We start from the raw sequence: 72,089 nt of genomic DNA on the forward strand, positions 1-72,089 counted from the left end.
TTTACCCATCAGGAAAAATGCTTTCATCTCAGTAACGGCATTTCTGCGAATCACTGCCCTCAAAATAATGGCACCTGTATACAAGTTATATCCTGTATAATAATTGTAAATGTGTTATTGTTAAATACCGGTACATGATGTAAAACTAAAAGGCGTTCTAAAACTAAAGATAGCTAGCAACACTGCTGTGTGTTGCTGCCCTCTACGTTCGAAAATATGCTTATTGCCTCGGCTCCACATATGCGCGCGCGCTATGCTATGCTACAGTACATGCATGCAGTATATATATACAGACCAGCCAAGTGGGCGGTAATCTGGCATGCACAGCAAATACAATTCTTAATTTAACGCTAGACTTCAGTTGTACTGTAAGTTGTAGAACAACTAAGGTTTTGGTAAGTAAAAAGAATTAAGTCCCTTTTTTAAACTGTCTTAACGTTGACTAAATCGCCTGAAGGAATGAATGTAACGCGTGATTTTTATTTTTTTTCATTTACGTAATACAATTTTGTCCCACATATTAATATTTGTGTAAGTTATTGGCTGTCTCTATTCTTCCTTCTGCCTCGGCGCCTCACTCAGGAGTCAGGCTCGCTCTGCCTGGCTCTGCTGCTAAGCCTAAGTCTAAACAGTAGGTCTATGTATAAGAGTAAGATGATAGGAGAGAATGGACGCCGTGGTGCGCTGGTGTTGGGTTGAACAAGTAAATGAGGGGGTCTGGAAAGTGATGGAGACAGATTATTTTTTTGTGTGTGGATTTTAATTAGTGGCACTCGTCCTCAAGTTTTCTCATCTAACCTTTTTCTTGGCAGCATATGGTCCAATTGTGAAAATATACATTGCCCTTTTTTCCCCCCATCCCTTGCCCAAAGCATTGCAAATATGCAAACTATTTTTTGATGGAAAGGCCATCTAAACTCATCGATATCATTTTAAATAATGAATAAAAACTCAACAATATCTCTAGGTGAAGCTCAGGGTGACCAGATTTACAAAATGAAATACGGGACAATCAACAAAGTATGCTGCATGAGCGGATCGACCAAGCCAGGTCTTAATAAAAAAAAGATCAACAAAGAAATTAAGGCTACGCAGTGTTAGACTTGTGAAAAGATATAAAGAATTGGGAGGGTGAACAAAAGAATGAAGGAGAGAACGAAAAGACAAAAGAAAAGAGATGAATTGAGAAGAAAGAAAAGAATGAAGGGGGAAAAAATAAAGAATGTTAGAATAAAAGAAGGATGAAAGAAAGAATGAATAAAGGAGAAAAAAGTTTCCATCCTTCTTTGAAATGAATAAAGAAAGAAAAAGAAATGTGTGAAAGAAAAAAATAGGAAGAGAAAGGAGAAAGGAAAGTAAGAAAAAGGAGGAAAGAATGAGAATGAAGGAAATGTTTCCTTCATTCTTTGAAAGAAAGAAACTAAGACTGGGATAAACTGGAAGGAAGGGAGGGAGGGAAAGAAAAAATAAGGGGAATGAAAAAAACTAATATAAAGAATGAAAGAAAGGATGAAAGAGAGTGAGGAAAGAATTAAGGGAAGAGAGAATGAAAAAAAATGATTGAATGAGAGAAAGAAGGAAAAGAAAAGGGAGAGGAAGGGAGAATGAAGCCAAAAAAAGATCAAGCAAAGAAAAAATGAAGGAAATTAAAAAAAAGGAAATTTAAGAAAAGAAGGAAAGAATATAAGACAAAGGAAATAAAGAAAAATCAACAGAGAGAGAAAGGATCAGGAATGAAAAATAGGAAATAAAGATAGATGGAACAGAAAAGGGCAAACAGGAAGGATGGAAGGACGAAGAAAGGATTTGGAAAAGAAAAAAGTTCAAACTTCAAGGGAAAAAAAATCCAATCTAACAAAGATCATAGTGATGTATTTTTTAAATATATATTAGAAATAAAAAAACAAATGTTTTAGAAACGAATAAAATTTGTTTTAGAAACGAATAAAATTTAGTATTGAAACATGGTCAAACTTAAAATTAGATGAAACATTGCGGCATCATACACAGGCATCTCTTCCTTCCCAGTTTTAGTTCGCATCAGTCACAAGACTCAACAACTAGATCTAGTTATGAAAAGTCAATAACGTGTTACTCCGATTTACATCACCAAATCAGTACTCGGAGAATTCATAATATAATTATAAAGATATCCCGCCAATTTTGTGATTATTTTGGTGGAAAAACTGTTTATCTCATGTGACATAGACAGTTTGCACCAATGAGAATCTGCTCCGATCCTACATGCCTAGCTAGTGGCCTGCCACAAACAGGAAGGAAGCCAGTTAGTTTGCAATGTATTGGGTTAGTAAGGAAATCACTGCAGAAATTGTGAAAGTTTACATCTATTGATTTTTATTTGCTGTTTCTGATTTGTCATCTGTTTGTTATTTGATGAAAATTTGTCACTTTCAAATGTTTTAACTATATTTTGTTCAAAATTCTAAAATACTGGAAGAATAGGTGTCCTGGGAAGGGTTTGTCGGGACGCCGGGACAAAGGAGCAAAATATGGACGATCTCAGGAAAAACGGGATGTCTGATCACCCTGGTGAAGCTCATCCATTTGTCTCGATTACGTTTATAGTGTTCAGTTCAAAAAGAAAAAAGATCTTATGAAAATATGGAGGGTTATCAACCCCGTTTGGACCACTGACTGACCTTTCAGGTTTGGACGAAACTTTGCTGGTAATGTATTCTGGTTAGGGAGTCTTGGCAAATTCGCAATTTTGTTGTGTATCAATAATGTATGAAATAGAAAAAATAAAGAACAAAGTCGGTTATTTCGGGAAAAAAAATCAATTTCTGTTATGGGACTCTTGATGAAGAACATGAAGAAGCCGTTTATTCTTTTCTGATTAATGAACCTGACGATAGAAATACTTTTTTTTTAAACAAAGTTAGGCATTAATTTCCGATTTATGAATATGACAGCAGTTCAGAATAAGAATATGCTAATTCATGTGCATTTTTCAAAATTCACAAAAAATGCTTCTTTATTTGTTGACCGATTTTGAATTTTTTTGCTTCCATCTGGTAGAGCTTCATGAGGTTCACCAAACTTCTACACAGAATTTTGAAATTTTGACTAGAACAATTTTTTTGCTAATTTATGCAAAATTAATTTATAAATATTTTTAGAAATTCACATAAAATGCTTTTTCTTCTTTAATTGTTGACTGATTTTTACTTTTTTTTCTTCTTCCATCTTGTAGAACTTTGAGGTTCACCAAACTTCTACACAGAATTTTGAAATTTTCAGTAGAAAATTACTTATGCTAATTCATGCAAAATTTATTCAGAAATCACAGAAAATGCCTCTTCTTTATTTGTTAACTGATTTTGATATTTTTTTCTTCCATCTGGTAGAACTTCATGAGGCCCACCAAACTTCTACACAGAATTTTTGAAATTTTCAGTAGAAAATGGAGTATGCTAATTTATGTGAAATGTATTCATAAATCACAGAAAATGCCTTTTATTCTTTATTTGTTGACAGATTTTGATTTTTTTTCTTCCATCTGGTAGAGCTGCATGAGGTTCACCAAACATGTACACAAAATTTTGAAATTTTGTCGGGAAAATTATTCTAATTTACGCAAAATTTATTCATAAATCACAAAAAATGTTTTTTCTTCTTTCGTTTGTTGATCAATTTCAATTTTGTTTACCTTATATGTTAGCTCGAGGTGGTGATACAAAATTTCAACATGGAATTTTGAAATATGCTAGTTTATTCATATATTTTCAAAACTCACAAAAATTACTTAATTATTTGTTGATTGATTTTGGTTATTTTTGTTCCATCTGAGAGCTACATTAGGTTCACCAAGGTTCTACACAGCGTTAAGAAACTTTGACTAGATAATTATTAATACTTAATTTATATGAAATTTATTCATAGATGACCAAAAAAAATGCTTCTATGTCATTTCTTCATCAATTTCAATTCTATATCCTCAATTTATGTCACCTATGTAATTCACTACAGTGTCAACTGGGCTGAAATTAAAATTGTGTTAAATTTTGTTGCGAGATGCCGGATGAGCTCCACATCATTGATGTGCTAGTTTCATTCTTCTAGTGTTTTTGACACCTTTAACCTTTATTACTTTAGTTTTCCTTTCAAAATACATACTTTTTTTCATTCTTTTAGTGTTTTTGACACCTTTATTACTTTAAAGTACGTAACATGCCCTATCTTGTAAAAGAGATCCATTTTACTTGTTTTTTTTTTTAGAAGTGGCCCCTGGGTATATTTATTTAATTAAGACATGATTTAGCAAGGTGAGGAAAAGTAGCTACTGACCTCTGCCTAACCAGAATTAATTCTGACAAATTTTCATCGTCAATGTGTTCAATGCTTTAATTTTGTTTATGTTTAGTCAGAAAAATAAATCCACTATGAGGCTCGATATGTTAGTTGCAATATTGGGTTAAAAATAAGGGGGAAATAAAAGAGACAAACATGAGAAAAGAAAAAAAGGAAAACATAAAATAAAAGATGAGCGAAAGGCATAAAATCAAAAGAAACCAAAGAAGAAAATAAGAGAAAAACAACTGTTGATTTCATTCTGTGTTGCTATTCATAATGATTGTCTTTTACATCATCTCACTCAGGCAATCTTATGGAGTTGACGATTGATCCGAGAGACACCAGATAAACAATGGCGGCGGCAGCATCAGAGAACATCCAGAAGCAGGCATCCTCACTCTTCTCTCAGTTGAAGTATGAGCATCTTGTGGCGGGCATTAGCGGTGGCGTTCTCTCTACCATGGTCCTTCATCCGCTAGATCTCATTAAAGTCAGGTTTCAAGGTACAATAACTGCATGCTTTCAAGATTAAACAGGGCTTGTGTGGCACTAGTTCAATTGGGTAAAAATGATACAAAAATCTGAATATTATCTGCATATAAATGATAGTGAACAGAGTGACATTTAAAAATATCTTGAAACCCTGTCAAATAAATGGAAACAAAGTGGGCCCTCCAACAGAGCCCTGGGGGATGCCACAGACCAATAGTCTAGATGAAGAGGTAACACCATTTAGGAGGACTGGCTGTGAATGGTATGAGAGATAAGATTTCAGCTACTTATTGTAGGGCCTTGCCCTGAACACCTAAACATGTCAGAGTGTTAGTAAGTAAGGTGTGGATGTTCATTTCAGAATGTATAATTATCTGTAGTGATTGTTAAAACTGTGATTTTCTTTAGCAGTCAAGTAAAGGAAATATGGTCTGAAATATGCCAATGATTAATGTTTTTATGTCATTTATTACAGTGAGTGATGGAAATCAAGCACGGCCCACGTACAATGGACTGGTCCATGCCTTCCGGAGCATTGTCAAGCAGAGGGGCTACCTAGGCCTCTACCAGGGGGTCACACCTAACGTGTGGGGTGCAGGAGCATCATGGGGATTCTACTTCTTTTTGTGAGTTCCGTGTAATTGATTCAAGTTCAAATGATACACTGTTAATATGCGTTGAAACATTTTCTGTTAAAATTAGCAGTTGAGTGTACAGGAGCTGTAAAGTAGAGCTGCCAACCACTACGTTTTTGGTGTATTTAGTACGTTTTTTGCAACCAAAAATACGGCAGTACGTTTTTTTTTTTTAAAGTAATAATTTAGAAAAATCATCCCTATATGTCTCTATGTCATAAAACTTTCACAAATATGTTTATTGGATTAATGTAATTACAGGTACCTTTTTTTTTCAAAATCATTTTGTTAAAACTGGGGTGAGATATGCACATGTTTCAATGTTTTGTTTTTTTTCCTCTGCAAGAGCAGTGTGCATTTTAACTGGCATGTAGCTTGAATGCCGCGATAATCGCACGCCACGCATTTTATTATGAAATCCATTTTGGGGGGGGGGAAGGGGAATACAGTTTTTTTTAATCACAGAATACATTTTTTCATTCCCAGAGGTTGGCAGGTCTGGTAAAGGGGAAATTTACCATGATGATAATAGTAGGAAAGTAGAGAAAAATAGGGGTGAGGTTTGATGAAAATGTATGGAAAATAAGACTGTTTGAATATTTTTTTTTGGGGGTAGCTTATTGGTGTCATTTGTGAGCAGCTCCCCATATTTCATGTACAATAAATTCCATCATTCCAATCTTTAATTAGAACATGAAATTAGAATTGGATATGAAATGATGTATCTGATGATGTATACACCTCACAAACATTACAAAGTTGCATATTGGGGACCTCCTCTCACACTTCATTTGGAGTGCAGCTGTGTGTCTGTGACATCCCAAATTAATAATTCTAATGTTATTAATAATTCATAACTCCCTTATTCTGTCACAGATTTTCATCAAAGTTTCACCAATATTTTTCTCCAATAATTTTTTTTTTAATGTATCATCAGGGTGAACTTCCTCTTAATATTATATCCATGACTAGTCTTAATGGTGTTTCGTTATCGGTGCTTGTACATGTAGATCTAAGTTGGAATTATTTCTGTGTTTTGTTTACAGTTACAATGCAATAAAGACATACATGCAGGGAGATACCTCGACACCGCTTGGTCCTGGACATCACATGTTGGCCGCTGCACAATCGGGTAAGTTTTCCTTTTAAATACCTATCTCCTCATTTTCACTCCAAAAAAATATTTGTTATATTCTTTGGCTAATTTTTTTTTGTTATTGTGGATTACTGGAAAAAAGGTACAATTATTCTATGAAATAGGAGAATAATAATATAATATAATATCCACATGTAAATTAAGTAAGCTACATCTCCTAGATGTCTTATAGAATTTATTCATAATCTTCCCAGGCAAGAATGATAATTGAAATCCTATATTACCAGTATGTTTGGGTAGGATATTTTAATTCAATTTTTTTTTTAAAGGTATGTCATTCCTATAAGGATGCATGCTTGATAATAATTTCAATTAATCCTTTTTAATTGATATTCATTTTCTTGTTTTCTGCTTCTACTGTAATATCAAGATGATAAAAGATTCAAAATTAATTTAAACACACTCAATTCGTGTACTCACAAGTCACTTTCATTATTGCGTAAGCCTCAATTATTACTGGATGTAATGTTGTTTGCTTGATCATACTTTTATCCAGTATTCAATTTTCTTAGAAATGAGAAGCAGAGAAGATGAAACTAACTATGAAGTCTTCCTTTTTTAATTTTTTTTTTTGAGTGAGGCACATAATGGCCCTGTCACACGTAGTGCAGTGTAGGTACCAATTTGGTAGGATGGTTCATAAAAAGCGGGTGTATTACCTCTCGTCATAAACAATCCTATTTGGGTGGTGAGAACAAGAGTCTTTCTTCAGTCAGACAGTATAATAGTATAATTCACTGTGTTTTCACTAGCCCGTTTCATGATATCCATATTTCCCGCAGGTGTGTTAACTCTCTTCATAACCAATCCTATATGGGTGGTGAAAACACGACTCTGTCTTCAGTACGATGGCATTGACAAGAAGACCGATGCTGGACATTCAGGGAGGAGATATCGAGGGATGTGGGATGCCTTGATCAAAATCCATAGATACGAAGGACTTCGGGGACTCTATAAGGTGATTCAAGTCCAGGGTCCTGAAAACAAGTGCATGAATTCTATAACCAATTTAATAATTTTAGTAGCTTAAAATTGTTCTTGACAATTCATTATTCTATCTGTTACTATGAAAGAGGTCGATGCTCCGTTGTAGTATACAAATATACAACAAGGGTGTGTAGCTATTTCAAACTAGTGTGGGTTTTAATACTTTAACAAGGGATGTGTATCATCTGTTTTAAAAGGTGCGAATCCTTGTTATTTGATAAGCTGTCGTCATACAAAAACCATAACTAGTCATAATACTTAATCTACATGCACATGTATGACTACTCAATATGGCCAAAGACACTACAGGGTTGAGATTGGACACTTCAGCATTTTTTAAAAATTAATTTTGAACAGATTCCAATTAAATTACCAACCGAGTGTTTCTGTGTATGAATGCAAAATATGTGCCAAAGGATTTTGGTAGAAAAGGTGTAATTGCTGAAAAATTGACTCAACATTCATGACCATCCAGCCAAATGTCCTGTCTTTTTCAGGTTATATTTTATCATTTCACAGAGTTAAATCTATGTAAATTAAGAAAAATTTAGATCTCCCTTGATAAGGGGACAATTAACCTTGATTTGAAAGATTTGCTCATGAAATCATTTTTTTCACTGCAATTACAGGTGCCTATAATAATAATATAATCAGCTATAATGCTGATAACATGTTCCTTTGGTTATTATTATTTTATTTGGCATTTTAAAAACAGAGAGAATACAAACAAATCGGATATGATGATACATAATAGAGAAAATAAGACCTGGATGAGAGTTGGAGAGGCTGCCTGGGTATGGAAAAGGCTAACTTAATAGCCATAACCCACAGGTCTTCCTCCCCAAACCTCCCCAACTCCATCCAGGTCAGAATACTAACGGTAAAAATAAACTGAAGATATGTAGAATCGGCAAAATACAATGGTCATACATGTGATTTGGTCACCTCTAGCCAACCCCCACAATACCTCCCCCGATCTCATCATTATGTATTTACAGGTTTTAGAATGATGATCAACAAACATTAAAGCAATCATAAATTCAAAAATATAAATCTCAATTTATTCTGTAGGGTCTTGTGCCAGGACTGTTTGGTGTATCCCATGGTGCATTGCAGTTCATGGCTTATGAAGAGCTAAAGAAGTCGTACAATAGCTACATGGGTCTACCATCAACGGGACAACTGGTAAGCTTTCTATTTTACATGGTGCTTCTTTATATTTTAACAATTTTAATCCAAGACTTCATCAGACCAGTATAAATTGTATATTTACTATTATTATATTATATCACTATTATTATTATAATAATAATAGTGATATTAATAGATATGTAAATGAACATTATTTTACTAGTTTTCTAAGATCTATCAACCCCACACATTTTTATTATGTTTTTTTTCCAACGATCAATTATTACAAATCAATGAAGGGAAATTTTGAAATTATTTTGGAATAAAAATCAAACCTCCATATTTCTGTCTATCCCAGGGTGCCTTAGAATACATCACCTTTGCAGCGTTATCAAAGATGTTTGCTGTAGTAACCACATACCCTTACCAAGTAGTACGGTCCAGGTTACAAGATCAACACGCGCAGTACCAAGGAGTCAAGAATACAATAAGTGTAACCTACAGGTAAGTATTGTGTAATAAGCCATTACGTAGTTCCTTTCTGCGCATGGTCAAAAGATTCTACGCAAGATCAGAGGTTGGTCATTTGTACTAAAGTGACATGGTGGTTTAAAATCTAATGAGATAAGCACCAACTTTGATGTCTTGATTATTCATATATTCTTTTGAATTGTGGTTTTCATTTACATCCACAAAAAACAACAATGCGTCCACGAACGACTGGTATTTCACAGATTGCCAAGTACATTGTGCAACATGCTATGATGTGCATTCAAAGTCGGAATGTAACAAATGCCTTCATAAAGTGTTCATTGGTGTGCTATTCTAGTCACCTGGTCTATTCAATTTCTTCATCCTGCTATGTAAGGCATACTTACAAGTAATATCTTGCTTTGAAATCTGCCTATCATAATGAAAGAAATGAAAGGTCATTTGACCAAAATTTTCCATGAAGTTACTACGAACTGGTCTATTCTTCTTGATCTGTGTTAACTCTTTGAATTAATAATGCAATATAACAATGCATTATATAGTCAAATTCAACGTTGTTATTGGTGGTTGAAGCATAATTCAGATTGCCTTCCTTTGCTCCAGCACCTAATGTGAGTTTACAAATTTTTTTTTTATCTAAATCACACTAGCCCAACCATTTGGTGTTATAGTCCTGTGCTTTGATTTGGTCAGTCTAAGCAGAATACTTTTTTGGGGAAGGGGGGTGAGGGCTGAGTGATGTAAACAAAAATCTGTTTATATTCTGACAGCATAGGTAGATAGATAGATAGATGGATGTTGGAAATTTGAACATATACATAAAACACAGTGAAATATAATGGATTTCCAACAACTATATTATAAGCATTTATAAATGATTTCAATTAGGAAAGTAGGATTAGCATTTAATTTCTGAAGGTTTCCATGGCAAAGGAGAATAGTGTAGTAGGTTTCACGGTACACCATGTATCTTTCGTGGGCAATTGTTGGTCCTGAAAAGGACCACCCAGACTCAAGTTTGTCTTGTTGTCTTCAATGAAATATAATGGATTTTCATATTTCCAACAACAAAAACATTCAAAAACGATTTTTTTTTTAATGCTCTAAGCAACATGTAAAAATACTCCGTACGATGACAAGAACACACTTGTTGAAACATCAAGTTTGGGTGGTCCTGTTCAGGACCGACAATTGTCCAAGAAAGATACATGGTATACCGCGAAACCTTCTACAATAAGATAAGCATGTTCTCACCATCTCACTTACAGTTGAGGCCAGAAGTTTACATACACCCAGGAAATTCAAAGAAAAGAGGACACTTGCCAAACATCATAAAATTTACTGTATCTTATAAAATATTTGTGCTATTATGATGAATTTGATATCAAACAAATGAGTATGTCATGGCTCTTCATCTCATTGCTTTGTCATCAGGAGCTGAAAAATATTTAGGTGTCATTTTTTCCCCAAAAAATCTTCATATTTTAGACAAATTAAAAATAAAAACTTGACAGAAACATTTCATATTTGTGCTAGTTACTTCTCAACACAAACATTTCAGATTACACTTTTTTGTTCAGTTGTGACATATTATGATAGAAAATGTTATATAAATCATAGATTTGACATTTGTATATTTCTATGAAACGATGTTAAAAAATATAATAACAATAGAATACATTTATCACCAATATTACTTTTTTTGCTTCAATGAAATTCCATCTGAAATATACATTAATTCCAACGACATCTCAATTATGTGAACGAGCTGAATACGCTCTTTTGCTTGATTACAAATTAGTCATGTATTATTTATATTTCTGAAGATATAGTAAATTTTACAATGTTTGGTAAGCGAACAAATTTTTAATGAATTCCATGGGTGTATGTAAACTTTTGGCCTCAACTGTATATGTATACAGTGTCTCACACAAAGGAGACTACTGTAGCATGCACTACTGGGTGCCGCAGAGGGTACTATTGACTTTGCAATCTTGAAAGTGCAATTTTGTCATCCACTTACAAAATTTTGCATTTTTTTTTCTTCATTTGGGAGATTTTCTGTGTACTCTACATGATGCTAATGGAATTGGAGTCACACAGCCCCAATATCTGGAGTATTGATGCTTCAAGATCAAGTAAATTATATATTATCACATAAAACAATGACACATTTTCTTCATTAACTAAGAAACACATTCCACAGAGTTGCTCCTTTAGTCAGATGGTTGAATTCCTGTCAGCTTAACTATTGTTTTGTGCTTATATTTCTTCCTTTCATTCTTTTTTTTTTAATTCCCCCCTCTCTCTCTTTCTTTATCACAGGGGTGAAGGATGGAAGGGCTTTTATAAGGGATTGGTACCAAACCTCTTGAGAGTCACACCGGCATGCTGTATAACATTCGTTGTCTATGAGAAGATATCCCATGCGTTACTGCCACCCAAAGGATGAACTTTCAGGGATAGGTGTACAGATGACAAGACATGGACGATGCAGTAACCTTCAGTACTTCTCACAACCAACATCAGAGGGCGCCAAGCGTAGATCAAAGATGATTTTTTTTTTTAAATTAGTAGTGCAATTGTCTTTGCGAGTTTGAACTCGTGCAAATATATTTTCCACTTACAAGGATTCTCATTATAAGAGATGAGATAGTTTGTGGTAAAGATATGAAATGATTGATAAATGCCATCTTTTTATTCTCAATGGTGATAAAAGATTATCATAATCATCTAGTGAAGCTTATGTACTTTTTTTGTCATTCTTATTTTACTCTTGGTTGTAATTCGAGAATATGTGACCTGCTTCCCCGAAACCACACGTTACTCAAAATAAATTTTGAGAAATTTTCAAGTACAGAAAGAAATTGGTGTCAGAAACACCTGTGTGTTTTTTTCCTTTATTAAACATTACAACTTCAAATCTTGACAGAATGAAGATTTTTTTTCTCTGTTTTTTATAATATTTACTATTTTAAGTCAAATTGATATTTCAGCTAATGTTGGTTTTGGGGTGGCTGGACACATACCGGTATGTTATAGAGTACTGAAGTGATGGTGTCACAAACAACTTTTTTGGCATTCCAGCGTTTTTGATACCATATTTTATAGCGCATGATGAAAAAAACCCACGTCCAAAATTTGGTGAGAACCGGTCAATGGGCCCCCCACCCGAGTTATGACCTCATGAATACATTATTAGCCCCATTGAAGTCAATGTATTATTGGCCTGGTTCCTAACTTTTGGAACCAGGCCAATAATACATGGGCTAATTATGTATTCATGAGGTCATATCTTGTTGCCCCATGGGCCGATTCTCACCAAATTTTGGTTGTGGGGGTTTTTCATCATCCGCTCTAAAAATTTGGGATAAAATGATGAAATGCCAAAGTGAGATTGATGACATCACACTGCGGTACTGTTTTATGCATTAAGTCAATCATGCAATACAAATTCAGTTTTATTTCAATACAAAGTCTAGTACTGTTAGTGTCTTCTAGTTATCTCCATCTTGTGTGCCTTGTTTTTATGCAATCTTTTGTTTTCGTAAGAACATCTTTCAATAGTGTGGGTGTTGGGATTTGAGGATAGGGTATTCATGGGAAGTTTCTTTCAATTATTGGAGGTCCATGTTGAGAAAGATCTTTTAGAGGGGGGGGGGGTGACTTGTTGAGTTGGATTGGGTTAACAGGGATAATGTCTGTTTCAGGCTGTTTTTTGACTGAAACCCATTTAAACCACTATTTTTTGACAGTATTGTGAGATGAAGTTAATTATGGACCCACTATTGACTATTCATTGAAGTTTTGAAGGCAAAGTATTTTGATATCTTCTTATTGTGCAGCAGTTCCTGAATTATTGCACAACTTGGTTCCTCGACAATTTTTTGTCCCTTGTTTTAGAATACATCAAGATATTGCTGAAACGTGTTGTGTGCCAAACCCTGATGAGCTCTGTGGTGTAAACACTCAGAGAACACATTTTAAATGTATTTAATTATATTTGATGAATATATGTATATTCATTCTCTTTTGTAACTGTACTCCAAGCTACACACACATGTATTTGTGGAAGGATACCAGGTTTATATCTAAAGTCTTTATCATGTCAATGCAGTTGATTATACTTTGGTGCTTATATCATGTTGTATATTTGTTATAAACCAAGAACAACTTAAAATCATTGTCTGCCAAGATAATTAATGAAAGGCATGATATATATTTTTTTCATGAATATTGTGTTACAGTTTCCATTAGGAGCTTTCACAAGCAGAAAGGTCACAAGTGTATTGAATTACTGAATGTGTGATGTGCTAGTATATACTCAAAGAGTGCTTTTATAACAAAAAATATGAACATTACCAAGAGAGGGCGTAAAAATTAACATTTTCATAAAGAATCAACATATTAAAAATTGACTTAGCACCATGGTCATTAGACTTGTAAGATCAGAAAAATATGAATTCATTTTTAACACCGAGGCTTTAGTTTGATATATTTGTTGCTGAAGTGAGTTAGCCTATGTAAAGTCTAAAGCCCAGTGCACACCATGCGATTGCAGCAAGATAACAGAGTGTGCGTGACCCTACAACACCTGCTACTGGGACCTGCTTTGTTGGAGTAGGACAGCAGACCAAATCGCAGACATTTGACCAGTCAAATCTTTCTGCAATTTGAGCCGATCAGATTTGTCTAGAGGATGTCATGTTCTAAAGAAGAGGTGCCATGAGATGTAGTACGCTGCAGAGCTGTTGCAAAGTGTGCGCAGGTCTCCGATGCGATTGTACCGAGATGGGACTGGCAAATTGTTGCCACGGGATCTTAGTGCAATTGCATCGCAGTGTGCACGTGGCTTAATGCAAGATAAGATATTGTATCATATCTTTTATGTGGGGAATGTTTTTTATTTTATTTCAGGAATAGAGTTTGATAAAGTATTTCATAATGGCTCATGATTAACAAGGGGGAAAGTGCAAACAGTGTATTAGAAGTTTCATCTATCACAATACTATCTAGAATAGGTCTGTTGTAAGAAAATACCCTTTCTCCTTTGATATTCTTTTTTAATTTTTACTTGAATAATTGCCCCTCAAAGTTATTTTGAACTTGTTGCAACTAACTTTGCAAAAAGTAAACTCTTATCCCTGATTAGAAAACAAAATACTTGACCTAAGTTTAAGAAATTGTAGCTGATGAAGACAAAAAGTGTGAAATGCTGAAAATGTGTTTGCAATGGCAATAATTTAACAACTCTGCCATGCAGGAAACAATGAAGTCATGTCCTCACTAAACTGACATTCATATGTATTCATGCTTCTTAGAATAGTGATTTTTTTTTATGAGTCACATATTCAATGATCAAGAAATGAGAATCTATGTGAATTCCACATAAATTACATACACTGATTTGTTTATATATTGTCATATACTGCTTTTGAAAATCACCAGATTCGTTAGATTATTCCAAATTGAATACTAGTATTATAATAGTTGTTCATAGTCATAAACAAACATTCATGAAATGTTGCAAAAGATCTTAGAATAGGTATAGTGTTAGAAGAAAACAACTAAATTCCACGTGTTGCCAGCAGTGATTTCTCATTGGCTATTTCATTTTTTTGATTGAGCATTATCATGTTTATTTTTCAGAATACCTTCCCAACAATGAACAGTGCAATGGATCGTGATGCATTATTAATAAATGTATTCCATATATAATTTTTTGAAAGCTTCTTGTATTTAGTATGCACCAGTCTTGTTTAAATCACCTTATGGAAAACATTTGTCTGCAGTGATTTAAAGGGAGGGGGTGGAGGTATTAGGGAGGGAAGATAAAGAGGGAAGAAAAGAACCAAATAGAGGGGCAGGAGAGAGCAAGAGTGGAGCGGGAGAGAGAGAAAATAGGAGAGTAAGGACTGGAAGTATGTTGCAAGTATTTATGAAGAGTATATTTTGATAAAAACAGGAAGCAAAAGAAGACTTCATGGTTTGCCCTAGGGCCTTTTCATACGTGAATCTTCAGGCACGGATCCGGGTGCTTTAATTCCATGCCCTGACGTATACATTTGCATACAACTTATTTGCATACGCATACAACTTTAACTGGCAAGAAACACATATAGCCGAGGTGGAAAAACAGGGTTAGAGAAAGGGTGGGGGGAAACAATGGAGAACTTCAATAATTTAACCACGCACAGCGTGGAAGCAAAATTCCATATATAAATTTAGAGCAAGAGTGAAGGAGCTTCTCTTTTGAGAAAAAAAAAGAAAAGAAAAAACATGAAGCTACCTTTCTTCCCTTCCCTTTTCTCCTCTCTTTTCCCCCTTCTTTTTGGGGACGTTTTTTTTGGGGGCGACTACTCCCCCTGGCTACGTGCCCGTATCAATTTCAAATAGATTACAACTAGCAAAAGCTGATACATTTGATTCTATCAGAATCAAAGCAAGAAAATTATTGATACAGTAAAAACAATGTGTCAAATATCACAGGTCAATTCTTTTAATGAAAAATGATGAGAAGTGACATGGCAAGTTCAGTTCTTGAAAGTAGGTCATAGGTGATACACGTAAAATGTATTGTTTTCTACATGTAAGCAAAGGTTATTTGTGTTGAAAATTCTAAACAAATGCAAGAAAATGTTGAAGTCATTTGATATGGTTTTCCATGAATTTCAGAGGGTCAAGTTTTAGACAACAATCAAGACATTTAAGAGGATACATAACAGTATAAAATGGACACAAAATATTAGATAATTTTATTGCGAAAATTACTTGTACATATTTGCATTGTACGTCTCTCCTCTCTGTGTCCTCAGATCTTCCTCCTGTTCTCTTTCTCAACACACTTTATTAGAAAATTCGCCTAGTTTGTTTTCTTCTAGACACAAAACGTCTCTTGCTTTCTCTTGCGCTTCGCGTGCATTAATCAGCCCCCCGTAAAAGTCGCAACTCGGGATTCGCGCCCGAATCTTTAGTCATCGTAATAATTTTGCAATTTCATCTTTAGAATAATCAGACCTTTCACACACTCTAAAACTTGTGATTTGAATTCTAATCCGAGTGGAGGCGGTATGTGTCTTTGCCTCCTTGTCAATCAAATCACTGCATCGCAAATACAAACTGCGATTAGTGTATGTCGATTGTAGGCCTATAATCTACAGAATTGCCTCAAAGGTCACATAAGCTCACCCCCCCAGATGTTTGGGGGTCAAGCTTTTCATATGTGAAATTCGTACTGTAATTTGAGTGAAAACTGGAATTCAGTAGAATTTGAATTCATGATTCTAGTCATGTTTCAGTTTGTATTAACACATGCTAAATATTCGTCACTAGCCTTATTTTCACGGGAACCATTTTTCAAAAAACAATTTTCTTACTGTATGGAAAGGCGGCTAGGCTCTTTACCCAAGTATTTTGAGACATTCCCCACAACATGAAAGATTATAATTAAAATGCCAGGTACTCCGATAATTAAAAACAAATTAACCCATACATTTAAAATATCTTACCTGCTTTCCGTGGTGGATCCATCCCCCCCCTTACCTTTTTGAGAGTCAGCAAACATTTTTAATGGAATGTCATTCATCTATATTGAAATGACCTTTGTCTTTTTTTTCTGGCCAAATTTTATGCAGATAAAAAATGACCTTCATTTTGAAGTGAAAACCTTTTTTTTTCTTGCTTCTCAAATTTTCTAAGGGAAAGTATGCCCTGCCCCCTCTTGGAAAATCCTGGCTCCGCAACTGCATGGTTCTATCACTTCTATGAGAAGTTTTACGTAAACTATCAAGAGGCATTTATGCTAATAAACCACATTTCATGGCTCATCATGGCAAGGCTTCTAGCATGTGATGCTTCAAAATAAAAGCTTTACAACTTCACATCTCTCTCTGTTACGTATTTTGATTGAACTATGAATTTTTTCCTACTATCTACTGCTTTTATAAAAAACAAATTTATCATGATCAGTGTGAAGGTACACTGCTTTACTAGAAAAACGATTTCTTTACTCCAACCAACCTCTACAAGCATCATAATTTTCTATTCTTCCTCTCTCCTTGCTTGCAAACACCACACCATTTATTCCAGATGCAACTTAGATTATTCAACCTTTACTGCTTCTTTCAACCTACTCCCACTCTTGACTTCCATCACACCCTTTTCAAAATCTCTTTCATGTGATCTCTAGCATTTCATAAAACCTTTTGTAATGTTACGCACAACATTACGCACGACTGGAACGTGTTCTCAGGTGCTAGGTCAGTTACGTAGGTTTTGAAAGGGATATATCAAGAAAGGGTCACCGGTCATGCGCAAAGTCATTTGTAAGTTAAGAACAGCTTTACAAAATACCCACCTGCCTTTCTAACAGTGGGTGATCTTCCACACAGATTTCTTTTTTTTAAATCAGACAAAAATAACACAACAAATGAGCCGGAGACTTGGCATTACATTTGCACAAGACAATATGATTTATTTGACCCCAAGAACTGACCCCCTTGCTGCTACGACCTTACGAGGTCTGCTCAGATGGCATACTGCGGATGATGTCACTGTCACCTGAGGGCAAGAAAACAGAAAGAATCCTCAATATATTAATTCTTCATAGTTGACTACATGTAGACTTTTAGTTTCTTCCCAGACCTGCTTCAAGATATTCTGTTGAAAACAACCTAATTTCAACTTATAAGCCTAATAGGGCATTGCAAGTTTTATATGCAGAAATTGTTTAAATTTTTTAAATTCCATTATTCCCTATCAATGCTTTGAAAATGCTAGGTGAAATGACTAAACAGCAATTATGCATGTTATGCATTTATTTTTTTTTATTATAACATCCAAGTAACCTGCTATCATAATTCTATAAAACATTATAACATCCAATTTTTTTGTTTTATTTTAATTTTTATGAAAACGTCTATGATAATGAATAAACATATTTTCAGATCAGAACGTGCAACAGCAGGCATGCATTATTTACATCTTTCAATTTGAATTTCACAAGAGCAAACAAGATTTGTATGGCCCCTGGACATTTGATTAAGGCAGATTCACTTGTACTTCTTTACATAAAAGATATACATACCAGGATCTGTGATGCATAGTGTGCATACCCTGAAGTACTTTCCGCAAGCTGTTCCCAGTTCAATGTTGTTTCCACTGTAGTGATGGACACCAGTCTTGGCCAACATGGCGTAGTATTCAACCTCGCTTTTCCTATGGTATAAATGGTATTAAGTATTAGGCAATCATTTGAATAATGCATAAATCTTTTCTTTTTTTAATATGTATACAGAAATACATTACATACTTCTAAAACTTCAAAACCAACAATATTTCTGGACCAATTACTTACTGAAATTTTTCATTTTGTATATGGATCAACACTGCTTTTCTAAAAAGCAATATTCCGAAACATTTCTGCAAAAGACACACACAAAGAACTATCAAAGTGGTGGCTGACCCAGGATAAACATTTATGGTTATTTTTTTCTTTAGGGATTGCCGATTGTTTTTTTTTTAAACCAATATTAGTTAATAGAAGCGAGACTGCTAGAGGCATAAAAGCACAATAAAATTTTTCAACAAAGCTCTTTGAGAAATTTTAATAGGAGACAAATGCCTGAGTGTTTTTCCTTTTTCAATTGGAAGCGCAACTGTTAATATATCAATGGCATTATTCAAGAAGGGAAATGATTAAGAGTGATTCCATTCAATAAGATGAAAACTTGATATCTTTACCTGAGTGGAGTTGTGTTGTTGGCAAGGATGACAAGCTTTGCCTTGCCGTTGCGGAGTGACTTCAATGTCTGCTTGTATCCAAGATTGTATTTGCCGCTCTTCATCACCAGCTGCAATCGGGTGTTGATGGATTCCATCTGTTTTTTCTGTAAAACAAACCAAATAAAAATGAGTCAAAACGTGAGCACCATGCTTTACCAAGGTAATAAAGGAGCGCCTTGAGTACTTAGCAAGGTAGCTATGTGTGCAGTACAAAAAATATTCAGTTATTCATTATCATTATCATTATTATTATTTCATCAGGACAGGGTAACAAATTACAACAAGTGGAATGCCTTTGGCAGTCTCGCCTGCATTAGGCAATTCGATATAACACTAATATGATAAAATATCATTTGACCCAAAATGACCTTTGACCATGAGCAAAAATCATTCATACTTGAATACCCTTATGTCAATGTTTCAAGAGCTAGATCCATTTAAGGTATGATGCCAATTCAACACATACTCCCAACATGCCAGAGTTTATGGACCTTTAAATGACCTTTGATCTTGGCTATGTTCTTGAAACGTGCACAGGGTATTCAGGGATACATTGCTGCTCTTACATGTATGTCCAAGTTTAATGAACTAGATCCATAAACTTTTTAAGTTATAATGACAATTCCACAACTACTCCTAACATTACCAAAGTTTATTGACCCTAAGTGACCTTTGACCTTAGTCATGTGACCTGAAACTCGCACAGGATGTTCACGGATACTTGATTGCTTTGATGTCCAAGTTTCATCAACTACATGTAGATCCATAAAATTTCAAAGTTATGACAATTCCTCAAAATACTCCAACATGGCCAAAGTTCTTTCACCCTAATGGGGTGTTGCAAGAAACTTGCAATCAATTGCGAGTCTATTTTTTGTCCCTAAATCAATCATGTCTTGCAGTTAATTGAAAATTAGTGATTGATTGCTTATCTGCTCCTTGAAACAAGAAGTTTAATCCGATTTGCTACAGCTAACGTTGATCCATCAGTTGTAAAATTGCTACAGAATATTTGCAAAATATTTCTTGCAACACCCCCTATTATTTCATGTGGTCTCATGCCACATCCCCCCCCCTAGAACATCAATCAACAGAAAAACTGTATACACATGTGAAAAACAATACAAGAATGTAGTCTGTTTTAGATGAAAGAATGAAAAATAAACTTTGACAACAAGCAATTAGCCGTCACACAAATAACATTAATTTTACATCTCGCTCCCATCCCGGGATCTCACTTTTCTCCTTTCACAAAATCATGCAAGCGCATATGGTAAGCCATTTTAACATTTATTCATTGTCAAGAATTTGTTTATTAACCTCATAAAATCATTTTTATACCAAGAATTTAATTCTTGATATCAAGGATTCATTTCTTGATATCAAGGATTCAATTCTTTATATCAAGAATTTATTTCTGATTTTGAGCATCAATGTATTACAAAAAATCATTCTGAATTTTAATCAGAAATTAATTCTTAATATCAAGAAATGAGTTTTTCATATGAAAATAAATGTTTTGTGGGATCAAGAATTCAACTTTTGATATCAAGAATTCATTTCTTGATATCAAGAATTCATTTTTTTATATTTCTTGATACTTTCATTTCTTGATATCCCGAAATCCTTTTTTTATATCAATATATCAAGAATTTATTTATTGATATCAAGAATTCTAATTTGTGAACCACATGAAACCATTTCTTGATATCAAGAATTCATTTCTTGGCTAGGTTGTATGAAAGTAGGGCTAGGTGACACGTGCTAATTCATTTCTTGATATAAAGAAATCGATTTTTGATATCACGAAATGAATTCTTGATGTCAATGAATTCTTGATATCAAGAATTCATTTCTTGATATCAATGATTCATTTCTTGATATAAAGGATTAAATTCTTTATATCAGGAATTCATTTCTTGATAGCAAGAATTCATTTCTGATTTCGAGCATCAATGTATTGCAAAAAATCATCCTAATTTTTAATCCAAAAAGAATTCTTGATATCAAGAAATGAGTTTTTAATATAAAACAATGTTTTCTGGTATCAAGAATTTAATTTTTTATATCAAGAAATCGTTTTTTGATATCATAAAATGAATTCCTCATATCAAGAAATTAATTCTTAATATCAAAAATTCATTTTTGGAATGATTTCTTGATAATTTCATTTCTTGATATCAAGAAAATTGAGAATGAATGCTAAGAATATTTCTTAGCAAGTAACTAGCAGGAAAATTATGTGGAACAATTCATTTTAAAATCAAAATTTCTTGAAAACTATCAGAATATGTTATCATGTAAAAATGAAAGGCTACATTGCACCGCGGACAATTCAGTTCCAAACATAGCATGCATGTCTGGCTCAGCTAGCGCTAGACCAAAAGCTTCGGTCTCACTCACCAAATACAGAGACCGAAGTTCTAGCGCGATCTGTACAGGGCCAGGGGACTCAATGGCCATATGTTTTTATCGGACAAAACGGGGAAGTGAATTTGCGTGACAGCCGAGGTCAAGTCACTGTTTTTGTTCCTTTCAACTTGATTTTTCTCCGTTTTTTGGCAATTAATACCAAGAGGGAATATTAATTTGCATTTTAGTTGCAATAATTGTCAATTTTTTTATTCATTAAAGACAAAAATTGAAGAGCTCTGACGGGGGGATTTTGCATTGCAAGTCCCCTAATGGTGGCTGCACGATAGCGAGCAGTCTGTGCACGAGGAGAAATAAAAAAAAAATGTTAAAAAACTCCTCGAAACAGACGGCTGCCAGCTGTCTAAGCTAGCGCTAGCTAGCCGCACCAGCAAAGCTGGCCTGGCATGGCCGGCAGGAACTGTTAATGTGCCAGGGCAGTGTCTATCCGGTCATCAAACGATCGTAGTTTCTTGCCGAAATGATTCTGAAACATCCTATACTTTTGAGGATTGATGATGAATGAAGCAACAATTATTTCCCCACTTTTTTATGTTTTTTTTTTTGCCTGTAACCTGTGTAATGCTGTATCGCTCGCTTTTGGCGCATCGAGAGCTGGTGTAATTGACATGTCGCATGCAACGCGTGTTTTCTACAGTCACTGGCGAGAATGGTGCATGCCTCTCGATCGGACACGGCCGGCCGCGCATACGGTACACACTTAGATAGGTAGTATTTCAAGCATCGCGATTGGCCAATACGCGTCACATGATATCCAACTTTTTTGTGCATGCACGGCAGTGCAATTAAAGGTGCGCAACAAAAATTGACATGGGCATTGCACGCTCAAACAGAAGTCCAACAAAACAGTTCTGTAAGTGTAACTTTTTAAGAATTTGTTTCTGTGTTCCTATTTAAATTATAAAAATATAACAAAACAAATAGGCCCTAATCATGCTAATGCAAAGTAAATGCAGAGCAGAGCAAGCTCGGTTTCTTCAGTTCAGATGGCACACTGGGCACTCGCCGCCAGCGGCTCGTGCACAGTGCGGCACCTATCTAAAGCTAAAGTCAAACTTGACTCAAAGAAACCTCGCGTGCTCTGCATTTCCACTAACGCACTCAGCTGCACTGGTTCTGCACTGCATGCATACAGTACCGTACATCATGCACACAGAGAACAATCCTCCACTTACCTGCTTCTTTGAGGCCACCATTTTGTCAGATTTTGCAGCTTTCTCGATCTAAAACAAAAATAATACGATAGAAAATCAGAACAAGACTTAAAATTAGTTATTGCTTTGTGACTCATAACTTTAAAACTAACATAATTGCAATTTTTATTCGGAGTATCTACTCACATCGTGAGAAAAATTACGCCGCAACGTGAAAAGGCTGTTATCCCATCATGCATTCTGCGAGTTACTTCCGTATAATGTCAAAGTGCATGAACTTCGCATATTTTTATTTCGAAGTCGTCCCTTCTTTTCGCCGGGCTTATTTTCCGAATCGATGGATTCTTAATTAGTACAGAAAACCTTCAGTATGTTCGTGTATCTTAGCAAAAAGGTAAGACTATACGTTAGACATCAAAATATAGACCAGTCACTGGACCAGTATTTCCACGATCGAGCTCTAGCGCTCTCCATCATCTGGAAAGTCAAAACGGTACAGAATTAGGGTCAGGAGCTGTCGAGTGTCGTCATGACTCCCCGACGCTTCAGGCCGAGTAACTCCATCGAGTTCCGTTGCGCGTTTATGCGGCTGGGAAGCGGAGCTGCGCCAGCGCCAGGCCAGGGCATGGCAGGAGTCAAACAAAATTCAAACTGGCATGGCTTGGGGCTATTAATTTCTAGGTAGGAGCCTCCTGGGCCTGGCTATCTAGGGCCTGTTTCTTGACGAGATGAGCGATACCTATAGTACCCGGTATATACCTAGGTCCTAGGACCATTCTTCCAAGATTTTTGGATTTTTTCACGAAATTAAAGGCAGGATTGGCCACTCATTCAATCAATGTGTTTACTTTTGTTTTATAAAGGATGTACCGTACTTTTTGCCCTAGGGCTAGGAGTGAACACATGTTTAGAGTATGATTTGCGCTAGTAAAATGAATAAATACATGAATGAATGAATGAATGAATAAATAAATGAATGAATTTTATTTTTTTTTAATTCCACATGTGGTCGCATTTCATAAGTTGGGTATGCAAAAAGGGTGGCGTATGAACAATTTTCCACACGGTGCCATGGATAAATTGTTGCTACATCACAGTATCTTGACCAAATTTATTGAGTAAGATCTCATTTTGAAGCTAGAACTATAGGCTAAATATATTACTATGAATTAGATCAATACAATATCAGGAACAAAAACTATAGCACATTAAGTTTGAAGTAACAGGGGTGGCGGAGCCGGTGGATGCGGAGCCGGTGGATGTGGTAAATGATAAAATATTAATTAAACCTAATTAACAACTTACTATAATATGTAATATGACTGTTATCTTCATATTTCTGGGCGTTTTAAGCAGGGAACAACTAAATGTCATAAAAATTTGACAATTTTGAAAATATGCAGCAATGGAATACATGTGTATGTCAGCTCTGATCTGCAACCTAATCAATTAGTAAACCGGAGAGATTTGGTTAATTATCTAATTTGTAATCTTAATTTTTAGTACAAATGTTGTGTATCATTGCAACAAACATTTGTACCCATGATATTGTCATTTTGCCAAGCATATAAATACAGTGACAGGTATTTGGGGGGCAAAAATGTGAAATTAAATACTGTTAATTAATTAGTATAATTAATATGCATACAATAATAGATAATTATGTGATTTTTGGTACAGATTTAATTATTTAATTATTGATGTTTAAAGATTATAACTGCAAAATACTAGGGTGATCCAACGTTGCATTAACTTTTGACACCATTTTATGTGCAGCAGGTCCAATTTGAGAAAAACACATTTCAAAATTCACATTTACATTGACGTCTATGTAATAATTAGCTGTTAATTAGTCATTTTAAGGAAAAATAAAGGTATTCGAGACTTAAAACTTTTTCATTATTTAGAGAATGGTAATAGCTATAACATATCAAAAAATAAAATTTTTGACCATTTTTACCCTGTTCGCGAAATTGGACCACCTTATGACATGCGACCATGTATGAATAAATTTGGTATCACTTGACCTTTCAAATGATACCAAGGCAATAACTCTAATTTTCATCAAGAAATTATTAAGTTATTCCAGTTTAAGTCATGCATTTTCAAATATGTGGTCATTGTCTTAAAGACAATGGAGTACAGAACCGATTTTTGTGACCATTTTGAACCCAAGTCTTCGACAGGCTCTAACTTCTTTGTTTTTGAGCCAGAGTTGTAAATGACTGGAACTCCTTGCCGGCAGAGATAGTTACTGCATCAACGTTGAACAGATTCCAGTCACAGTTAGACAAGTTTTGGTCTGCAGTGCAATATACTCACCCATGGGAATAGTAACTCTGGCACAGCACACAGGCACACATTATTTTAATAGTTAGATGGAGATAGCAACAGTGATAGACCTGGAAACACGACTGCATAATTAATTGCATTTTTCCAGTAGATCCGGTAATAAGGTAATAAGATATGATTATGAAGTAATTTAGGTATCGCAATTAGGTCCACAATTTAGGCACCAACACTCCTGCAATTTAAGACACAATTATCAAAATTGGGTTTTTAAATGGGCTCTAAGAGCCTCCTTAACCCTGCCACACTCATCTGTACACCCTCGTCGTGAAGACAGTGAGATGTGGCCATCAAGGTAACTTCAAGGTAACTCATTTTGTATACATGTATGTACGGGGTTGCTTTTTTACGTATGAAAATTATTCCTTTTGTACTTTGTATGACCAAATAAAAATACAAGTGTGCTTTTTTTCTAATGTATTTGATTGTTTTACCAATTCCTTTTGTATTCTATTGTTTCAACAATTTGTTATACTATGTAGCTTTTGATTTTAGAGACAATGGACATTTGATTTACATTTTTTAGGAGGGATGAGCAGCTGAGTGAAAAATATGTATGTAGCAAGAACTAGCATTGTATGCAATTTATTTCAAGTATCAAGAAGGATAAAAATTAAGCTCCAAACAAACACTAAAAACAAGAGAAACAAAAGTGACACAAACAAAAAGTTGTTCCAATCTCATCCCCATTTTCCAGTTTAAATCACAACCCCCACCTGCACCCCTAATGAAAAAAAAAGAAAAGTAAATAAAAAAAAAAATAGTAGAATTAATGAAAAAAACCCCATAAATTCAGGACTTAGACCCAGATCTGGAAATGAAATATTCTTTCCTCTGAGTTTTCATGTATTTTTTACAAGAGTGAAAAAAATTACAACAAAAAATAAACAACATATAGTTCATGCATTTTAATTTTAAAAAATCAGCATTTAAGATATTCTTCTTTCAAAAGCAAATCCAGTCTCCAAATAATGAAAAATGACTCCAAAAAATTGAAAAAATAAACAATACAAAAACTTAAGAAAGAAAAACTAAAAATATATTTAAAAAAAGAAGTAAAAAAAAATAGATAAACATAGTTTTTGCATTTTAATTAAAAAGTCAACATTTATGATATTCCCCTTTCAAAAGCAAATCCAGTCTCAAAATAATGAAACATGATTGAAAAGTTTACGAATATATTTTTTTTCTCCAAAAAAAAGAAACACTATAGATTTTGCATTTTAATTTAAAAGTGTCCAATCTGTTTACTGTAATATACTTTGGTGGAACGTTAATTGACAAACGAACAGTAGCACTTGCGGGCCTTTGTTCACGGTACATAGAATTTTCTCTATTTTTGTTTAGTTTGTCATCGCTTTGATTAATTTTTCCCCTCCTAACAAGATACTTTTATGTTTGTGGAGGAGTTGTAGACCAAAGCAGGGGCCACAAAGCTGGGGGGGGGGGTGGCTTCAGCCCCCATTTTGCAGCCCCATACTGCTGCATTTAGTCATTGGCTTCATAAGGCTATGATACTTTCTGTTGAGATTTCATAATCATGGAGGGCACTAACACAAATGCTGTTGAATTTTTCCTTTACAGATTGCAATTCCTAATAATATCAAGCTTCGATGTGTTTCATGGAACCAGGAGCATGGTTATATAGCATGCGGTGGGGAGAATGGATTACTCAAAGTACTTAAACTGGATTCCGGAGCTGGTATGTTTACCATAATACGAAATAAGGATTAGCGGTGATGCAGGGTTAGACCCTAATTGACATTTCAATCAACTTTGAATGTCGATTTAAGGTTGTTGTTTTTTTAACAATAAAAAAGAAATTTCATTCTTAATCTTGTTTTGTAACATATTATTCACAATGTTTGTCAATAAGCCTGAGTCATATCGATTATTTTGAAAACCGGTGTTCGACAGCTCTAATTCGATCGAACATCGATGCATCGAATATTGAAGGCGGGGAAAATTTTGTCTTTTGTTTTTGCGTCGATGCGATGCGCTTTGCATATGCACTACGCACTGACGGTATGCGCTGGCGTTGGCCGGGTGAGCGTTGCACAAGCAGATGACAGAGCAAAGTTCGTTTGTATTTTCCATGATCACAAAACACACAAAAAAGGCCGGGGACCAAAGCAGAATTCTTCCCAAAATATCTTCAACAATGATATTTGCAGATGACAACATATAAGTTTAAAATGAAACGATAATAAAGACATGAATCACGCAGAGTCGATCCGAATGATTTTCGGTCAACTAGCATTCGCAGTCCATTCACTAGCCCCGTCCGCAGCTCCGTACACTCACTCTCCCGAAACGACAGGCGTGCTTGACGTCAGCGCCAGCAAACAATTGCAATCAACGGAGAGCGCTGTAACTTGCCTGAGATTGTGTAGTTGGATCCAAAATGAGCTCCAAATAAATTTATGGGAATAAATACGTAATTTTCTCTGGATGGTCATTTGAATTGCTATTCAATGCTGATATAACGATTGTGAGGAAAGATTGTGGAATATGAGTTATGACGATGTTCGAGAATTAATCCTGATAATGACAATCCAGTTTTTTAGACGCAATTGAGCATGCGATCAAAATAAATACGAATGTTTCGAATCGAGCCCTAAATTCATCTAAATTATTACGATTTAACAAGATTTTATGGTCATACTAAGAATATTGACGATGTCAGCAAAGTATGTTATGTTCATATGGAAGAAATAATACTGGGATTATTTCTATTGTTCCATCTCTGGACGTCTCCTCCAAGCTCCGAGAAAATAAGCACAATGCGCATGCGTGTTTGATGACGTATGACATATTTTCCCATTCATGAAATCAGAGCCCAAAGTTGGGCACAAACTAGCTTCAAATTGATGGGAAAAAATATCAAACGCAATTTTCTCTGTTTTGTCATGTAAAATGATATTATATGGTGATATTACGAACTTGAACAGAGTTTTTGCATGTAGACAATGTTCGAGAATCAATCCTGACGTGATGATTATTTTTTTTAGACAAGTGCACTAGCTCGACTCAAGAAGTCAAGTCGATCGTCATGAGATGTCCGCCATTGAAAATTGAAACGAAATACAAACGTTTCACATCAAGCTCTAAATTCATATTAATGATTATCATATGCAAATTATTGTTAAATATTACGATTAAATAATGTTCTATGGTCATGATTTTAATATTGTTCATGAAAGCAAGATTTATTTTACGTTGATCGCGTCAATTTCTGGCCATTTTCTGGTTTGATTAAAGAACAGTACTGCGCATGCACGATCGATGGCCATGACTTCCATTCATGAATTCATCGTGCATAAATTATCTCGGTACGAGCAGACGAGTAAGACTCGAACTATGATCGAAATAAACTTCAAATTAATGGTGAATAGCATCATAATTACTCATTCGGTTTCATTTTGGGGGCAATAGAAATCAAGTAAGTAGTAGTAAAGTTGGACATTACTGATATTTTGATGATTGATTGTGTAAACCAAACGAATCGGCCGGCCGACGTATTTTTTTTTTTTTTTTCGATGCACCGATTTTGCAAAATCTGCACCGGTGTTCGATGACATCGATCGAACACCGATTTTAAAATCGATTCGACTCAGGCTTATTTGTCAAATCCATGAATCAGTCATTCATATGTACTGATTTAGAATCATATTTAGGGATTTTTAACTTGAGGATGTAACATATGAAATAATGATAACCAACACATTGAATGGTGTATTCTTTTTTTATTCATTGTCTTTTAATGGGGGTGTGCTTTGCAACATAGTACAGTAATATGTGGTTCAGTTTAAAAAGGATTTTAAAAGATGAATTCTATAGGCAAAGAGTGCTCTGTATGTCACTGTATACTAATTCAAATTAATATGATATGTTTGAGCTGTGAATTATTGAATGTTACATGTATTTACCGCTGCAAGATGTCTAATAAACTTGTGGAATCCAAAAAGTGCTACTATTATCACCATTAAATGAACGATGATGTTTTCATTTTATGTTTTTGTTGCAATTTTAGGAAAAGATGCAAAGCAGAGAGGTCTTGCTGCACCAAGTAACCTTTCTATGAATCAAACACTAGAAGGACATTCTGGTAAGCATTGCTTTCCCCCTGGTCCATGTTTTACAGAACTGTTTGTAAGTTAGTAACAACTTTATAATAGACAACTTTGCGTACAATAGTTATTGTTTTATGAAATTCTTTTACCAATATCAGTTGAAGATGAAATCTGATCTTTGTGAATTCAATTCTTGTCTCACCTGCACAGCAGAGCAAGACTATAAGCACCGCTTTTTCGTTGTTAAGATTGAAATCTTAACCAAGTTAAAGTTTTTGAAATGTCATAACTTAAGTTAACCTAGTTCTTAAAACTTAGACATATTGGTAATAAAGTATTACTTAACATCCTGCTTGTGTTTCAAGTCACATGATCAAGGTCAAAGGTCATTTAGGGTCATTGGCCCGTATTCTGAAGTCGGGTTTAACTTAGACTCGGGTTTTAAGTTGGAGTTTAAGTATGGCGAGCCAATTGTCACATAAATCACTAACAGTAGAGACATCATACTTCAGCTCATTTGGCTCTTAAATCATTCATAATTGTCTAGGAAGTATAAAAAAATTATTGGCTTCACCATCGATGAATCAGGAAAGAGCACAGTAAACATAAGAAATATACAACTTAATAACAAATTTGATACGTTTGGCTTCCCATACTTAAACCACAACTTTAAACCTGAGTTTAACTTAAACCCGACTTCAGAATACGGGCCATTGAGCTTAGACCATGTTGGGGGAATCAATATTGAAATCTTAACCAAGGTCAAGTTTTTGAATTGTCATAACTTAGAAAGTATATGGACCTAGTTCATCAAACTTAAGGGTAATAGTGTATCACTGGAGAGCCTTTGTGAGTTACAGGTTACATGACTAAGGTCAAAGGTCACTTACATTTTAGGGTCAACAAACTTTGACCTTGATGGGTTTTTGGGGGAGTTGTCATCATAACTTTAAAATTTTATAAGTCTAGTTCATTAAACGTAGATATACATGTAATAGCAATTGAGTATCCCTGAACATCCTTTGTGTGTTTCTGGTCACATGACCAAGGTCAAAGGTCATTTAGGGTCAATGAACTTTGATAATCTTGGGGATATTTGTGGAATTTTAATCATAACTTAAAACTCTATGTATCTAGTTCATGAGACTTGGACGTAAGAGTAACCATGTACCGGTACTGTACCCCTGAATATCTTGTGTGCATTATAGGTCACATGACCAATATCAAAGGTCATTTAAGGTCAATGAACTCTGTTGTGTTGGTGGTATTTGTTGAATTGGTAACATAACTTAGAAAGTTTATGGATGTACACATGTAGTTCATCAAACATAGACATAAGGGTAATCAAGTATCTTTTGCACATGTCTTAGTTCACATGAATGTTGTCAAAGGTCATGTTGGGTCAATGGACATGGTATTTTATCATCATGTGAGTGTTTTCTTTTGTGAATAAGTATTCAATAGCTGTTTTCAAATTCAGCACTGTTGATATATTGAATCACATAATGCAGGTGAGACTGCCAGAGACATTCCACTTGTTTTATTATTTTGCCCAAATTTGAATTCATTTGATTTGATTCTACAATGTAAATATCTACAGAAATTTCCACTATCATGATGCTCTGAGGAAAGCAGAATAACTTACAGAAGATACCATAAACACAGTTGTTATCCATTCCTCAATATAGGGCAAAAATAATTATGTGGATACGTCATGCTCCCAAGGGAATCTCGTAATCAATACTGTGTCTTGCTATATGAAATAAACGATAATTGATTATAGCCATAAGCACACATACACATGCATTTGTCTGTCAAAGCTACATGTACTGTTTAATATTTCTTTAAAGTCAAATGCAATATTTTATATCATCATCTATATAGATTGTTCAAGTGATGCTGTAAAAATGCATATTTTGGTCTGCACCAATTGCCTGTGCAGTATCAGAGCGTATCCCTAAAAGGGAGCGAAATCTGACTAATATCCCATAGACTCCTGTACAAAATTTGCCATTGAATATGAGAGCTTATAAAAAGTTGCATGTCAATGAACAAAATTTATCCTATGAGGTAATAATGGAATAATGTGATACTAAGTGATGTATGACTTGTTTAATCAACTTGCTCCCTTCTATTTTCCTTTTGGGGGGGGGATGGGATAGGTGATATAATAATACTGGATGGCTTTATATCATGAAATACCAGAAACATCCCACATGTTATTACAATATTCTACTTATTTGCGATTTGTGGAATATTTTCAACAACTCGTGGAATATTTCTGGTATTCCATTCTGAGACATTGGATGTATTATAAATGTGGCACTAAATGTTGATTTATTTCTTTTTTTTTCTGCTTTGTAGGTGCTGTGCAAGTTGTTACATGGAACTCTCAGTATCAGAAACTGACTTCAAGTGACGAGTATGGCCTCATCATTGTATGGATGTTCTATAAGGGTAAAGTATTCTCATCATTGTATAGTACTGATAAAAATGTGATATTGAAATTACTTTCTAATGTGCTTAAAAAGACAATGTATCCACTTAATAGAGAACAAACATTTTCACTTCTTCACATTTATGTTTGATTGTTTATTTCTTAGAAATGATTCTCCTTTTGCAAATTTTAAACAATTGAATATGTATGAATATATAATTAATAAAAAAAACAACTTGTTATTCCAAATCAACCTTATGCTTCTGGGTGAATGTCAATAGATATACATAACTGTATTATCTTGATTTAAAATAATTTTTGTGAGGAGTAAGTATATTATCGAATTGAACTACTTTTGAATTTAGTTTATTTTAGTTCTTTCTTAGTTCTTAAGTACTTTTAAGAATTAAAGTTAAACTTTACCTTTATTTATATATTTGTGGTGGTAAATTTGTATATTTTTACTTGTACTTTTGTTTTTTGGGGTCATGAATTTGACATTAATTATATTATGGAAAGGAAAGATCAGGTTTTAGAGATGTCAAACATTTTGAAATTATAGAATAATAATAATAGCCAATTTTTGTAAAGCGCTTTTCCCAAAATGGCTCAAAGTGCTTTACAGCATATTATTACCCCATTCGTTGGATTCATTTCAATCCCGCACGAAAAGTGCACAATTTCCACTCCCTGGGGAACATTCCTTGCATTCATCGCAGCCTCATTATGGCCCTGGCAAATTCAAACATACAATGTCTTTCACATCATTCCGGGGACCCATTTAGCACCTGGGTCGAGAGTGGCAAAGTGTGGATTAACGCCTTTCCAAAGGACGCTAGACTGAGGTGGGATTCGAACACACGACCCTCTGTTTTCAAGGCGAGAGTCAGAGCCACTACATCATGGCTCTTCCATGTACATGTAGTTTGACCGTCTGATTGTTTCATTTTTTTTTTCAGGTTGTTGGTTTGAGGAGATGATCAACAATAGAAACAAGTCTGTCGTTAGGAGCATGGCATGGACGTCAGATGGCCAGCGAATCTGTATCGTCTATGAAGACGGTATGCTATCATGGTTTATTGTCTCCATTCAAATAATAGTGATAATGTTTTTTGGATTTGATTTATTTATTTCCACATTCCAATAACAAAAATGTATACAAGTGTAATCATTTTTTCCTAGCATAACATAACAATAAGCAATTGACGTAATGAATAACATATGCATATAGGGACTATACATTCTAATAATCTAATTGAAATATATTTATACCTGATGAATTTCTATATTTTTTTTAATTATTTGAACAAATAGCAGATTTTTTTTATATGAATACATATATTGACATAATACATTTTGAAGTGTGGGAGAGCTTGAAATTGATAAAGGCCTCGAAAGGAAAGGGGAAAGAATATCAGACAAACAGTGCAATAGTGCAATGATAACATCAATTATGATGCACAATTATGAATTAACCATTCCAAAGAATGCTTGAGATACTGTGTATTTTTATAAAGAAAATTTATATGGCTAATGTTAAGTACAAGGTTGTTTGCCAACCACCCTCTTAAATTTTATTTTTTTGTTTAAAACTGAAGATGAAATACAGCAATTGTTCAATCACATGATAAATTCTAACAATATCCAATAAAATGACAAAGTGTTTGTATTTGTAGATAATTTCATGAAAAGTAGGTAATTGCTCAGTAATCAGTGCAGCTCAGTGTGAATGCATTTCTTGCTGAAGGAAATTAACATATGGGGTCTGTAACACAAAGCTTAGCAATCATCATAGAACATTGTCTACGATTGATTGCATTGACTACAATGTACAATCATCATGAAAATCAAGGGTATGATCAATCGCTAACCTTTTTGTTACAAGACTCTTGAGAAGGGTTCATGCAATGGAACAATGGTAAGTTTACTCTATCATGATGGCAATGAAAAAATAGTTGAGTTTAAGTTGGTTGGAGGAAATAATAATTCATTCATTAAAGGAGGAAAACTAGGTAATGCATTTTGCACCTTTGACGTTGAATGTAGGTTTTTAATTTTGAAACTCCTCTCCTATCTTGAAGGTGCTGTGATCGTGGGGTCGGTGGATGGTAACCGGATCTGGGGTAAAGAACTCAAAGGAATGCAGCTATGTCAGGTGGAGTGGTCACCCGACTCCAAAACCATTCTCTTCGGAATGACTAATGGCGAACTACACATCTACGACAACCAAGGCAACTTTTGTGTGAGTATTTATGCTGAATTGCATCACGAAGGCTAGACTGCAAAAAGGTGTTCACTTGTTTTCTATTTTTCTACAGATGGTAAAGATTGCTCATTCAGTTGGTGAAAAAAGCCGGTTACTAGCTATGAAAAAAAAATCATGTGTGCAACATCTTGTTTTTATGGGATCGATTATTTCTGCTTAAATGTATAAGATTTTTTTTTAAATGCTCTGGTAATGTCTGCATCAGTTCCATGAAATGGGAATGGAAACGGGGGTTTCATGTGTTAAACACAAATGTCTTGATTTGTTAACATTTTGTTCCTGCCATCTATGCAGTTAATTTGTACACTACAGTAACTTGTGAAGGTTTGTCACACCATGCACTTAATTGCACAATACAGTGTAATTGTAAGTCTATAGCAAGTCATGAACTGATGTGAAAATAAGTTATAAACATTGATTTTATTAAACAATGCTCTATGATTTTGATTCTTTTGTAGTCTAAATTGACAGCGTACTGTCTGACAAATGCTACTGGTGCCGTTCACATTGCTGGTGTTGATTGGTACGATGGGAAGTATGGTCTAGTGGAGCCAGGCTGTCCAACCTTGGCAATCTGTTATGATAACGGCAGAGCACAGATCATGCGGGATGAGACCGATGATAGTAAGTCAAATCTTTGCTTGTTATCTCTTGGCATTGGGCCTATTGATTTACAGGCCAAGTCCACCCCAACAACATTTTTTATTTGAACAGATATCAGGAAGTCATGGCATTTTCAATTTCACTTTCACAAAACAGATATATGAACATACTGGGTTTTGTTTAGTAAAGACTTTTTATGTAACAAATGCACAATTTCTATAACAAATTTACCACCAACCAATCCGAATTTTGTAGCATCTAATTGTAATTGTGAACTTGTTATTATAACACGTTTTATGAAAAAGGCCCCAGGTTAGTGAGTGAGTAAGGAAGCCAATGATGTCACACACTTTATTTTATTATATAAAGTATGATAGGTACCGTAAGTAACAGATTATAAACCGCACCCCCAACTTTGGACTAAAAAAAAAAAAAAGTTAAATGATTTCAAAGTATACAAAGAGATTACCGGTATGCGGAAATCTGCTATTCTTGATCAATTCATCTACAAATGTTAGCAAGAAAGAAAGGTCCCGACAATATTGGCCACTTACACACTCACTCACCTCACAGTGTACACACACATACATCACTGCCGTTCTTGTACATTGCAAACTACGATACAGTACCAGTACATCTTATCAAATTATTATCTGTGTCTTTCCTGACGTACGAGGAAGAAACATTCACATTTCTTACATCACAACCTCACAATCACTTTCAGAATTTGTCTAGCATTCGATGTCTTAGCATGAATTTTGGATACAGGATTACAAGAAGGTTCAAGAAACAGAAATTGACTTTTTTTTCCACTTGTTTTTTTACGGCTTCGTGCCGTCTCTCTCGTGCGTGGTGTACATGTTATCTTATGAAAAGCAAAGGGGAAAGATAAAATAAGCTGCACTGGCGCGTAACTGGACTTTGGGGGGATCGGGGATAAAATGAATAGCGCCAGCTTAAGTCACACTATAATCACAATACAATGCAAACTCTCAGCTCACTCAAATCTCTCTCAGCTGTGACAGAATACCGAGTATGCTTGGCATCTCTTTGAACTTAGCCAGGGAACTTTGCTGCCTTGAATCAGGAATAAAGTCATAATTAGTGTCATGAAGGTGGGTGTGTTTGTTATGGACAATATTTGATTAAGATCGCTTCCTCTTACTCGCGGCTCTTACCCCTATAAACGACATTGCCCTGGGCGGCTACGCCTGGCCACTCGATGTGTTGTGAACTGGCAGACGTCTTACATGTACGGGAGGGGTTACGATGGGCTGACTCAGACCCGTCACCGTGTATAAACCGCACCCCCGACTTTTGCTTCTTTCCAGCCGAGAAAAAGGTGCTGTTAAGAGACCGTTACTTACGGTACTCAAAGTTGCCCTTAAAAAAATCTAAATGTGAAACACCTCAGGAAGTACTTAAATTTTCATTCTCATGATAGCCTATACATATGACCAGTGTGTTGGCTTATTTGGTAAAGCATTTGTCTCACAACCGGGAGGTCGGGAGTTCAAACCCAGGCCGCGTCAGACCAAAAAAAGTTAAAGATGGGAGTTGCTGCTACCCTGTTCGGCGTTCAATGATTAAAGGGATAGAGCCTGGTCGATGTGGCACTGCACGGCGGCTGCCGGGCCCACGATCAATTAGGCAAAGCAAATTTTCCTTTCATGTCTATTTTGAACAATATATGGATTTTCATCTTCATCTTTTTCATATCCTCTGAATCTGTATTACCACTGCAGTAATTTAATCACATAGCAATTTTGTGTGTTGTAGCATTGGAGACATATCAATAATGTACAATCCTGTCTGTTTGCTATGACCTTGTTTGTAGACCCTGTTCTGATAGATACTGGCATGTCGGTCGTCAAAGTGATGTGGAACTACAATGGGTCAGCTTTAGCCGTGGCCGGCACACAGAAGTCCCTGCAGCAAGATAAGGATGTCAATGTCGTTCAGTTCTATACCCCATTCGGAGAGGTGAATTTTAGTTTTAATTTTTTGTGATAAAGTAGTTTTTATGATGACTAATTCAGAATCCTATCCATGAGGACTTCATCTTGTGTTCTAAATTCTGATAAAAGTATAGTGTAATAGAAGAATACTTTTCTGTGTTTCATTTAAAAATAATGGTGGTGTAATTTTTTATTTGTTTATTTATTTTGTTAATTTATTAAATTATTTACTTTATGAAATTTCTCTTTGTGTTTATTTATTCATATATTTTCTTTTTGATGTATATTTTGTTCATCTCTTTATTCATTTATTTACACATATATACTAATCTCTTGATTGACTGTCTGAGTCTTTTGTAATGAATCCTTTAATTAATCAGTATTAGCATATTTCATGGCAAATCTATGTAATTTGGCATCTGATGCTAAATAGAGGTCTTACCATACATATTTAATTATATGGTACAATACTTCATTAAATGAAGGAAAATATTCTTTTTGATTAAAGTGTAATTACAGTTTAAGTGATTCCGAATTATACAAAGCTAGAAAAAATATTGATAAATACGACCAACGATACAAAAACTAGAGAATTTCAGTTCAAAGTCCTGAACAACATTTTGTTTTTTAATTATAAGCTGTATAAACTGATAATAAGTGATTCACCAGAATGCTCTTTGGGTTGTAAAGACTATGAAACCTTACAAAATGCACTATGGCATTGTAAATTTGTGCAAATATTTTGGAACGAATTTGAAGCTTATTTATCGATGTTGGACTTTTCTACACTAGACGAACAGACCATAATTGTTGGATTTTTAGAAAAACAAGAAGATAAAATAAAATATCATATCTTATTATAGCAAAGAGGTGTATTTACACAAGAATAAATGGTAATAATAAGCCAAGCATTGACTATTGTAAAAGAATGTTGTTTCCTTTGTACACAGAAGAAATGCACATTGCTAAAAAGAAGGGAAAGTTGTATCTCCACCAAAGAAAATTGAAATGTATTATGCCACTGTTTACTTCTAATCACTGCTAAAAAGATTGTAATTTTGGGGTCTATACTCTTTTTTTTCTATACTTATCTTTTCTATCACATAAGCAATAATTGTATGCAACGTACCTGTGCTTACTTTGTTATATACATTACTTTGTATGAGCACAAAAAAGTATGAATATGTCCTTATTGATCTATATTTATATGTTTTATTGAAAGTATCAGTAAAATACCATTGAGATATAAAAAAAGGAAAATATTTGTGTGCAACATCATAGATACAATCAGTTCAATTTTAGCACCATAATGGTAATTCTAAAGTAACCTGTGTACAAAAAATTGCAAGCAATTGTGAATATGAAGCATTTGTCTTTATCTTACATCCTACCCTTGTACTGTAGCATTTACGAACCTTGAAAGTGCCTGGTCAGGGGTTGTCTGCAATATCGTGGGAAGGCGGAGGATTACGTATAGCCCTGGCCGTTGACAGCTACATCTACTTTGCCAACATCCGTCCCGACTACAAGTGGGGCTACTGCGCCAGTACCGTGGTCTATTCTTTTACCAAGCCTGATCGAGTGGAGAACTGCGTGGTCTTCTGGGATACTCTCAACTCTGAAGTGAGCATATTTGTATGAAAGGGGCAATTGTTGAGGGTCGTTAGAAATGTGATATTATTGTAAAAATGATGCTGTTTTTAAGTTATGCACAATTGGTGACTTATTCTTTGCTCAAAATGAAATTCCCCTTAGCTCAAGTTGATTTTCTTTTTTTTCCTTTTTTCTTGTTTTTATTCAATATTAACAAGTATCTGAATGATGCCAAGTTTATGATTTGTCAAAATTAGATAGGGGTTATAGGAAATTCAATACCACTGTATTGAAATCGGGAAGAATGGAAGGTGTGTCTGATTTAGCACAAGAACATTCGAAGATCTGTCTTGTCAGGTTCAATTGTATTTAGCCAGAAATTTCTTTCGCAAGGGTTTTTAAAAGAAGTGAATGTAAGGTCGTAAAAATTCATTTTGAGAAATCGATATGTGATTGATTTTCAGAAGTCAAATTCTTAGAGTTTGTTATCAACAAAATCAATTTTAAGCCTGAAACAATAATAATATCAATGTTTTTCATCAATCTAGTATCCTTGTTTCTGTTTTGCTTTGTCCAGAGATATGTGAAGTATGTGAGGAATCTGTTATCAGTTACGGCATATGGAGACCACTGTGTGCTAGCTACAAGGGCAGATGAAACCATGGGACAAGTGGTGAGTTAATTTTATTATAACATTATTTTACTGTGCATGGCATGGTTATTTGAGCTGCATGTATAACTGCGCTATTAATAGTATTGTAGATGTGATTGCTGCAGTGAAAGATTGAATCGAGGGGAACATTGGTTTCAATTTGATTTTGATGGAAATTGTAAAAAAATATCCACTCAGCTTTTTTCTCTTCCTAGATTTTAGAAATCATGTATATTTTTCAAGTGAATTAAACTTGTGAGTTTCGAGTGTCAATATGTTTTGTTCTTTGCATTGCATCTGAATTATTGAGACATGCAAAGCTGTATGTTAAATGATTAAAAAAAAGAAGTTTTGTCATTTAGTTTTCATTCTCTCTATTTTCATGCTTAAATATATATCCCATTGAAATTTAGACTTATGGCTTTGAATACCCTGTAGGCGAGGGTTTGGATTTTACAAAATTAAAAATAATGGTTCTATAATATGAAAAATATGTGTTCATATTTATGATAAGTAAAAGCCTGTCATTGTAAGTCACCAAATGTCTTTTCATGAATCACTCATTCCCATGGCGACAGGATCCTTCTGACCCAATTCAGGTAACTAGTGTGGTGTGTTCTCTGTTCTATTTGTGTGTGTGTGTTTGCAGTGATTTTCCTTAAATTTAAGTGAAATTATACGTCAAAAGAGATTGAAGTTGACATTGTTTGTGTTCAAAGATTTCAAACCAGCATTTTTTTTTCACTGAAACTATAACATAAACCCCTTTTCCAGTGCATATTTCATTACATGTTAACAAAATTGAAAGGAAATTTAGTTTTCTTTCAATTTTGTTAAACCTGAACTACCCTTCAATTCTTGTTCAACAAACATGTCCAGGGGCCCTTTTTAAAGAGTTACAGCAACATGTATTTAAAACTTTGCCATTATGGCAGCTACCAGCTAATAATCCGCTTTAATATAACGCTAAATACATCGGAACGACGTGTCTAAGCGCTGTACAGATACATTTTTACCCTGGTCATCGTAATCAATCGCATCGTAATGCAATCAGTCATTCCCACATATAATTGTGTGCACATCCTCCTCTCCCTGGGGAGTATTCCATTGTAAATTTGATATTGATTGGCTGCTGAGCCGTGTTACTACGATACATGTAGTTGCCATAATGGCAAAGTTACAATAGTTGCAACTCTTTGTGAAACACGCCGTAGATCTTTGAGGCCCAAGCTATTTTAAATGAAATTTACTTCAGTGCACTGCTCTAATGGTTTTGTTATTTTCATGTTGTGTTTTCATAGCCGAGACCCATCTCATATCCAAGGGGGGGGGGCAGAATCCTCCCCCTCGGCTATGAGATGGGTCCAAATAACCCAGCTCTTTTAGGGTTAAAAGTTCTACCTCGGTCTTAGGCATACACGCACATGGAATATGTTCCATAAATGTTATTAAAAGCACTTGTGCAGTGTGTTATTTGCATTTTATTTTACAAAAAGTAGGATGATTTTTGTACTTTCTCCTAGTTGAAGCCACTTTTGTGAATTTGGGTCGATCTTTGTTTCATCACTTTATTTTGGAAAAAAAACAATGCTAGTTTAGTTGCTTTATTCATTATTGAATAATGAGTGTCCTGTATAATATGCTTGATGGTGGTTATCCCATTGTTGGTTCATCCAGATATATCAATAATAATGATACAGTTCTTAATGGACACGTAACACCTAAGGGTCTCAATGTGCAGAGTAAAGCGGGATATGTGGTTAAAATTGTAGACTGAAATTTGATTATTGAAGTTATCCAGGTGCCATTTTATAAATCTTTTCCTAAGTTTTGCACAACTGGTGATCCCTACCCCAAATTTTCTCTTCTTTGACATGATGTGTGTGCATTTCCTATCGATGTAATCAAACTTTGAAAAATAATTTTTCCATTCTGAAGCCTTTGTGATGAAGGGGAATTTTAAGTTTTGTTTAGAATGAGTTTTATATGTTTTTTTTCTTAATGATTCATACCAAATCAATTACCGATATATTATGTCTGTTACGTAATGAAAATTGTGTTGTGTATGAATGTTATGAATGCAGAAGAAAAAATAAATCAAATCAAGTTAATGTGTTACATCTCACGTTTTGATCAGTGTCGATGGGAGGATCTCCATAGCACTAGTGATCTCAACATTTTTTTTTTCATTTCATGTACAGTATTCATTCCAAATCTCATTAAAAAACATACAACATACAAATCAAAGAATACACTATATACAATTAAAGATACAAAAATAGAAATACATTTAACAAGAGAAAAAATGAGAATATGAGGGAGCCAGCATAGGCCAATGGCCTTTCTAAGGCTGGGCTCCCAAGACCTTAATATAATTATAATAATCATCTGTTCAATTATTATCAAATATTTGTGAATATTTGATTTTGTTTTGTTTTGTACAATTCAACTGGTTTCAAGGCTTTCATTCCATTATAATATATGAAACACTGATTCACCCATCACAATATAGAGTAACATTTTCCCTCTGTTTCAGTATGTGCTTGTGCTATGTAACTGCATTGGAACTCCGCTGGAATCCAAGTACATTGATATAGGTGAGTCACATGATTTTACCAAACCTGCTTTCACAGCCAATACTAGCAATTCTACAGCAATATTCTCATAGTCATTCAATTTTACAATATTCAATGATTATCAATTCATGACTATAGTTTTAGGTTAGTAGAAATTATTGAATAATATATTAGAAAACATAACTTGCCATGCTTATAAAGGTAGACAATACAAAGATTATTTTACCCCATTACCTTATCAATTTATACATTAATGCTATGAAGAGCAGATTAAAACAGAAAAATTGATATATTTTACATTCTGCATATTTTTCTTTTATCGGATTTTGCTTTGATTTTCATGACTTTTCACTGTATTTTTTGTGATCCAAATTTTAGGCCCTGAAGAAATGTGAATTCTGTGCTCTGTTGTCTGTATCATAATCCACTATCCGTCATTATATCTTGTTTATCACTGCTTCATTATTTCTGTTATTTGATTTTGTTGTCTATCTTTTTTTTAAAAGCCCCTTATGGAATACCACCAAGTTTCGGATATGTGCCATCTTGTGTATATGGATATATATCGGGAAAAAAAAATAAATTGTAAAATAAGAACTCTAGGATAGGGTTTCAAGTTCACATATGCTTTTTATTCATTTTTTTCCTGTTCCCAGAGCCATCGTTCGTTGCTGTGACCAAGACCCATGTGATAGCTGCCTCCAAGGAAGCCATCTATATCTGGCAATTTAAAACTCCCAAGAAGATAACAGCTATGGAGGTGAACACAGCCATGGGGCGTAAGAAGGATTCAAGAGAGAGGGTCTATCACATTGATGATACTCCTTCAGGAGCTGGTGACGGTGTCCTGGACTTCAGCAAGGCATTCGCTGTAAGTAGAACCCATTGGTTTTAATAGTCAACCCTGGGTTAACTGAGACCACACTTGTATGGGAGTGCCGGTTATCTTTAATATCCTGCTGCAAAAAGTTGTCAAAAAATAATTGAGTCTTGATATGGAAAGAATAGAAAAGTGCAAATATATGATAAGTTAATTGGTACATAATGATTTGTCACAAATATGGAGCAAATATTATGAGGCCAGCATTCCACAGAAGTTTGTTCTATTGTCAGACCAAGGTTTAAGTATCAGAATGCCATACATTGACCTGTATTCTGTAGGAGAGTTTAGGGGCCATGATCTAACTCTGTGCTAAAATTATGAGAAGCCAAAAATGTCAATATTTTGGGGGGGATTTTGTGTTTCGGATATTTCGTTTGTTCTCGCCTCGTGCTTTTCTGGTGACAAACTATTTGAGTCATCATTCCAAAACAGTTATGATTGACTGGAGTGTCCAATGAGATTGTGAATTTAACCTATATTAATAAAGATTTTTGTCACAATTGGCTATCCATAGTCAAATCACTACTTTATGACAGAAGTTACATTAAACCTGAGTTCAGAATACAGGCCACTATTGTTTTTACATGCTGACAGATGAACATTATTAAAGATCAATGGAAGTATACCACAACTCTACTTATATTTATTTTGGCCTATGTATTAATGCAGGAAACAGCATTTTACATGTCTGAACTTGTGTTTCAATAGTGATCTTTGTGGATCTGTTTACTAAATTATATCATGTTATTGCTGAAAATCTTTTGAAACCTGAATAGTAACCCTCAAAACTTCAGTATTTTGAAGTGTAAAATAAGATTGATTTTCAAAATGAATTTCAAAGTGCAGACTATTCAGAATGAAAAGTCTTGATGACCATTGTCTTTGACAGGATGAGTTTTTCAAAACACATTATTTGCTTTATTTTGACAGCCCACCAGGGATCCAATCTGCTGCGTAGCTGCTTCTGACAAGGTGTTGATCGTCGGCCGTGAATCTGGAACCTTGCATCGCTACTCACTCCCACACGTAGCCCTGGTCAACAAGCATGTAGTCAACTGTAGACCTCATGCCTTGTCTCTGAACTGTACTTCCAGGTAGAGAAGAGACTTCTTCCTTTGGTTATTATTTATAACTTGGTCACATTTGCTCTACGGCGGCCGTACAGCGAGTCGAAAACAGCCGTTTTAACATTTTTTTTGTCCAACCACATATAGGTGGTTTGAATTAAAGTTAATAAAATGGCTGTTTTCGACTCGCTGTACGGCCGCCGTAGAGCAAATGTGACCAAGGTATTAGCAAACAGGTTTTATCCTTATGAACTGTCAGTAATGCTTACATTAATCAATCACTGTTATTATATGAATAAAAGTGATGAAATTAAATTTTCAGTGATAAAATTAGTAGTGATTATATTTATTAATCACTAATTATATTGATCAGTTATCCTTAATGCAATGTAGGATTGACATAAAAATACTGAATAGCTTTCTCATTAATCCACCTGATACAATTCATTGAGAGGTTTGTAGGTGGACCTCTCGAAAGTGGTTCCCCTTACTCTTGCCTGAGTAACCATAGCGGATTTTTGTCTCAGCTGCATAGCAGAGTGAGACTATAGGCGCCGCTTTTCCGACGGTGCCGTTGGCGGTGTTGATGTTGGTGATGTCAGTACCTAATCTTAAGTTTTTGAAATGACAGTATAACTTAGAAAGTATATGGACCTAGTTCATGAAACTTGGACATAAGGTCAATCAAGTATTACTGAATATCCTGCCTGAGTTCAGGTTACATTTTCTGAATCTGACTATTTACTTGCAGTCGTTTGGCAATCATCGACATCGCAGGGATCTTGACATTCTTTGACCTCGACACCAAGTGGGTCAACCCTGAAGGTCAAGAGGTCATAGGTCAGCCGCTGCAGTTTGAAAGGAAAGACGTTTGGGATATGAGATGGGCCGAGGATAATGCTGAACTCATTGCTATGATGGAAAAGACCAGGATGTACATCTTTAGAAACTTGGACCCCGAGGTAATAATTTGAGATTGAAAGTGTTGTATTGGAAAAATTTCTTTAAGTTTAGATGTCAGTGATGTTGCGTGGGGGGGTTAACATCTAAGATTGACTCGATTAACGATCGCTACGTCACTAGGTTAAATCTGGTCACTTTGGTCATCGCTGAAGAAAGCAGCAATTAGCCGCCAAAAATTTCGAGGTAATTCTTCTGATTTTCGTTTGTGTTGTGATCAAAAGGTTAAATTTTACTTCTCTTCAACCAATATAGAGGAACTTTCATGATCAGCTAAGATTTGGAGAGTTCTGTTGTATAGAAGCATTTTTATTTGATTTTTGGGGTGTCTGTGATGTAGCAGGAGGAGGTGGTAGGCTGAGATTAAGAGTGGTTTAATGAATGATCGTCTGTTCTTGGTTGTTTTTTGTTTGTTCAGGAACCCATTGTGAGTTCAGGCTACATCTGTCTGTTTGAAGACCTTCAGATTAAGAGTGTTTTATTGGATGAAGTGATGAAGGATCCGGAACATCCAGGAAAGGAATGCATGGTAGAGCTAGATATCAAGGTGAGTCAAAAATAAATGAGAATACATAAATTCAATTCAAGTTAATTCATTTATTTCCAATGCAAGATAAAAACATTTCATACATACAAATAAACAAGGTTATACAAATATTTTTGATGGGAGGATCTTAAAATGGCAGTCTCCTGTATTCATTAAGTATTATTATGTATAAGTTATGATTATGCTCAGGTCATTATTTTCCAGATTCATAATGTATTATGACTATATTATTCATTTTATGGATTATGTTGTATGTTGCATGTAATTATGTTACATTGATATTGTATTATTTGAATGCAAAAATAAAAGTAAACACACAAACAAAAAAATCATACAGACATTTTAACTACACAGGAATGATTTTGAATTTGGTGTTGTTGGAATGTCGTTTACGAGATGAATGCCCCATTTCAAAAAGGCTTATAGTAACAAATGCACAATTTTTGTAACAAATTTATCATCGGCCAATCAAACTGAATGGTTTCAGTAGCTTTAAACTGTTGCCAATTTGTTATTGCAAAGGGTCCACAGCACAGGACCAAACTTTAATAAGGCTTGACCCTGGGAGGAATCTCACTCGATGTTCAGCTATCAACGTGATCCGGGGCCTGTTGCAGAAAGAGTTGCAATCATTCGCAACTCTAAAAATCATGCGCAACTTGATTTTCAACCAATCAACAGCATGCATTTGGGACTTGCGATTAATTTTTTGGCTTGCGTTTAAACCCAACTCTTTCTGCGGGCCCCTGGATTTTTGTTTGTAAAATCAGATTTTGTTTTCCAGTTAGTAATGGCAATATATATCGTGCTTCCAACATCACCCATTGTTGGATAAATTAATAAATTTGTTGAAAATGATTGCCATGGAGCATGTGTCATCGGAAACGTGACGCAGTTTACACGTTGAATACTGAATTCTGTCGTTCCCATAGACTTAGTACAGGTATCCCCAGGTTCCCATTGGCAAGGGGTTAACATTTCATGTTCTGGTTTGTAATTTTATCAGAGTTTGAGAGATACGTGTGATCTGTTGGAAAAGGTTGGCATCGAAGATGCTGCTCAATTCATTGAAGACAACCCTCATCCAAGATTATGGTATGTATGAATATTTACGTGATTACCCCACTTTTCAAGAGCTAATGTAATATCATCTTTCTGTAGTTTCTTGAAATTTGTCCACGAAAAACAATAGATTCATATGAACCTTCAAGCTACAATTATGGTATGACTGGGCAATTTTTTAAAATTGTTTTTGTCTCCTAAAACCACTGCTCTCATCATTTTTTTCAGTCAAAGCCAGATATTTTTTAACCAAGTGACATGTGACCAAATTATGATCTTTATTTCTGAATGCCCTTCATGAGTTTATTCCTTTTAATGCTCGTGCCCTGTATGAAACTGCCTGGCTAAAACGATGGTATTAATATCCAAAGTCCTTTGGAAGTGCATAGAGATGTACAAAAAAAATGTGATTTGCGCTATACAAGAATAACATAATATTATTATTAAAAATACAGAATTTACTGAGGATTTCTACAGTTTTAACTCCCGTGCACCAATTTATTACAAAAAAGTTACATGTATGATAGATTTGATATAAACTAAAATGGTGATTGCTTGTTATTGGGTGTAGTTAAGATATGATAAGTTGAGATTAATTGTAGTTTGAGTTTGAGTTGAACCTATTCCAACTCCTTGTAAGACTTGACCCTGTATTGAAAGAAGTCTTTAAATTCCGGGTGGTGTGAATTATGCTCCTTAAATTCTCTTCATACAACTACATTAGGATAAGGAAATATTTGATTGATTTTTGTTTTCTTTTCTTTTTAGGCGTCTGTTGGCAGAGAAGGCCATGGAAACCCTTGATCTGAAGGTCGCAGAGCAAGCATTTGTCCGTTGCCGAGACTTCCAGGGGATTGAGTTTGTGAAGCGCCTCGGGAACCTACAGAGTGAGACGATGAGAAGCGCAGAAGTAGCCGCCTACTTCAAGAGATTTGAGGAAGCAGAGAGAATGTACAGAGATATGGATAGGAGGTAAACAAAAAAGTTACTGTATCAGAGAAAAAAATACTCAGAGACTCAGGGAAATTTCCCCCCCCCCAATGAGCAATAGTAACAGAGCCCTAGTGGGTGTTTCATGAAAATTGTCAACACTGATTTAATTGTCAGTGCTGACTATTTCGGTGAAATCCTTGGTTTTGACTGACCGAGAGACATTGGTTTCTGACTGTTACTATGGTAACTGTTGGAGAAAGACAACTTTTCAGTGCTGACAACTTTCATGAAACAGTCCCCTGGAAAACTAATAAAGAGCTCCTGAACTTCCTATAGGGCCTAATATAAGCTGTAATACAGTGTAGCATAATTGGGCTCGTGAGCTCAAGAGTAGCCGCGGGGAAATAATAATATTTTCCCTGTACTATATTAATAGGTCCACTTTTTTGTGATTGAAAACAAATAGTGAACTCATTAGTGCTGTAACATTAGTAACAAGCGTCAATTTAAAGAGCATTCATTACTGGGTGCTTTGCTTTCTCGATAGGCATGCTGAATTAATTGTAATCAACACAGAAAATATTTATGACTCATGATTTGAATCCACAGATTTAGAATAACCTTTGGGAATTTGAGCCATTGTCTTTTCTTGAAATGATGAAATAGGAGTTTCTCAAACGGGCTACTAATCATAAAAGAAATTATGATTTAAAAAAAAAAGGAAGAGAAAGATACATTGCTTAGATATTTGCCTGAAACAAAAATGTGACATAACATTGATTAAAACACTGTAACTAAAAACTGAACAATTTTGAGACACTTTATAAAAAGTTGTATTTTAGATGTATGGAAATGGTGCTAGCCGTTGTTTGTCCTAATTCCTGGAGAGTGATCTTCCTGGGCAAAAGAAGGTTGACACTTCATTACTCTGAAATATAGCTGTTTGTGAACTGTTATCATATTTGCTAAATTTTTGGTTACAAGGTTATCACAGCCCATTGTTGATATTAGCCGTCAAGCATCGTTCTGAGGACGTATTTATTTCCTCTTGTAGGGATCTAGCAGTGAACCTGCGTATGAAACTGGGTGACTGGTTCAGGGTAGTTCAGCTCTTGAAATCAGGCGGAGGGGGTGATGACGTTCAGATGCAACAGGCTTGGAATGCTATCGGTGATTACTATGCAGATAGACAGAAGTGGGCCAATGCGGTAACATATTATCTTCAGGTATGTGTATTACTCTAGTAGTAGTAGTTACATATAATGGATGATTTCAAGTTCAGTGTTGACCTTTTGGTGTTGTTGTTAGGTCAATTATTACATGATTATAACACCAAACTTAAAATGAAGATGGTTCCAAAAAGTCACTCACTAGTTATTGAGATGTCAATAATGTGATCTGGAACAGGTTTCTTTAAATTGTATTATCATTTTGCAGTATATAGTATTTGATTGCAGGATTTTTAAATATTTTTTTAATTTCTTCCAGGGAAACAACCAAGAGAGATTAGCAGAGTGTTACTACATGCTAGAGGATTTTGGTGGACTTAACAAGCTTAGTGACGCTTTACCCGAAAACCATCTACTCTTACCGGTATGAATACAATGCTTCCTTGTCAAACATTTCAAGTGACGTAGCAAAGAAAAGCAGGGATGGAATTGAGGAGTGAAATCAAGAGAATTATCCTTCTGATCCCTACCTTTTCACAAAACCTGGGCCCCGTCTTACAAATAGTTGTGATTGATACGATCAACCATAAATATGCAAAGCCAGCAACATCAACACCTAAAATGTGCATTTGCTCGAAATATATTCCTGATGTGCTGGAAATTCATGCATTTATTGGTTTCTTGAAAATTCAGTGTGCTTCTCTTTGTTTACAAAGGACATTGAGCAAAGTTTTTGTAGAAAAAAGTATGACATCAATGGGTTTTCATACAGTTGAGGTTCATTGGATCAATTGTAAATTTTGTTAGATAGGCCCCTGTTATAACAAATTTGCAATGAAAGTTTAAACCTACTGAAATCATTCAATCTGATTTGCTGATGGTAAACTTGTCATAGAATTGTGCATTGTTCTGATAACCAGGGATTCGGTTTTAAGGCGCGCGAGAGCGATCGCGCACTACATGCGCGCCTTAATCCATTTTTGGTAGCGCGATTAATAGCGCGCCTCGCGATCGTTGACCTGCGCGGAAATGCCTAAAGTCGCCCTCGAAATTACCCAAAATCATGCTTATTGCTGAGTGAATAACAACTCAATATGCTCGAGCTCCGCTTACCATTTAAAAATAATCCAAAAACCAACACTCAAAGTCATGAATAATCCTTAAAAATAGCGCGAGTAGCGCAGTTTCGAATGCCGACGTTGCGTTATTTTTTCTGTACCACGTATTTCCATACACATGGTACCAACTACGGAAAAAAAATCAATGCAACGGTCGGGAAACAGTTGCATGTATAGGGGTCCATTATGACTACCACCATGTGCAATTTCGAATGCACATGTTTCCCCTACAGATATCACGATTCTGTGATTAAATAATTCGAATTACACAGGAAATAAATCCCTGAGACTTGTAACCTAGCATTGGTGAGTTGTCATTCGGCTTTGCTTTTCAAAACGGCTTAGGCCTATTAACTTCCAAAATAAGTTACCTTATTTATTAATTATGACTAAAAAAATCATTTATTTTCTTTTCTAGGGGATGAGGTATTATATCAGACAATAAATCATCAAACAAAGCTCCATCTATTTTACAAGGCTGGCGGCAGGCTCACGCATTGGCGCTTTTACTAGCTAGCCAGTTAGAGCTCTGTCTCTGCCAGAGCTCTGGGGGACAATTCACTCAGTAAAGGCCTCAATGATGGTGATTTTCTGTTTCAGACAGAGTTTACATTTCATGAATATTATTCAAAACTGCCAATAAAGTTTGATGATTTCTTCATTGTCATGTATATTTAAGTTCTTAATGAATACATTCTCACCGAATTTAGACTCCCCAATAGAGAAATTAAATTTTCATGGAGATCTGCGTTTTCAAAGAACTTCAGGAAAAGTTAGGGGATGTGGGCCTTTATTACATGTACATGGCTGAGTACAAGGTATTGTACTGGAATAGATGGAGTAGAAATTAGATATTGAATTCATTTACTAGTATATCCAAGTCCAACTCACAGTCACACACACACGCACTCACCCACACACACCCACATCCACCCACACACACCCACATCCAAGATTCTAAGCATGAAAAATAACTTTAAAAATCATACAATATTGAACAAAAAGTAATAATTCATTAACAAGTGAACAGGTATATCCAAGTCACACACACACACACGCACTCACCCACACACACCCACATCCAAGATTCTAAGCATGAAAAATAACTTTAAAAATCATACAATATTGAACAAAAAGTAATAATTCATTAATAAGTGAACAGGTATATCCAAGTCCAACTCACAGTCACACGCACCCACCCACACACACCCACATCCAAGATTCTAAGCATGAAAAATAACTTAAAAAATCATACAATATTGAACAAAAAGTAATAATTCATTAATAAGTGAACAGGTATTCCTCAAAATACAAAAAAGTAGCATTTAAAAAGAGCCCCCAAAAATGCAAAAGTAGCCCCCGAAATTTGCCAAAAAAATTTAAAATGGAGCCCCTGAAAAAAAAATTGTTTGTTACTTAACTTTAAGCCAAAGTCAAACCTAACTCAAACAGGTTTTGATAACATACAATCTTATTACAAAACATTGTAAAACAATTACATATACTTCCTTTGGTTGTTGATTGCAACTTTATAGTACATACATTTCCTCCATCTGTTTTGTTAATTGGACAAAAAGCTCCCCTTGTATGTTGAAGAAGAGCTTTTTGCAGTGCTCCTCTACCGCTCTCCTTAAAAGATCTAGGAGAGCTATTTATTGCTCCCCTCATAATTATAAAACTGAGTCCCTCGATAACACGTTTTTATGAAACATGACAATGAATTAACTCTAAAGACCATCATATTTGAAATTGTTGATTCCTTGTCAGTTTTAATGAAAAATTGTATAATAAATAATAATAATCTGCTTGTATAGTATCATGATATATCAGAGCTACCAATTAGCAGCATTTATCCTATGTGGTATGATTTTTACGGGGAGAGTGACACTAAATAGGATTTTTGAAATTTGAAAGAATTACATTTCTGTTAATATTTTTAAAATTTTAAAGAAAAATAAGATTTGGGATTGAAAATAGGATAGAAAAAATAAAGAATATGATTTTTCCACAATTAACGAGGACGTCATCCTCGTTGACGTCATCGTCATCATCCGTAACACACATTTTTTTCTATCCACAGGAGATAGCCTCCATGTTCTTGACCGTGGGGATGTGCGCCGAGGCCGTCTCGGCGTTCCTCAAGTGCAACGAAATCAAGAAGGCGGTGGACTGCTGCGTGCATCTCAACCAATGGGACCAGGCAGTGGAGCTTGCCAAGACGCACCATATCCGAGAGATCGATAGTCTCCTCGCCAAGTACGCGGCTCATCTTCTGGAGAAGGAGAAGACGCTTCAGGCTATAGAGCTCTATCGCAAGGCTAATCATTACCTGGATGCTGCTAAGCTTATGTTTCAGGTGAGTCACTATTGTTTATAAATGTTAACTTAAAGGGGAATGAACTGTGTGTGGTGTCTCTTTGACTGTGTGTTATAAATACCTAGTCTTTAAACATAGACGTTTTCAGATATCTACGATTATGGAGAATAAATTGACCTATTATTGTATTTGTGTAGAGAAACTAAAATGTTTTGAGAGGAAAAGTATTTGTTTTGCAACTTGGTAACATAATTATTGCGGTATAAATGTATCGAGTAGTTAATTAGCATGATATCTTCATTTGGGTCTATATTACTAGACTACACTAGCATTATGGGTCAGGAAATTGGCCAGGTATAAGTAGTTGAGGACTTCAGACGACGCTATTGGTTCATAACTGCTTTGAAGCTAAGTTTGAATTCAATTATAGAAATCTAATGTCAATAGGAATGGTTGGATTATATGCCAGATTGCTTATCGAGCTTATTTAAAATAATTCATGCTCGCTTGAAATTATATTCATTTCATCACATGTTTTCCCGGTGTAGCTCAAACAGGAACAATATGTGGGACCACACTATAGATGGACAGGCATTTTTCAGTAATTTTTCTGGTCTTCATTTGCTCGTTTACTCTGTAATTGTTCATTTTTTTTGAGAAAAAAAACTGTTTGGCAGATATCATTTATTTATGTTTTTTATGATTCTGTGTAAGTTTTGTTCAATTTTGCTTTCTGTCATTACCATTACCGGAGGTTAGAATGAGAAGGGGTAGCTTCTTGATGAATTCATATAAAACAACCATGGTAACATTCATGCGAGACATTTGACACTCCATACTTATAACCTGGCAGGGTTTTTTTTTTGTAAAATAATTGAACACAATTATCAAGTTCTTTTCACCACTCAGATTCCTTGTGGGTAGCTTTCAACATTTGATATGTACAGAAATCATACTCTTATATGCAGGTTCTCAATGGTTCTCTTGACATCATTATGGAATCATTGTGATGTCATGACGTTTGTCTTCACTACCTCGATCTATTTTGAAACTCAATATGATGTTTTCCATTATATATTCCCATCGGTTCCTTTCTTATCTTAGAAAGTTGAGATTTCAATGAAAGCAGACAGTTGTGTGATAATAATGATAATAATACCCACATGCTTCTATAGCACATATCATTGCCAAATGCATCCCTATGCGCTTAATTGGATATTATTACCCTGGCTCTAGCCCCGCGGCCTTTTACAGCATGGTAGCATTTCAAGGAATAAATTCCTGCCAGGTACCCATGTACCTCACCTGGGTCAAGTGCAGCACAATGTGGATAAATTTCTTGCAAAAGGAAATTACACCACGGCTGGGATTCGAACCCACGACCCTCTATTTCAAAGTTCGAAGCCTTATTCACTGGGCCACAACGCTCCACATAGTAATAAGTAGGCCTATAGTAATGTAGTTATGAGTATAGAAATGAGATGGTTAAATGTATTCATTATAATTATGATTGATTGTGATTTTATGTGAACTTCAATTTGCAGACAGCTGAAACTGAAGGCAAAAAGAAATTAAAGCCTCTGAGGACAAAGAAGATCTATGTACTTGGTGCATTGCTGGTAAGATGATTATAATAACAATTATAATGATAATAATGATGATGATGATGATGATAATGATAATAATAATGATAATAATAATTAATAATGATAATAATAATGATAATAATATTAATATTATTAATATTGATAATGATAATAAAAATAATAATAATTTGGTATCATAATATTATTACCCCAGCTGTAGCCAAATATGAACAGGAGTTTATAACAGGAGAAGACATTGTGGTTGGTTACAAGAATTCAAGTCTGTATTTCATGAAAATTTGAACTGTAAAGGAAAATTATCTATCATTGAATGTACTTGATTTTAATTGTATATGTTTCGCTTATCTCATTATTGTTTTTGTTCACCTGAATGTAATGCACAGTTGAGTATATCCATATAGAAATATTCATGTACAATTATCATTCATTATTCAACAAATCTGTATACTGATTAAATTGATACAGAATACATTCACTTCAATGAAATGGATGAAATGAATTTGAATGAAATTTGAATTAACCTGTATATAGCACTCATTTATTGAAATATGATTATGAAAACACATTTGTTTTTAATGCCTGGGATAAAAGTTCAATAGGGGCATACTCAAGCTCACTAAAATGTGTTTGTGTAGCTCATTACCCCCGGGGGGGGGGGCCACTTCCATTCACGAGTGGATACCATGCGCGACCACGGGGTCTCGAAAAGCACCCTAAACACGTAATTTCCATATTATGAAAATGCATCCCTAAACAAGTATTGGCGTGTGAAACCCTACCCTTAAGTATTGGAAACAAAACGATACTCTTGACAAAATGACAAATGAACCCCTAAACAAGTAGGAATGTTTTATTGTTACGGGTCCTTCGGTCGTCGGCTTTACCTTATTTGGTTAAGTACGACCCCACCTTCTACACCTCGCGCAAATCGGACTCTAAACACGAAGTGTTGGGGCAAAAAGGACATCCTTTATAAATCATTTTAAATTTTGTTTTAACATCCCCGCAAATTCACCCTAAACACGTAATTTTCCTAGCGAAATAGATACCCTTTTTTCATTATTTTTGTGTTTTTGACACCCTTATCACGTTACGTACGTAACGTGCCCTATCGTGAAAAGGACATCCTTTTTACGTGTTTTTTTGGTCGCGCATGGTATCCACTCGTCAATGTAAGTGGCCCCCCCCCCCCCGCGGGTCATTACCATAGCCTACATGTTGAATTTGTGGCAGTTTTAAGGCGATTGCGAAAGTGAATAAGATTGCACCTGTGTCGTTGAGAGGATTGGCCATGTACAAAGAGAAAAAAAGTAACTAATTAAATCATTACGAAAATTTCCCGTTTGATTCTCGACCGCACTTCGGACTGCAAACTGCGGTCGTATACCCCATTTTTCGTTTGGAAAATCTCAAACAACATTTCCAACCCCGATAAACCCATCTTGGCCAGGTAATCCCCTTGTCTCAATTTCACCATCACGAGCCAGCCAAACGAGCGTTGAGCCGAGGATGAAATTATAAACAACAGCTGTGCTATTATGTAAGACTTGTCTGCCTGTAGAAGGATCTTCGGAATGAAATTATTGTATTCGATATTAATCACGTTTTCAAAGGCATATTACATTCAGACATCCAAAACTAGTCCATTTTAAATTTCGAACGAAGAAAATCGACCTCGAAATAAGGAAAGTAAGCGAATAAAAAAGAAAGGAAGAAAAAAGTTTCTATCAATGCGTGTATATGGAACTCCATGCACTCACCAGAACTACACACATTGCAATCCATCGTGTGTGGCCCCCTGCTGTGACCGTTGATGCTGGGGTGTATTATCTTCGGACCGAGGTCAAGAAACAGGTGTTTCTATACTTAAATTTCATGCTTGAGGGCAATAGGGTTTGCAGAACTGGGAGAAGAGATTTGATGATAAGGGAAACTGGGGTATACTGCTCTTCAAAGCAAGATTTTCATCATGATTTAAACTAATAAAAAAAACCCCCTCATATATAAACCTTTACATACAGGTCTCACTGTAATGTATATGAATAAATCCTCATTTTGTGGAGGTTATTTTCTCATTTTTCATAACATTAGCAGCCAGCAGTAAAAAGAGCTGAATCATGATTGAATTCACTCCCTTTTGTCCTTTAATTCTGTAATAATGGATGATTTTTAAGCAGTAGCTTAAGATGATTATTACATCCACAGCATCATTCCTCTTTGGGACAAATCCCATTCTGTTGGAACAATGTCCAGAAGTCATTATTAACAGTGATTATGCCTTTCTTCCCATTAAAAAGTATGCTAAGGTAGCTACAAGTCTCACAATGCCAAAATCACAGATAATCCTGACTAATCCTGAAATAATGCCTTCCTCTTAGCATAAGCCTTAATCTTTGTTTAATCTCAAATCTAAGTCTAATCCTCTATCTTACCCCATCTTTGCCACCCCCCCCCCCCCTCATGGCTAATGTCTCTTTGCCTCATTGTTGATTTCCTTGTAATTTAAATTTTTTTTATCATGAACTGTTATTTTCAATTTTGTTTTAAGATTGAGAACTACCATGAGCAAATGAAGGTACAATCTAAACTCAAGACAAAGAGTAAGAAAACAGAGGTAGGTACCTTTTTCTCTTAGAACATGATTTAAAGGAAACTGATCTTATACTTGTGTATTCATAGTAAATCATAATCCAGACTTTGAAATGAATATCACTTCAGTACATACATGTTGAATGACGTGACAGTTTAATTTTTAGCTCATCTGGCCTTACTCAATTAAGCACCTTTATCATATTTAGGTATGTTACGCAACAATATTTCATACAATTCTCCACGGTGGTAACTCTGCCGTTATGGCAACTATTTTGGAAATTTTGATCGTGAATATCTGCTGAGCCCTATTACCATGGTACAGTCGTTGTATGTAAATCTGGTTATACGTGTAAGCCTGAATAGGCAAACCTTTCAGTATATGATAAATGAATTGATATGATACTGAATAAATGGGTACTTTCGTTTTTCATTTTCAGGCAAGTTCTGCTCTAGCTGGTCTACTAGAGGAGGAAGCTCTGGCTACGTCAGACACTAAGCTGATAGACAATGCATGGCGAGGTGCCGAAGCATACCATTTCTTGTTACTTGCACAAAGACAACTCTACCAAGGTGAGACATAATTCTTTTTTCTGCATAATAAAGCTACATGCAAGTGATCGGTGGATAAAAGGTTATCACCTCTATGGTCTGAAAAGTGATCAAAAGAGTGTTTCATCGACATTTGTCATTCGGCATTTATTAGTCAGATTTGATAACTTTTGGGGGGTTTGATTTGCTGAGAAGAACCTATGTCTGACTGTTACTATGGAAACTATCAGGGATAAATCAGACTAATGGGGTATTGCAAGAAACTTGCGATCAATTGCAAGTCAATTTTGGGTCCCTAAATCAATCATATGTCTTGTAGTTATTTGCAAATTAGTGATTGATTGCTAGTTTGCTCCTTGAAACAAGAAGTTTAATCTGATTTGCTACAGCTAACGTTGGTCTTTCAGTTGTTAATTTGCAACAGATGTATGTATGGAATATGGAGTTTTCTAATTTTCTCCTCATTGCCAAGTGAAAGAACTATTAATTCCTCCCTGAACATGTGGAATTAGCATTGTTTAATACTATCTGGTTCAGTCAAGTTGGTCCTTATTGTGAAATGTGTAAAAAATGGAATATTAAATAAGTAAAAAGAAATAAAGAAATAGTGAGTGAGGGACATCACCAACTGTCTCATTTGTATGTCACTGATTTGTGCATATCACTCTTTTGTGAAAAATAAGCGAAACTTTAAAATGTCATAACTTTCTTATTTTACACCTGATTTTGATGAAATTTTCAGTGTTATGCTAATTTGATTTTACTCTATTTATTCACTTGAAAATTTTCTGGGGTAGACTTGACCTTCAAAATATAGATTAAAGCTTTTTTAACACTTCAAAACTTGCAAGAGAAACTTTTCTGACAGTTCAACATGTAACGTACATATACTGTATGCAACCTGATTCCAAATATTGTAGCTTGTTCATAAAAAAAAGGTCAGTGCAGTATGTGTCAATTTGGCCTCCAGGAAAGTAAAATATGTAATCTTGATAAGGTTACCATCCTGATGTATCAATTATATTATGTCAAAATGTATAAAGGCAGGAGCAAATAACAGGTCATTGTTAAGGTACCAGACAGAAAGATGGATAACAGAATTTTATTCATGTTACTTGTGTTTATTTCCTGTGTAGGATACGTTGATGCTAGTATGAAGACGGCTCTGCATCTCCGAGAGTATGATGATATTTTGGACCCTGTGGATATCTTCTCGATCTTGGCTCTGGCTTCTTGTGCCAACAGAGCATTTGGGACCTGCTCCAAGGCTCTCTCCAAGCTGGAGACTTTGGAGGGACTCACGGCTGAGCAGCGGCAGCAGTTTGAAGACCTGTCTTTGCAGATCTTTACAAAGTGAGTAGGTTGAGAGTGAGCTTGGTGATGATGATGATGGGGAGGAGGATGAGGAGAACATAATGATGAAGGTTGTGACGGGATAAGTATGCCTATGGTGAGGAGTATTAGGATAATGATGATGATGATGATGATGATGAAGATGATGATGATCGTGATGATGATGGTACTAAAGTGGTTGAGTAAACATATACTTTGGTGGTCGTGGATGACAAAGATTACAATTGCTAAGTGTTTCTATTATAAGAAATAATCTGATTTGGGGGAAAGGAAATGTGTTATTATAACCCTATTCCTATTTCTGTCAAAAAATTGTATATGGTATTAGATAGGAAATTCAAGGGTGTTCATATTTCTGGAAATTTCTTTTTAATTGTTCTTTATTTCTTGGCTGTCAAGTATGTTGTATTATTTTTTGAATGAATATTGTAATAGTGTTTTATTTCACTAAATTCTATGGGCTTTTTTGTGTGTGGGTCATTAGTATTTTTATGAAGACTATAAAGATTCTGATTAATACTGATCATAGAATTATACATTCTTTTTTATCTTAATTTCTTTTGTCAGGCATTCTCCCAAAGATGCTCGTAGTAACAAGGTTGAGTGCCCCAACTGTGATACTGTTATTCCTGATTCGTAAGTATCATTAATTTCCTTTACTTCAAATTCACATTACCCCAGAGAATATTATGTTATTTATCTTCCACTAACTTCATGGCAACTGCCATTGTTTTACACTTTGCAATCAGCATGTTTGAAATAAATGTAGTTATAACTTGTGTAGTAATAAGTATGAAAAAATAGCTTTTAATTATGATTATACAATTTTGTAATATGATATATTATGATTTGCAATGTATTCTTATAATAATAGTAATAGTAATAATAATGAATGTGACTTTATATAAAGCACCAATTCCACTCTGCAAAGTGTTCAAGTTGCATTTAGTAAGAGGAAGTGAATAGATTTTTTTTTGAAGTACTTGGCACCGGACTACTGAGACTTAAATCAATCTGAAACCTCTCTTCTCTCGACCTCTTTAAGAAACATCTCAAAACACACTTATATAACTATAAACCTTAACTTGTCTTATGCCATCAACAGCGCTTTGCATCCTCTGGAAAAAGCGCTATATGAATCCAATTATTATTATTAATTACTTTGCCCTTCAAGTGCATTTTCTTTCTTCTTAGAAATTTGACTCTTCCCTTTCTCCTCCCCCCCACCTTCAGAATGGGAGTTTGTGTGCACTGCGACACCAAGTTCCCAACGTGCATTGTTACAGGGCGCCCTCTGTTGGACTATCAGTTCTGGATGTGCAGTACATGCAAGCACAGGGCATATGAGAACGACATCCGAACCATGGCTACGTGTCCTCTCTGTCACATTGAAATATGATCAACAGCATCATGTAACATAGAAGATACAAGAAATGTTATGAGGAGAGCAGTCTGCTTGATTTAATTCTTTCGACTTTTAGATTGAATTTAAGTTGGGTGTTGACTGGCCCTAGTTCTAGTCAGCCATGGTGTTTGCATATGTAGGTCACAAAAAAAACATTTTATATTTCTTATAGGGTTTAAAGACCAAGGCCTGTATTCTTAAGTTTGGTTTGAATTTAGCCATGGTCCAACTCTCTGCCAATATTGTGAGAAGCCAAAAATATCAAATTTTGTTTACATCGGTTATCTTATGTTTACTTGGCTCTTTCCCCATGCTTTAACTCATTGAGTGCTTCGTGCACGCTACGTATCCTACTATAACATGCCACACTCGTGCTCGCACGCCTACTATTGATTGCTTTGTGCTTGCATTGTTTCCTACCCTCGCCTGCTTCGTGCATGACTGCGCACATTCGGAATTACAATCATTGTTACGCCGTTTTGCATTGCATTGCGCATCGCACGCACGCCGTAATTAGCACTATTGTGTGCATTGCAAACTCTGCTTTCTGAAAGATCAACTTACGCGGCGTACATTCAACTTGTTTGAGTATTTCTAAATTTTTTACAAGATATGGCTCCGCCTCTGAGAGGGAAGAGACCTAGGTTTTTTGATCCATACAAAACACTCCACAAAATGGAACTACTTGATACAACTCATATTTTAGCGGCAAAGATAATAACCAATCCATATAATGAGGACACCATTATAAGGGGTATGAAATTTCCTACAACTTTACTACACAATATTTTGTGGATAAACTAATCGTTAGAGAGTTACAAGCAATTGTAATCATGACTATTGAAAGGAGTGAATACGACTCGCGATCCCAAAATCAATGTGGCACAGAAGGGTTTTGTGGCTGGCACAGGGGATTAGCATCGGATTAGCACTGTGGCGTTGGGTTAGTAGTGTGCATGGCATGTTAAGAGTTAAAGATGAAGAAACTATTTTAGTGATAATTTCCAGACAGTTATGAATGATTTGAGTGTCAAATAATTTTAAAAAAATTAACTTTTAAAAATTCATGTCGCAATTGGCTATCAAGTTTGAGGCCAAAGTTAAATCAAACTCAGTTTCAGAATATGGGCCACACATTCCCTAATGAACAGATCTATCTTTTGTCAAGCTGTAGATTAAGAAGTATCCTCTTTGTTACACTGTAAGTTAATTTATGTTGGACTCCATTACACAAAGATTTACGATGGACTACAAATTATGAAAGAACACTCCTGATTGGTCCCTGGTCGTTGTTTTGAATAAAATGTGCATTCAATGATGACCTTGATTGGTCTCTGTTGATTAATGATTGACTTCTAACCCTTATGTTACAGAGCCCTAATTTTCAGCTGTAATTCATATAGCGTTTGATGAATCAAATATAATACAAAATGTTGGTAAATATCATCTTTTTGGCAATTCCATGCAATAATCTTAAACCTTTCTATACATCCCACCCCCATTTCCCTCCATTTTTGCTTCACTTAACGAACTGCACAAACCATAATAATTTACATATGTACTAGGAAACAGAGAGATTTGGAGCGTCTCACCATACGGGGTCGGACGTGCATACTTCATATGGAAATACCCTATGAATTTTATATGAAAACATTTAATTTTCAGCTTGTAACACCCAGCTTGTACTGTGTGACTACCTTAGAATACCATTATTTTGACTAAACTTGTAATGAGCTACATAATGACTGGCACATACCAGTCCTAGAATACTCAATAGTATATTCAATTATTCAAAGGCCAGAAGATAATGAATGATAATATAGGATTTGTATATGGCACGCATCCACCTTGCTAGGTGCTCAAGGCGTTCCTATATTACCCCGGCTAAGCTAGTCTACCGATGCTGGTGCACACAGCTTTTTGAGGAATTACTTCCTGCTGGTACCCATTTACCTCACCTGGGTCGAGTGCAGCACAGTGTGGATAAATTTCTTGCTGAGGGAAAACACGATATGGCTAGGATTCAAACCCACGACCCTCTGTTTGAAAGGCGAGAGTCAGAACCACTAGACCACAACGCGCCCATGATGTATTCTGAAGTCAAGTATAATTTAGACCATGGTGCAAAAATTATGGGAAGCCATACACATGAAAATTTTGTTTACACTTTGTATGTTTCTCATGTTTACTGTGCTCTTTCCTAATTCTCTAATGTTGTGAGATTGCTATCCTCTTTAGTAATCATGGAGATCATGCATTTTCCTTCAGATGTACTTATATATTTTCAAATGACTAAAAAGGGAATGAAATAATTGAATGTTCAGAAGTCTATTTTCAGAGGAACCCTTATACTCATCTTTGTAAAATAATCTTAGTTCACTGATCTTTTCCTCCAAAAGATGGAATCACCTTTATAGACCATTTCGTAGTTACTTCATGGACAATTTTGGTCAAATGCACCTTCATTTCCTTCATTGTGATAGGCAGATTTCAAAGCAAGCTTTTATGCAAGCATGCCCTACATAGCAGGATGAAGAACTTGAATAGACCAGGTGACTAGAATAGCACACCAATGAACACTCTGAAGGTATTTGTTGCATTTCTACTTTGAATGCATATTATAGCACCTTGTACAATGTACTTAGCAAACTGTGAAATACCAGTCATCCGGGAACTCAATGTTGTTTGTGCATGTAAATGAAAGACGCAATTCAAAAGAATACATGAATACAAGCATCAAGACAAAGTTGATGCTTATCTCATTAGATTTTAAACCACCATGTCACTCTAGTACAAATGACCTTCCTCTGATCATGTGCAGAGTGGAATTACGAACTGGCTTATTGACCGAGAAGAAAATTCTTGCAATTATTGTTTAGTTTTTGTGAGCTGTTATTTATCATTGTGTAGGAGTGTGAATATATATTTTATCAGAGCTGTAAATCTGTCAATTTAAGATAATTGAAAATATAATTGTTTCACTCATTCATTGTATATATATATTATGTACAGCTGTCATATCACCTTGATAGATTAAATGTGTGAAATTTTCATCCAATTGTCTAAAGTCTCCTTTATTATACTTCTATTGTTTCTCTTCTAGACAGTCTTCTGTTCTCCCTCCTATATCAATTATCTATGCACAACTTTCTTCCACGCATCTCTTAAAAACTGCCTTGATAACAAAACAGACATTGTCAAACAGTGTTTCTCATCTTTGTATGCCTTTCAGCATTATCTTTTATTTATAAATCACCGTCATGCCTTTGTAGTACCTTTATTAGAATACACTCTCTTCCTCTCTCTCTCCCTCTCTATCACTCTCACTCACTCTCACAAATACAAAGAAAAATATCAAATTTGTGTGTTAATACATTCATTAAAAACAAATACACATAATAGATGCATCCCACTGACAGTGAATAAAAAATACTCATAAATAATGATAATCGTAATGTGGAAGATTAAAGTAGGAATGCAAACAAATTTAATCTAAAATACGGAAACGCCCAATTGGCTATTCCTTTATGTACTGCTATATCAAAAAAGATGTCTATAAAAATCATGGCTCAACCGTGCTTTTCATAAAAGAATCATTCTACTATACTATATAATAACAGTTTGGGCTTCCCCTTTTTGCGAAAGGGATTGCCTGTGTGTTTTTCCGTCAACTTAGACATCACAAGCAACATCATTTAAAGGGCAAAGATATTTTTTCAACTTCACGCAGAAAACTGAGCATTGTGGCTGTGCCTGTAATGCAAGCTGCGTTGGGGAAGTTACTCATTGATGCAGAGGTTCGAGCCTTGATCAAAGTCTTTCAGATGGTGAAGTTAAAGGTCGACGTAAATGACCGCATCTGGGGGGTATTCCACAAAGATTTAAGTATAACTTAGAGTCACACTTAAAGGCCTATTTGCGTGCATTATAAAAGGCATGACCGCAATGGTCATATCTTGCAAAGAGGACACACACTCCTGCGTATTGATCAACAAGATTGCATGTGTCATGTTCAAGTCAGCATTTCACTGCGATCCTAAGTCATACTTAAATCTTTGAAGCATCCCCCCCCCGGTTGGTAGACATCTGTTAAAACTTAGACATTTATCTTTTGTATGACTTCATTCATTCATCATACTTGAAAATAGAGGTGATCAACTCCACATATTTTCCTGTAATATATTTACAGGACTACAATACAACATTAATGCTTCTTTTTCTCCCAAATTCACAATGATCTCCTTGTTATTAATTATTATATCACTTCAATAAATGAATATCATACTGGAGGTAGCCAAGATATCAATTCACCCATGCAAACAGGCTAAAAATGCATGAATAATGGAGTTCCAGTGAGAACCCATGCTAATGCATGCTTGTTTACAAAGTTGGGGGAATATCTCAAAAAGATTAGTCTAATGAAGATCAAGGATATTTGTTGAGATTCACAATATTTGAAAAAAAATCACTTTACATCTTTTCATTTCAACTGCTCTCTAATTATGTAAACAATACTATAAGTTTTACTTATGATGTAGATAAAATACTAACCCAACATCCCTACACCACCATATTAACATATGAATATTATTAAAAATGAAGTAAAAATATTAAGTCTTTTATCTGCCAGTGTAAAACAAAACAAACATTTATTTCATGTCACCACAAATCTGTTGGCTTTGCAGAGACCGCGTTCTAGTCGACAAGTTACAAAATAACCATGTTCCTTCCATTGCATCTTGGCAGAAAAAAAGTATTAAGATTGTTCAATATATTACGTCAGCAGTTGCAGCATTGTTATATTTATAGGAGATGAAACATTTCTACAATGATTATCTTTCCTGATGAATGAGGAATGGAAAGGAGCTAAATAAGAAGTAGGAAGTTCAAAATAATTGAAACTTAATAGTTTCCTTATATATGTTCCACCCCAAAATTTTTGGTTTCGACATAGCAAATGAGGCAGGAAGTAAATAAAACAAAAGTCAGTTTGGGAGGCTTTAGAAGCTCACTATATATGTGGTTCCCTCTTGACAAGAAGAGTATGTTCTACGAGAGCAAAGACCGGGTGGGTGTCTCATAAAGCTGTTTGTAAGTTAAGAGCGACTTTAAGAACGACTGGTGATCCTTTCTTGTGGTAAATGGTATTGAATCGGCGATTGTTTAGCGCATATAAGAAAGGTTCATCGGTCGTTCTTAAAGTTGCTCTTAACTAAAAGCTTATGAAATGGCCCCCGGGTGGGTGTTTCAAAAAGCTGTTCGTAAAGTTACGCATGACTGGAACATGTTCTTGGGTCATAAATCATTCTACTGGTGGGTGTTTCATAAAGCTGTTCGTAAGATAAGAACGACTGGTGATCCTTTCTTTTGGTAAATGGTACACACCATAGGCGATGGTTTAGCGCGTAAGAGAGGATCACCAGTCATTCTTAATGTCGCTCTTAACTTACGAACAGCTTTATGAAACACCCACCAGGGATATCACATAGCATAAGAAAGGATCACCAGTCCTGCATAAAGTCATTTGTATCTTACAAACAGCTTGGGTTTGTAAGATAACTGGGTACAAACACCTGGGCTGTTATTCAATTAGAACTTAGAAGTATTGATTTTGTAAGTATTTTACTTAGCATTTTCCTTGGTTAGGCAGAATGCTTGAACTCTTATTCAGATCACATCTAAGTATTTTACTTCATGAAGCTGAAGTTAAGAATGTAAGACTGCGCATATCACATAACTGCATGCAAGCCAGGCTTAAGTCTCGTGGGCAGCTGACTTAGATTTAAGTAAAAATACTTAGTCAAAAATGCAATTGAATACCAAAGATGGTTACCGGTAAGTATTTTACTGAAGCAAAATACAGAGTAAAATATGTAAAATTCTGGTGTTAGTATTGAATTGAATACCCGTTACTGGCCCAGGGCCCTGTTGCATTCCAATCTTAACTTCAATGGAATCCTTGATTTTTATTGGCTGTTAAGCTCTTTAACCATAGTTACAACACATAATTTTTTAATGCAAACGATCCCAGGGCAGGAAGTTGGCTGAGCAATATCTAATTGCAATTCCAACAACTGGACAACGACAAGATTAAAGTCTTTTGAAAGACTAGGGGCCCGTAACACAAAACTTAGCAATGATCGTAGAACAAATTTTCTACAATTAATTGCATCGACTACAATGTACAATAAATCGTAAAATCAAGCGTAAGATCAATCACTAACCTTTGTGCTACGGGACCCTGGGCCCTTTAACACAAAGCATAGCACTTGATCATAGGACCGAGTTTCATGCTTGATTGCATGCATCATTATGTGCAAATACGCATTATGATCAGTTTTTGTGTAACTAGCCCCCGTATGTACTACAAGACAGATTCAGCAACACCTATTCCATCATTAACATTAAATACAGGTGATGTAAACATACTTATCAAGTATAGCATATCTTCATGAAACCTCAAGCCTTTGCTGGTGATATATGCCTTTTTTTTCAATTACTGTATTGGACAAAATGAGTGCCATACAAGAAACTACCAATATTCATTCCTCTTACATGTATAACATGTATAATGTAATGTATACAAACATCTTACGAGTGCAATGAAACACACGAAAGGCACTATTGAAACAAGAGAGTTAAAGTTCTATTAGCAGAAATACAGGCAAATGATAACAACGAAGCGCTGGGAAAAATAATGAAAGGTTGCAATAAACTACTGTTTAACGTCCAAAAACACAAAAACATGATGAATGTCATGTCGATATATACACGTACACTGTACTTTGCAATGGTTTAAATTCATTGATTTACCGATGTGTCACAGCTTGCAATAATAATAATGGTGTTAATGTTTAAAGTGTAATGTTGGTGCTGGTGTAGGTGTATAAAGCTCAATTCAGACTGCCTACTCCAGCAACACCTAAACCAGGTTTAAGAATATGATCCTAATCACATCACTAAAAGCTCAACACCTAGTGAAACGCATCCCAGGACCAGCTTCATTTGAAGTTTGGTGCTGTGCTGACACTCAACTTAACACAAGCACCAAAAAGTTGACACAGAACTTGAAAATCACCCAATATGTGTAAAGACCCATACATTTACCAATGGTAGGCAGAAAAGAAAGGATTCCCAAATGGCTTTTTCGTTCATCTTTATGAGAACACATGGGATGTTATAAGCTGCTGAAATATTGGCATCTCATTGGACAAGAGCAAATAAGTCAGTGAAAAAAATCATAAGAATTTTAGAATCACAATACATGATTAAAGGTGTATTACATAACAGCTCTTTCAATAAAGACTACAAACAATACCATCAAATTTTAAGTATTTCACCAAATATATTGTCAGGTTTATATCACAGGGAGTGGTGGGGGAAATGCATCCTGTAAGCACATATAATTTTAAAGTAGCACCATCTAGCTATCAAAAAACATAAATTAGGCAAAAGCATAAGGATGCAAACAGGAACTAAGAATACTAATAAACCTGTATAGTGAGTAAAGGATTTGAAATTAGTTTTTTGCCTGTATAGTAGTTAACTCTTTTTAATATTCCAGAATGAGTAAATGCATTGGCGGCGGAAGCCAAAAACTTTCGGAGGGGACAACCAAAAAAAAAAAAAAAAAGGGCCTCAACCCAAACATTTTAGGGTGGAACGTAGGAAAATAAATTGACAAGCAAAAAAAAAAAAAAAAAAAAAAAAAAATTTAGGGGGGGGGAGACGCGTCCCGTCCCCCCCCCCCCCCGCCTATGAGTAAATGTAGTCTAGACCCAGTAGTATTTATCAAGAGAAGTTTAACAAAACACTGAAAAGCAATGGGTACATGCAAAATAATTTCTCCTCACTGTAAGCACTGACTTTAATAAGTTATATAATTACATTAAAGCATCCAGCAAAGTTGCTAGGTTAAATGCTGATTTTCCTTTCTTGAGAGGCCAATATTCTCAGTTTTTTTTTTTTCATCAATATGTTAGCTTATGTTTATTAAAGACTTTTAGCTTATTCCTCAATGTAAAGCCGACAACAATTTGACCCGAGAACAATTTGACTAAGTTGCCGGTTAATACAATTAATTATGAAAGAAAAAAATAATGTGAGAATAAATTGGTCTTGGGGGAAGACATACATCTCTACTACCCCTTATCAAACAATATGATTGCTTTTCTAACGTTTTCTAACCATGAAATTGAAAAGAGGAAAGAAATGTATTTGAGGAAACAAAAATAGATTTTCAAAAATTATTTTCCTCATAATGAGTGGTAGTTATCTTATGAGAATACAAATTTTCTGAAATTTAATTAGAGGAAAATAAAAAAATGTAAGGAATTAAGTTAAGATGTTCATAACATTATGAACCATTACTTTTAATCGATTTCTCTATATATATATGTTAGTTTACAGAAAATGACACAACCGACCCTGTTATCCTTATATATACATGCTACTGTAGCTTTAAAAGGGGCAAACAGAAAATACAACCAGCTGAAGAAAGATGGAAGCAAGTCGATTTGTCTTTTCAAGGATGAAAGTTTGTCAGAATCTTTGTTTAGACTAAAAAAAAAAGAAATTGGAACCAACTATTACACCACAGTCCAAATGAACAGACAAAGCATGGAGGTTATAAGAATATAATTACATGTATATTAATGGATATTCTACATTTTAATTTTAAAAAATGGACTTGAAAGGTCTAAAGGAATTATATAATCCAAACCATTCACATAAATATTCAAATCACCTAAATAAGCATGACTCAAGCATATCGCATCCATCCATCCATTCATAAATACACAAATGCACATTAACATAGTTTGTACTTGACTTTCTTTGGGTATCTAAACTTGCATGAAGGCATAGCATCTATTTATAGCACTAAAGAACAAATGACATTAAATGTGAACGCTCTGTAATGGTCCGTCTATGTTAGCACCTTGATAAAAACAAATGCACAATGAAACAATTCTACAAGATATTATACAAACAATGCATGATGACGGAGTGTAGCAAACAAAGAAACAAGCTCTGCTGAAATGGGGGGACAGGGTCCAACACATATCTAACATTATTACACGCACTTGCATATCCATATCAGTAAGACAGTATAAGGTCCCTTTGTAAAATAGAGACAATCATGCCGATGAATTACTTTTGTGATGGGAACATATTCTCCTCCCTCCGTAGATGCATTTATTGTTACATTATCTTCTATGTACACAGCTGTTAAGTATGTGAAGTCTAAGTGATTTCCAATTAAATTAATATGGGGCACTTTGCTATCCTCCAACCGAAACTAAAACACTTAGTTTCGATTTAAAAAGCTAACTGCAGAGAAATCCTGTTTCATTTCTTGATTTGATATTACACTAAAAAAAATTGAAATACCGATAAGAAATAGGATTAAAATATATTTTATTCAAATTTAATAATGAAATGTAATTTTGCAATGAACTTGCACGCATACCAACTATCAATGTTAATGTATAAGCTGATGCTTTTGCGGTGGTTTAATTTCATGCTAATTTCTCTGTATGGCCACTGTCACCTTAAAAAAAATTGTGAAAACATCCACTTGGGAATATGTGTACAACTTGCGAAATGAAAAAAAAATACAATCCAACTATTAGCTCATACAGTTACAGTACTCGCTATTCAAACGTCATATCTTTTAACTATTACCCGATTACTTAATACTATTAGAAATGTAATCCCCCAAGATAGGTTCATCTAAAAAAAAAACTAGCACATCAATTATGTGGAGCTCATCCCGCATCTCGCAAAGAAATTTAACACAATTTTTAATTTCAGCCCATTTGACACTGTAGTGAATTATATTGGCGACATAAATTGAGGAAATAGAATTGAAATTGATGAAGAAATGACAGATGGGAAGAATTTTTTGTGATTTATGAATAAATTTTGTATAAATAAGCATAAATAATTTTCTAGTCAAAGTTTCCAAATTCTGAGTAGAACCTTGGTGAACCTCATGTAGCTCTCAGATGGAACAAAAAAAAAATCAAAATTGGTCAACAAATCAATAAGAAGTATTTTTGTGAGTTTTGAAAAATATGCAGAAATAAGCCTATTTTTGGAGTTTCAAAATTCTGAGTATAAATTTTGTATCCCCACCTAGAGCATCATATAAAGCAAACAAACTTTAAATTGATCAACAAATGAAGGAGAAAAGATATTTTTTGTGATTAATGAATAAATTTTGCATAAATTAGCATAAGTAATTTTCTAGTCAAAATTTCAAAACTCTGTATAAAAGTTTGGTGAACCTCATGAAGTTCTACCTGATGGAAGAAAAAAAATTCAAAATCGGTCAACAAATAAAGAAGAAGCATTTTTTGTGAAATTTGAAAAATATGCGTAAATTAGCATAAAACTTTTTCTAGTCAAAATTTCAAAATTCTGTGTAAAAGTTTGGTGAACTTCTACCAGATGGAAGCAAAAAATTCAAAATAAAAAAGATTTTTTTTTGTGAATTTTGAAAAAATGTGCATAAATCAGCATATTTCATGAGTGTCAAAATTCTGTGTAAAAGTTTTTAATCCGCCACCTAGTGCTATCATATAAAGCAAACAGAATTGATATAGTACTTAAAAGCAATTTGATATTGTGGACAGACGACAGATAACGGATGCCATGCCGCGGCATAAGCTCATCGGAACCTTCACGACGGATGAGCTAAAACAGACAGATTCACAGAAAAATGTACAAAATTAACAACAAAAAGCAACTGATATCAAAGGACAAGAAATGAACAAAATTGGAACAAAATTCTGTAATCACGAGTTGCTCTGAAATCATTCCTGAAACAAAAATTAATGAATAACTCAAGAGGTATTAATAGCATTTCAATATTCTGTGACAGGCATGAACATAAATCATTAAAATCAATGTTTAATTGTTTTTACTCAGAAGAATGGTCAATCTATGAGATATATAACTAGATTTTTATACTCTTCACAAATATCAATATAAATAATTGGTTACAGACTGCATCATTTTAGACTCATTGTATAAAATATTATGAGAATAAATTTGAGTAGTGCCAGTGGCAGTTAAGTGTAAATATCGCTGTTTTAATAATACCTTTGCCATGCAAATGTACCTTAAATGCACGCACTCTGAGCATTATGTTATTTGTATACTACAGAAAAAGAAAACCTTAAAATACTTAAGACCACATAAATCATGGACAAACGTTTAACTCTCTCTCTCTTGCTCCAACACACTTTTAATGTACACATGTTTCCAGCATGCCCCAACTAAAATCTAAATCTCTAATCTATTTCTTCTCTTATCTCAAGAAAAATATAGAAAATCTAGTCTCACTTTCATTCATATGTTCTGTCTTTTGTACAAAAAAAGCAAGACCTTCTTTTAAAATCTAACACACACAATATTTTCAATATTTTCATAATAATACCTCATGAATAATAGATTACATCTGGTTTTCAAAAAAATATCTCTGCTCGAAGGAGTTTATATCTGAACACTTTTCATAAAAACGATCTCATATTCGCAAATTGTCCAATGCTGATCAATACATAAACATATTTTGGCATGAAATATTACTGAAGTATAACTCTCATTCATGAAGGATTCTTAAATAAGAACGTATCCACAGAGTGAATTCCTAGTTACTGGTGCTTTTAAGATCCTGCGGACAGCCACAAGGCTCGGTAGTTGGAGGGAAGCAAACGAAACGCATGATCTTCTTGCGGCTTCTTTGGCTTCTTTGCTTTTGGGGCCTTCTGACTGGTCTTACAAAGCTTTGCGCTGCTGATGGACACTTCTGCTGAACATCTTGTACCAACATCCTAAAGATATCAGGATATTCTCTGCTGATAGCCCCTTGGCCAAGGACAGGATCCTGTTTACCATGACATCAGCCAGCTTCCATCAGATGACTTGAACTGCACCAACATCTTGAACAAGACATTCCGCATTTCAATGCCAGGTTTCCTTGTAGGTTCTAACTGGTTTAATGACTTGCGTCACGAGAAGAAGTAGAGGAGATGGAAGAAGAAATGAGGGCAGTGTGACCTTTCTTGATCCCATTAGTAGACTTTAATGTAGTACTCTTTGATCACGCCATGATTTGGTGCGGAAAACCACATGTCTGAAATCCAATGATGGGGGCACCGTATATCATCATTCTAGTACTCTCATCTACAAACATCTTGCTACACGTCGGTGGGGCAATTTCAAACAATTTTTCATCATTCATTCATTCTCACGTCCTTGGTTTGGGGTCCACGACCTCGATTTTGCGGTAACGTTTTCTCATGTTCGAGACGGGGTCTTTATAGAGGACTGGGTCGAGGCGCATCTGGGACCTGACCAACGGCATGGTCCCCATTGTGGTGGAGAAGAGATTGAGGCACTCCTGACGCTGCTGGAAGTGTTCCGCCGAGAGCCAGCGCGCCGCCAACGCCGAGGTGGACGACGTCAGCATGGTCTCGCGATATTGTTTACGCTGTGTGACCTTGATGGGGGGTAGCTTGGTCACACTGGCTACCAAGAAGTTCATGAGAATATCGTCGCAGTTGTTGGTGCGATCCACGTGGACACGCAGCGGTGAAGGCAGTATATGGGTGAACAGATAATGATAGTACCTGCGGTGACAAAACACATGATATTGTTGTGTTAGTGTATTGTAAACAAGATAACTAAACTCATACATAAGCAGCTGCATTATAGTAATGGATTATGAGCAAGATAAAAAACCTGGAAAGAAAATTGAAGAAAATTAACATTACAACAGGCACATGTAAAATGATGTGCAGTAAGTCAAATACCCTCCCAAGTGATATTTCTCAGACCAGACTATCCAAAACATGCGTTATTCACCTCTTGTATAAAGTCAAACAGATTTCTGTGTTCCAACAAGACTTGACCTTGAGCAGATATGTTTGGGGTAAATTAAAGGGGCATTCAGATAGCAGCCCCTGATAGTGAAATGCTGTTCCAATGGGTGTCATGGAAAAAGAAAGGGGGTTCAGAGAGAGGGCTACCTGTGGGGGGGGTTAATGAAAGGACACCTACCAATAAAAAAAATACTGTTCCAGTGGGTGCCATGGAGAAGGAGAGAGGGGAAAGGAAAGAGGGCCTAACGAGGGGGGGGGGGGGGTGAAAAAGCACCTACCAATGATAAAAAACTGTTCCACTGGGTGTCATGGAAAAAGAAGGGGGGTGGGTACAGAGAGAGGGTCTACCTGTTGGGGGGATGAAAGAGCACCTACCAATGAAAAAAAATATTGCTCCAGTGGGTGTCATGGAAAAAGAGAGAGAGAAGGGGGGTATAAAAAGAGGGCCCTATTTGAGGAAGGTAATTTATTAATGTTTTATTTAATAAAAAAAAATAATAAAAAGAACAATGGAGGTAGTCCAGTTCAGTTAAAAACTGTTTTACAATGTAGCCCT

The 72,089-nt window shown here is 35.2% G+C and overlaps 4 protein-coding genes across 5 annotated transcripts in view; 2 read left to right on the plus strand and 2 right to left on the minus strand.

The window, feature by feature from the left end:
• Positions 1–289: 289 nt before the first annotated feature.
• Positions 290–12,317, plus strand: LOC121419521 (mitochondrial folate transporter/carrier-like). The gene is made up of 8 exons (XM_041613979.1): positions 290–395; positions 4,620–4,817; positions 5,282–5,432; positions 6,488–6,573; positions 7,380–7,555; positions 8,656–8,769; positions 9,074–9,219; positions 11,533–12,317. The coding sequence occupies exons 2-8, from the start codon at positions 4,667–4,669 to the stop codon at positions 11,657–11,659; spliced, it is 951 nt and encodes a 316-aa protein (XP_041469913.1). The 5' UTR covers positions 290–395; positions 4,620–4,666; the 3' UTR covers positions 11,660–12,317.
• A 5,337-nt stretch (positions 12,318–17,654) lies between these two features.
• LOC121419549 (60S ribosomal protein L30-like) lies at positions 17,655–22,824 on the minus strand. The gene is made up of 5 exons (XM_041614008.1): positions 22,764–22,824; positions 22,599–22,646; positions 18,949–19,094; positions 18,293–18,423; positions 17,655–17,766 (listed from the first exon to the last, which is right to left on the minus strand). Exons 2-5 carry the CDS (start codon positions 22,617–22,619, stop codon positions 17,720–17,722), a joined length of 345 nt encoding a protein of 114 aa, XP_041469942.1. The 5' UTR covers positions 22,620–22,646; positions 22,764–22,824; the 3' UTR covers positions 17,655–17,719.
• Positions 22,825–22,851: 27 nt separating this feature from the next.
• LOC121419532 (WD repeat-containing protein 35-like) lies at positions 22,852–59,038 on the plus strand. Of its 2 annotated transcripts, XM_041613990.1 has the most exons (27): positions 22,852–22,971; positions 26,511–26,628; positions 28,960–29,034; positions 31,364–31,456; positions 32,396–32,497; positions 33,518–33,678; positions 34,161–34,326; positions 36,143–36,288; positions 37,668–37,886; positions 38,434–38,529; positions 39,087–39,107; positions 41,045–41,105; positions 41,741–41,955; positions 42,898–43,061; positions 43,786–43,996; positions 44,413–44,541; positions 45,548–45,636; positions 46,372–46,575; positions 47,591–47,762; positions 48,025–48,129; positions 50,904–51,179; positions 52,685–52,759; positions 55,296–55,361; positions 55,777–55,909; positions 57,025–57,241; positions 57,809–57,877; positions 58,475–59,038. In XM_041613990.1, the coding sequence occupies exons 1-27, from the start codon at positions 22,948–22,950 to the stop codon at positions 58,638–58,640; spliced, it is 3,573 nt and encodes a 1,190-aa protein (XP_041469924.1). In that variant the 5' UTR covers positions 22,852–22,947; the 3' UTR covers positions 58,641–59,038. The 2 variants fall into 2 exon arrangements, with proteins under 2 accessions (XP_041469924.1, XP_041469931.1); XM_041613997.1 differs by lacking the exon at positions 39,087–39,107.
• A 10,308-nt stretch (positions 59,039–69,346) lies between these two features.
• LOC121419556 (exostosin-1-like) overlaps positions 69,347–72,089 on the minus strand; it is a 25,826-nt gene continuing 23,083 nt past the window's right edge. Inside the window, exon 7 of the mRNA XM_041614012.1 lies at positions 69,347–71,281. Within this exon, the coding sequence (XP_041469946.1) occupies positions 70,900–71,281 (382 nt within the window). The 3' untranslated portion in view covers positions 69,347–70,899. The remainder of the gene's footprint in view (positions 71,282–72,089) is intronic.

The sequence above is a fragment of the Lytechinus variegatus genome, chromosome 1 (genome assembly GCF_018143015.1).
Source record: "Lytechinus variegatus isolate NC3 chromosome 1, Lvar_3.0, whole genome shotgun sequence".
Lineage (NCBI taxonomy): Eukaryota > Metazoa > Echinodermata > Echinoidea > Temnopleuroida > Toxopneustidae > Lytechinus > Lytechinus variegatus.

Coding starts and splice junctions, on each gene's coding strand:
- LOC121419521 (XM_041613979.1), top strand. CDS start 4,667: ATGGCGGCGGCAGCATCAGAGAACATCCAGAAGCAGGCATCCTCACTC. Junction 4,818..5,281: donor CATTAAAGTCAGGTTTCAAG/GTACAATAACTG, acceptor CATTTATTACAG/TGAGTGATGGAAATCAAGCA. Junction 9,220..11,532: donor ACAATAAGTGTAACCTACAG/GTAAGTATTGTG, acceptor TCTTTATCACAG/GGGTGAAGGATGGAAGGGCT.
- LOC121419549 (XM_041614008.1), bottom strand. CDS start 22,619: ATGGTGGCCTCAAAGAAGCAG. Junction 18,424..18,948: donor AACAACACAACTCCACTCAG/GTAAAGATATCA, acceptor TTTATACCATAG/GAAAAGCGAGGTTGAATACT. Junction 17,767..18,292: donor ACTATGCATCACAGATCCTG/GTATGTATATCT, acceptor TCTTGCCCTCAG/GTGACAGTGACATCATCCGC.
- LOC121419532 (XM_041613990.1), top strand. CDS start 22,948: ATGTTCGTGTATCTTAGCAAAAAG. Junction 32,498..33,517: donor CTGTATCGTCTATGAAGACG/GTATGCTATCAT, acceptor CCTATCTTGAAG/GTGCTGTGATCGTGGGGTCG. Junction 33,679..34,160: donor ACAACCAAGGCAACTTTTGT/GTGAGTATTTAT, acceptor ATTCTTTTGTAG/TCTAAATTGACAGCGTACTG.